General features: G+C 43.3%; 1 protein-coding gene, 2 non-coding genes and 1 pseudogene across 8 annotated transcripts; 3 read left to right on the top strand and 1 right to left on the bottom strand.

The window, feature by feature from the left end:
• Positions 1-11,647: 11,647 nt before the first annotated feature.
• ATG16L1 (autophagy related 16 like 1) lies at positions 11,648-52,469 on the top strand. 6 transcript variants are annotated; one of them, XM_045559609.1, is made up of 19 exons: positions 11,648-12,034; positions 16,217-16,310; positions 20,971-21,076; positions 21,709-21,782; positions 22,661-22,912; positions 27,100-27,165; positions 30,034-30,120; positions 30,769-30,825; positions 31,044-31,094; positions 31,732-31,834; positions 34,511-34,616; positions 38,339-38,409; positions 39,923-39,994; positions 46,321-46,441; positions 46,710-46,815; positions 48,939-49,088; positions 49,206-49,253; positions 50,065-50,166; positions 51,049-52,469. In XM_045559609.1, exons 1-19 carry the CDS (start codon positions 11,920-11,922, stop codon positions 51,140-51,142), a joined length of 1,875 nt encoding a protein of 624 aa, XP_045415565.1. In that variant the 5' UTR covers positions 11,648-11,919; the 3' UTR covers positions 51,143-52,469. The 6 variants fall into 6 exon arrangements, with proteins under 6 accessions (XP_045415565.1, XP_045415559.1, XP_045415563.1 ...); XM_045559603.1 differs by lacking the exon at positions 31,044-31,094; XM_045559607.1 differs by lacking the exon at positions 31,044-31,094 and having other exon boundaries at positions 11,745-12,034; positions 50,862-51,140.
• LOC123644175 lies at positions 29,510-29,591 on the bottom strand (annotated as a pseudogene).
• LOC123644257 lies at positions 32,874-33,150 on the top strand. The gene has a single exon (XR_006737074.1). It is a non-coding gene; the product is annotated as a small Cajal body-specific RNA 6 (non-coding RNA).
• On the top strand, positions 45,449-45,768 carry LOC123644256. Its single transcript, XR_006737073.1, has one exon. It is a non-coding gene; the product is annotated as a small Cajal body-specific RNA 6 (non-coding RNA).
• Positions 52,470-54,390: the final 1,921 nt, after the last annotated feature.

The following is a 54,390-nucleotide window of genomic DNA, read 5'->3' as shown; positions in this document are numbered from 1 at the left end:
ACATCATTTACTCCTTGCTGGGCTCCTCATCTGGAAACCTGGAGCCATGGTAACAACTATTGTATTTTCCAAACTCAAAAATCCAAAACAATCATTTTCAAAATTCTCTGAATTCTCTTGTTACTTTTTCTCTTAGAACTTCACTCACTAAAATTCAACCAAAAGTATAGTTTTTTTTCTATCTCAACTAGAATAAAGTCAGCAACATAGATACTTTATTTTTCAGATAAAGCATTCATTCACTTAAAAAAAAAAAAAACAAAAACAAAAAAAACAAGTGCTCACCCAAAATGGGATTTCAGTTCTTTCCTTTTTACATTTCAGCAAGAAAGCTGCTTAAGGCCAGGCAGTGGCTCACGCCTGCCCATAATCCTAGCACTCTGGGAGGCGGAGGCGGGAGGATCGCTTAAGGCCAGGATTTCGAGACCAGAGACCAACCCAAGCAAGAGACCACGTCTCTACTAAAAATAGAAAACTTAGCCAGGCGTGGTAGTGCATGCCTGTAATCCCAGCTACTCGGGAGGCTGAGGCAGGAGGGTCACTTGAGCTCATGAGGAGTTTGAGGTTCAGTGAACTAGGCTGACACCAGGGCAGAGCAAGACTGTCTCAAAAAAAAAAAAATAAAATAAGCTGCTTAAAAGGTTGCTGGTAGTTTGGTAGTTTTCCGTTTGTGGAAGTTTGTGGAAGTGGTACCTTTGGAGCTGTCTTTACTTACTTTGAGAAACATAACAGAAGGGCTTTTTGGTCACCCAAAGATAAAGCAATTCCCACTCATCAGTCTTGGAGATGCTATGACATCATGACAAATGGGAGGGCAAGATTGTTGGTGGGGAGTGGAGAAGATTCCACTCAACCCCTTACAGGTAGCTTGCCCTCGCAGCCCTGCAGAGCAGTCCCCTGGGGTCCGGCAGAGAGGGGGGGGCCAGGGCCTGAGCCGGGGCTCAGCAAGGCCACCCTTCTCCTGCTGGGAGTTCCTCTGCCCACTCCCTGCCTAGGACTGAGTAGCAGCCCTTGGTCGTTTTTCCAGGAAACACAGAAGTTCATTTCCTCAGTTCTCAGCAAAGGTGGCAGGACACGGTGGAAGTGTCCTGCTTTGGGTCCTGGCATAACGTTATATCTAAGGGACTTCCTGTTCTAAAATTCTAATTTCCATTTCAGCACAGGAGCTCTGCTTGTGAAGAAGAGAAACAAGCAGAGACGGGGTGATATAAGGCTGCACAGAGCAGAGGAAGGGCTCAGCCAGGCCTCAGCCACACGGAGCTGGGAACAGCGTTGTTGGGCAGAGTGTGGCTCCTCTCGGGGCCCTGGTCTTTCCTGGACATTTTCTTCTGCCCACCTGTTCCTTCCTCTGTCCACAGACAGCATCCTCTGCTTACTCCTGGTTCTCCCTGGCTTTGCCTTGCCGTGGTGCTGACTTCACCCACGGCTGCATCAGACCCTGAAGTCTGGCCCCCACTCAGTTCCCTGAGAGAGGATTTTGGCCCAGCTTGGCTCAGGTGTCCATGGCTGGTCCAAAGTGCTCTTGTCCAGAAAGCTTCAGTCTCGTGATACCAGAAACGTGGATATGTTAATAGAAACACAGCTACCCAGGCCCATGACATTATTAGGGGGAAAGAGAAGTGAACCCGGGAAAGGCAGGATGCCCAAAACATCTACGGTGGCATCGGAGGCAGCTCACTCCTTTCCCATTTTCCTCTTGTTAACTGGGTTTCATCACAGCCTCTCGGGCTCTCCATAAGCACGTGCCAGGGCAGGATTAGATGTGATTTATTGAGGGAAACACCTGTGAGGGAAGACAGGGAGTGGCTGGAGAGACTAGGAGAGCTGTCAGACCGGGACTCAGCTTTGCTCTTGGTGAAGGAGAGAGGGAAGGAAGGTGAGGTGGGAAGACTCTCAGCCTGCAGCACCTTCCAACAAAGCCTGGCAGGGCCAATGGGGCATCTGTCTAAGTCCGTTCAGGCTGCTGTAACAAGATAGCGTAGACTAGGTGGCTTATAACAGCAGAGATTCATTGCTCACAGTTCCAGAGGCTGGGAAGTCCAAGATCAAGGTGTTGGAAGATCTGGTATCCGGTGAGAACTTTCTTCCTGGTTTGCAGACAGTAGACTTTTCGCCATGTCCTCACATAGCGGAAGGGGTAAGGCAGCTCTCTGGGCCTCTTTTATAAGGGCACTAATCCCACTCATGAGGGCTCTGCCTTCATGGCCCAATCACCTCCCAAAGGCCCCAGCTCCAAATACCATCACATTGCAGGTTACAACTCTAAGACGTGAATTTGGGGTGGGGGCACAAACATTCAGTCCATGGCAGAGTCCTTGAGGCAAAGTCCATCAGAGGAGTTCCACCTGTCTCAGGAGCCATCCTGCCTTAGGACCCCTGCCACACTCAGTCCCTGGCTGGGGGCAGACATGAGAAGTGTGGACACAGCTTGAATGTGAAGGCGGAGTTAGAGCACAGCATCTGGGTAGTCAATTGCGCTTCCCCCAGTACAAGATCTGAGAGGCACAAGTTCAAGTTCACCAAACAGGCTCTTTTTTATTAAGCAGATTCCCAGCATGGGCTTCTTTCATGAAGAAGGCAGGCACAGCTGGACAAACTTGCAGACTATGGAGTGCACAGGCTGGGCTTGAATCCAGCCCACCTCTTATTCATCATGTGACCTTGAGCAAGTTACCCATCTTCCTGTGCCTCATTTTCTTCCTCTGAAATAATAATGGCCACACACACAGAGCGCTTACTATGTGCAAGACATTGTATTAATTCATTTAATCCCAGGGCACAGAGTTTAAGCAACTTGCCTAAGATAACAGAGGTGATAAATGCTAGAGTCAGAATTAGAACCCAGAACCCCCAGGCTGTATTGTCTCTGTAGAGCTAGCAACAGCATCGACATCACTATGCTGTTGTGAAAATTAAAGAAGCTAATAAATGTAAAGCATTTAGCCTCACACATTTTATGCATTTCATAAATGTTAGCTACCACTACTAGTATTATTGTTACTATAAAAGGTACAGTTTTTCTTTAGTGATTTCAAAGATATACTGTCTGCACCCCAGTGGCCTCTTTTTTTTTTTTTTTTTTTTGAGACAAAGTCTCGCTCTGTTGCCCAGGCTAGAGTGAGTTCTGTGGTGTCAGCCTAGCTCACAGCAACCTCACAGTCCTGGACTTAAGCAATCCTCCTGCCTCAGCCTCCCGAGTAGCTGGGACTACAGGCATGCACCACCATGCCTGGCTCATTTTTTCTATATACATGTTTTTTTAGTTGGCCAGATAATTTCTTTCTATTTTTAGTAGAGACGGGGTCTCACTCTTGCTCAGGCTGGTCTCAAACTCCTGACCTCAAGCAATCCACCTGCCTCGGCCTCTCAGAGTGCTAGGATTACAGGCATGAGCCACTGCGCCTGGCCCCTCTTCTTATAATATGTAGGTTCATTCTGATGATAGAAGAAATGGATCACACTCTAAAAATACAAAGTTACTTTACCTTAAGGCCTTCACATTGCTTTATCTCTACACTCCTCAGATAGTCTTCTGATAACAACATGGTGTTCTATGTACAGTCCCAACAGGGCGAAAGGGGCACTGCTGGTAGCCTACCCAGCAGCAATTTCCTGCTTCCTTCCCGAGAGAATCCCAGTTTTGTTCAGATATTGTTTTTGTTATCTATTTTTGCAGTATAAAATGCCCCCTGAACTTAGAACAATTTATTATAATCTCACAATTCTGTGGCTGACTGGGCTCAGCTGGGTGGTTCTTGCTTGGGGTTTCTCATGCGCTTGCAGCTAGATGGCAGCTGGGATTGGGGCCGTCGGAAGCCTCCACTGAGACACACATTCCAGATGGCCTCTTCGTTCATAAGTCTGGTGCCACAGCTGGGGAGGCTGGAATAGCTGGAATTATTCAATCACTCAAGCAGCAATCAATCTCTCTTTCTCTTTCTCACTCTGGGCCCCCCATCACATGACTAGCTTGGGCTTCCTTATTGCATGGTGGTCTCTGAGTAGATAGTGGCTGGCTTCCCACAGAGCAAGCATTCCAAGGGACTGAGCAGAATGTGAGGCTTCTAATAACCCAGCCTTGAAGGTTGTGCAGTGACACTTCCATCACATTTTATTAGCTGCACAGGGCAGCCCAGACTCAATCCAGGGCTTGCCAGGAGCCATGGTGTGGCCCGCTGGGGTGAGGGGGAACTTTGGAGACTGGTATCCACTCCTTTCCCACTCAGCCACAAGCCTGGGGGAAGCTGGCCATACCCCTCCAGCCCAAGGGTAAACCAGATGGGTCTAAAGGGGACGACGCCTCTCCCCTTGCCAGGAATGAGCATGTGACCCTATTTTGAGATGTGAGAGGTTGTCTGCTGGGGGGCTTCTGGACAAAGTTTTCACATTCCTAAGAGAGTCTACTTCCTCAGGTCATTTTCAAATTTGAACGTGGTGCCTGGAGCCACCACAGTCCTTTGCCATCAGCCCAAGGATGATGCCATTGCTAAGAAGGGCACAGCAGAGAGGTGGGAAGAACAGGGATATCGTCCATGCATTGTACCCACAACCATCCCTGAACCCACCCTATCTTGGCCTCTCTGTTATCTGAAATAACAAACATCTTAGGGATGAATCCAGGGGCCAGCGAATTTTTTGTAAAGGGCCACATAACAAACATTTCAGGTCTTGCAGGCTAAGAGGCAAAAATCCAGTGACTCTTCTCAAAAGGCTAATAGTATTTTTACATTTAAAAATATAAACACTCTCAGCCAGGTGTGGTGGCTCATGCCTGTAATCCTAGCACTTCGGGAGGCCGAGATGGGAGGATCACTGAAGGTCAGGAGTTCAAGAGCAGTCTGAGCAAGAGCGAGACCCTGTCTCTACTAAAAATAGAAAGAAATTAGCTGGACAACCAAAAATATATAGAAAAAATTAGCAAGGCATGGTGGCGCATGCCTGTAGTCCCAGCTACTCGGGAGGCTGAGGCAGGAGGATCGCTTGAGGGCAGGAGTTTGGGGTTGCTGTGAGCTAGGCTGATGCCACAGCACTCTAGCCCGGGCAACAGAGCGAGACTCTGTCTCATAAACAAACAAACAAACAAACAAACAAACTCTCTTTAGCTCGAGGCGGCTGTACAAAAATACATAGCTGTCTGAATTTGGCCTGCAGGCCATATTTTGCTGATCCCTTGTTTAAATTAGAAGTTAAGGTTTCAGTTACGTGCAGCTGAAATCATCCTAACTTCTACAGAGTAAATGCTGCTGACATAAGAATGCTCACTGAAGGCTGCCTGTGGTTCTAATTCCCCTTGTAAATCAGTCCACTGACGTCCAGTTCACAAATCTGCAAACTGTACCTTACTTTAGTTCTTGCTTGCATGAGAGGATGAGTATTTTCCCTTTCCTCTTATCCACTCCTCCTGGAGTTGGCAAACTTTTAGGGTTAAGGTAATGGGTGTGAGATTGGGGCTGAGTTTCTGTAATAGAAGTCAAGACTCGCCTGGAGAAAGACATTCTTACAGCTTTATAAGGCCCAGGAGAGTCACCAGCAGGAATCAAAGAGCTTCCCCACTACCCTACTTCCTGACCAGATCATAAAGGTCACTTCCTCCAATACACATGCCCCTAATTGAGGAAACAGAGTCTGGTTGACAACCTTCATGTTGGACTCAAGGCGAAGAGAACTAAAGAAAATGAGAGCGAGAGCGAGAGCGAGAGCGAGAGCGAGAGAGAGAGAGAGAGAGAGAGAGAGAGCGAGAGCGAGAGCGAGAGCGAGAGAGAGAGAGAGCGAGAGCGAGAGCGAGAGCGAGAGAGAGAGAGAGAGAGAGAGAGAGAGAGAGATATTATGTAGGCCCAAGGCCTAGGGCAGGGCCCCAGGTCCACAGAGAGCTCAGGGGTAAGTTGAGAAAACCAGAGAGGCCACTTCTGCATCTCCATCTCAACATGGGCTTTGAAAGGGCTGGGCTAGATCACTTGAACCTGAATAGAAGGACAATTGAACATTTTCCAAGATCCTTTGTGTGCTTCACAGGCTAGACCGTTGTGCCCTGGACTGAACTGTCCACACTTCCAGGAGAACCAGGGCTGTGCTGGTGATTGGAGAAGCCATTTATCCATATGTACTCTTTGACAAGGTTCAGGGAGATATGCAAGATTTCTAAAGAAATTTTAGCTGTGACGAAGCCTAGTAAGAGACTGAGGTCCAGTGTGTGCTCTGGGATAGGAAAATTTCCTTATTGGAAAGAAGATTTTCAGGACAAAAGCTGGCTGCGTGTCACATGCCGCGCAGAGGGGCCAGTCCTGGAGCACCAGCTCTGCAGGAAGCTGTGTCCTTGGATGGCTTCTCCTGACAGGGGGTCAGCCTCCCGAAGGTAAAGTGCCTGGGCATTCAGAACTGCTGAGTGAGTTCGACAAATTGCTATTCCTGTTTTAGGCCTTAAAGACAAAAAGTCAACTTGATACGGTTGTATCAACAGTACCTCTGAAGTTTCACTGAAAATATACTGTCTTCATTTTGGGATATTATTTTCTGAGCCCCAAGAATACCTAAGCAAAGACCCATACCTCGTGACATACAGTATTGATTGACTGATTGAATCCTAATCCTATTCCACTGCCGCATAGTTTCTGGTCCTGCATGAGAATGCGGTACTGGGTAGACACACTGCAGAGCTATTAATATCTCATGAGTCACTTGAACAGTGCTTTTTGAAACGGTGTCCCTTCACTTTCTGTTTAGGGGGAAAAGAGAAAATAGTTTTAACATATGGCAACAACAGTATTTTCTAACATTCTAGGTCTATTCTAATATTTCTAATTATAACTTTTGGGTTATGATTTTTTAAAAATTCAAAATTTCTTTTAGCAACAGATTCTACTATTTAGAACAGAGCTTAACTTACTCAGAAGTTCATGAGATCTCAGATCCAGAAACTTTGCCCAAGAATCTTGGACATGAGTTGTTGGTTAACACAAAAGTGCATGGAGAGCCTTGCAGCCGTTGACCCTGCCCCCTTGACAATCAGTTAAAGTGGAGAAACCTGACTTCCTGACTACCATTTTGTCTGTGCAGCCCCAATCTTTTCTTGGGCTTGCCTGCCTACATTAGACTTGGGTGGCAAGTGAAAACAAAAACCCAGAGTAAACCAGCTTAAGTGAAATGCAAGCATTTGTTGGCTCAAATCTGGGGAGGAAAATAGGGCTGGGCTAGTTTCAGGAGTGGCTGGATTCAGGGACTCTAACTCCATCAGGGTTCTTGATCCTGTGTGCCCATTTCCTCATTTGCAAAAAAGGAAATATTAACAGTGGCTACATTGTAGTGCTGTGAGAACTAAATAAGTTGATCCATGTAGAACACAGTGCCTGGCATGTGAAAATCACTCAATTAACATTAAGCATTATTCATAGTGGGAAAAAGAAGTAGTGGCTAGGGGAAATTTGATCATCTCTTTAAAGGTCAAAGAAACAAACCAAGGAAGATGCCCCCCACCCCCACCAGGGATCACAGTCCTGCTTGTCAGAAGTGCCACGTTGAATCCTCTGGCCAGCGTTCCAAACACTGGCTGCCGATATACAGAGGAGATACGAGAACCTCCTCTAAGAAAGTTGAATGTTACTAAAATGCTTGTATTAAAGTATGAGAATAATAATGCCACCTCAGACAGTCATTTATAAAACGTGAAATCTCAGTATAACATATATATGCAGTGGGTGACATGACCTGCCTGTGACTTAATCCATGTGCACAGAGATTCTCTATAATGAAAACTTCCTGCAGAGTGTGTACATATACAAAAGCAATGACTCAAAAGAGAACAAAGAAAAACAAGGGGTAAAAATGTCAAGTGACGATGCATAAAGAGAACATCATTACTGTCATACCAAAAAAATCCCCAACATTTGGAAGGATCACCGGTGTGCCTAGGAACCTGTGTCAGTTGGTTTCTCGACTATCCTCTGCTTTACTCTAGCAGCTATTAAGTTTATGCAGTAGACAGTTAACACAATAATAAGGTTAACTTAGTTTATTTTCACTTTTAGTAAAATAATTTTGTAAAGAGCTGCAAAGGAGTGGAAATAAAGATTAAAATAATTTTTAAAAAACCATAAAATGATACTTTTAAAAGGAATAAAGGCAACAGAAAAAAGAATAGAAGAGAATTGAACCCCCTTGGTACTACTTTCAGGCCGGCCCTTTGTATTTCATATTCCTCACGTCCATAAATGACATGCCTACAGATCTCCCTAGAGCGTGAGCTCCCTGAGGTCTGGATCCAAGCTGGGGATGTTTATGTCTCCCATGCAATGCTCATCCCTGTGCTAGACCCACACTAGGATTGGGCTGTTTCTTCACTTGCTGATTGAAAGGTAAAGGAAATCAGGAATACCGGAAGGGCCAGGAAAACCGTACATAGGACAAGTGTCTGAAGGTTGGACCTTGAATTTCTCTGAATTGGAGCATAATTAGAAGATCTCACAGATGAGATGTGTAGGCATTGATGATTAAGGTGAGAATCTCCTGGAAGTTTTTAGCAGTGGAAATGCTACCATGGAAATGCTGTTATGTTAAAGCTGGTGGCACTTTGTTTCAGTGAAACTAGACATTCCACAAAGAAAGTTCTTTGATAAGTGATGCCTCTTCCACTCTTCCTGTGAGCAAATTTGTGCTGCTTAACATATTGCTACAAGAATCTTGGGATAATTTGCATTTATCTTACATCCATTACAGGCAGTCAGAATCCATTCCACAGATGCTGCTTCCCAGCAAAGCATGCTGAATCTTTTAGACACTCATTATTTACCAGAACAAATAAAAACTCCTAAGATCCATTATCTGTCACCAGAATATTCAATCTATTTCCTACCCCCTTCCTCTTCCTCACCCCCCCATCCAGCCATTCCCCTTGGTTCCTGTGAGCCCACTTGAGACCTCCCTATCACTGACTTTCCTCTCTACCAGGATGCCATCCCTATTGGCTAATTTAAGAATCAATTACCGGCCGGGCACAGTGGCTCACGCCTGTAATCCTAGCCCTCTGGGAGGCCGAGGCGTGTGGATTGCTCGATATCAGGAGTTCGAGACCAGCCTGAGCGAGACCCCGTCTCTACTAAAAACAGAAATAAAAATTACCTGGACAACTAAAAATATATATAGAAAAAATTAGCCGGGCATGGTGGCACATGCCTGTAGTCCCAGCTGCTCGGGAGGCTGAGGCAGGAGGATTGCTCGAACCCAGGAGTTTCAGGTTGCTGTGAGCTAGGCTGACGCCACGGCACTCACTCTAGCCCGGGCAACAAAGCGAGACTCTGTCTCAAAAAAAAAAAAAAAAAAGAATCAATTACCTATCATTTAAAATTATTTTTTGTAATGTACTCTATTCGAGCCAAACTGCAGGGTCAGCTTGAACAGAGACCAGATGATGGAGTGCAGTGAGGGCACAGAAGATAGCATCAGACTGCCTGTGTTTGAACCCAGGTCTTGCTACTTACTAGCCAGGTGTCCTCAGGCAAGTTACTTGATGCTTCTGTGCCTCAGATTCCCCATCTTTAAATGAGGATGAAAATGCTACCAAGGAGGGCTATTGTGAGGAGTAAATGAGTTATAATATGTGAAATACTACTCAGAAGGGTGTGGTAGAAATGTTCCTGCTTATCAGTTATTGACCACAGAGCCAAGCAACCTGCTAAATAAATGGTTTTTATCAATAAATACATGTTCATCCTTAGAACTTTTTCTAGCACACATAGTACATGTATAATGTCTACCAATTAGAAAATGCATATAAGATATACATTAAGAAAACAGAAACACCAGCAGTGCCACTGCCCAGAGATAGCTATTAGTATTTTCACATACTCCATCCATTAATTAAGCAACATTTACAGAGCACCTAATATATGCAAGCCTTCATGCTTTTGCTGGAGATATAATCATGTGCAAAACCAGACACAGCTCTTGCATCATGGAATTTACAATCTACAGGGGCAGACACACCTTAACCAAGTAATGATACAAACACATATGAAGCTGCAGCAACTGGGATAAATGCTATAAAGGAGAGGTACATACGTAGGAAAGAGATCCAATCTAGCTGTGAAGATCTGTTATCTGTAGAGTGTGAGGAAGTGACTACTGAAGTGAGAATAAACTCAAAGGAATTAACTCAGAGAAGTCAGAAGGGAAGAGTGTGCCCAAGATAGCTAGCAGATCATCGGATCTTTAGTTTAGAAATTATTCTTCATTTATTCTACAAATATTATCTATGAGGAGCTAAGGACACATTTATATTGGATTTATATCATATACTGGCTTTACTAGGAACAATTGTCAACAATAAATATATAGTGATTTAACCCATCTCTTATTGTTGGAAATATAGATTGTTTCCAACTTCCCACTATTAACAATGCTGTGACAAATGTCTTTGTATATGGACATGTGTCCAGATAGTTCTTGGCATAAATTCCTGCAAGTGGAATTGCTGGTTGGGCAAATTTATAAACATATTTTAATCATAATCTTGTCTGGAAAATTAGCATGCTCAACTGTCAAGATTTGCTGCTATGCAAATCCATGGTCTTTCAAGGCCAGTGCCACTGTTACATTTGAAGGCATTCTTGGTGACTTTCATAATTTGCTTCTTCGTTTTCTTCCGTGTGTTCCAACAATTTCAGGTCACTCCATTACTGACAATGAAACCTCTTTATTGTTCTGGAAGCCTGACTGTCCTTCTCCGCTCCCTGGGAGAGGAAAGACTTTCTTATCTGTATCTGAAGGATCTTCCTCTGGACTTGAGACGCACTGGAAGAGAAGGCAGTTTCTGACATTCCTTTCCTCTCCTTTGGCCTCCTATTTTGTCCAGTTCCATTTTCATGCAGTAAAGTCACTAACCTGTTAAAGGTAGATGGAGCTCAGACAATTCCATTACAGAACTAGGTTTTTCATTTTATTGAGCTTGTTGACAGATTTGATCTTCTCAGGAGCTTATGTGTCTTTCATCCCCCCTTTCAATATCTACTGGCATTAGATTACCTTGTAAGGACCCATTTACTGTTAAGTCATAATTTCTAGGATTCTAATGATTAACACAGACAAACTCTGATACACTGTTCACATCTTTCTTAGTGTGTTTCCATTCCTCTTCCCAATGCAAAACAAAACAAAACAAAACACCCAAAACCCGTTTCCAACATCAGTGGAAAGTTCTTGTTAAAGCAGCCAGACTTTGGGTAGGCCTTGGAAGGAGACCGGGTGTGTAGGTAAAGTTATGTTTACCACGTGCTGGGCACAATGCTAATTACATTACATAGGTTTTTCCTTTTAATCCTCAGGACAAACCCTCTGAGGTGGATATATCATTACTGTCCCCATTTTACAGGTCAGAAAACTGAGCTTAGGGAGGCTGTCATTCATCCACAGCCACACAGCTACTATGTGGGGAGTGAACCCCACTTCTCCTTGTAAACTGAAGCGATGAAAAAAAGGGAGGCGAGCCAGGAAAGAAAATACGAAAAGGGTTGAAAAGCAGCCAAGACAACGTAAGTAGGCAAGCAGAAGCGCCTCCTTTCCCGCTTCCTTCCTGCCCATAGCTGGGCCTACAGCGCGGCCCGCACGCCCCCCAGCGGTCGTTTCCCGTCCCTAACGCTTTCGGCCTCGGGAAGCCGTCACCAGCGAACGCCCTGAGTCAGCACCCCCCGCGTGCGTGCGTGCGTGCGGCGAAAGGCGACGGGAGAGGAGGCGGGACTTCCGGCTCTCGCCAAAATCATTTCCGGCAGGAGCCGGAAGACCGTCCCGGATGGCCTCAGGGGCGGCAGTTGTGTGCAGGTGAGCTCTGGGGTTGCCGGCTTTTCCGCGCCCGCTGGTCGCCTCATGCTGCGGGTCTCGGCCTCCAGCCTTCGCTCGGATTGGCGGCGCTAAGGCGCCGGGGCAACAGGCGACATGTCGTCGGGCCTCCGCGCCGCTGACTTCCCCCGCTGGAAGCGCCACATCTCGGAGGAGCTGAGGCGCCGGGACCGACTGCAGAGGCAGGCGTTCGAGGAGATCATCCTGCAGTGTGAGCGGCGCCCGTGCGGGCCGGGGCGGGGCGGGCGGACCCTGGGGAGGCCCGCGAGGCACTGGCTGGAACCGGAGGCCGACACCGACGCCGCCTGCGCGCGTGGCGGCCGCCTCGGGTACCCTGCGCCTCAGATGCCCCACGCCTTTTTAGATATTTTTCTTCCCGTTTCGTTTTTTCTTCGGGGGTGATTGTGGAGGGTGCCCCCCACTAAATTGTGTGATCTTTGTGGGCAGGCCGTGTTCGTGTTTGTGTTATTTAAATCCCAGCAGCTTACACGATGCTTATGCACTTAAAAAAGCCCAGGCTCCAGAAACATCCCATTTATGGGGTACTACTAATGAAAACATGTATTGACTTTGAGCATTAACTCGCAGAATTAACATTGTTTTCTGAGTGCGGTGGAACGTGTGGCCTTTAATTGCTCATACTTGTTGCCCTTACTCCACCTTGGTAGTCTTTGACTATTACACATTTTGAGTGTTAACATACCTTTTAGTTGGGACGTAGGCTTTACTGTTATTGAAAACCTTCAATATGAAAGAGATAGTTTTCTTCTCCACGCGTTGGAATTTAAGGGTACAAAAATGTTTGTATTTTAGGGAAATCTAAATGAGCATTTCTCTTCCCCACCTCCTTAATTTTACCATAACTGATGACTCATTTGGGAGGAGAAATGGCCACTCTTCAGTCTTAAGGTTCCATCTCCCCCTTGAAGTAAGCCTGACAAGTCTCCGGGGTCATATTGATGATGGGATTCAAAATAATGTCTTTTATTGAATTCTGATTGTGCTAAATTGGTGATTCCCAAAATTTTCTGTACATTAGAATCACCTGGAAATCTTTAAAAAAAAAATAACGTAGCCCAAGCCACACCGCAGACCAATTAAATCACAGTATAGAGAGAGTAGCAGTGGTTTTTGATGCTGTCCAAATGATTCTAATGTGCAGACAAATTCGAGTGCTGTGGTAAATATGTAGCATGTATTATTTCATTTTATCTTCTCCCAAATTCTGTGAAGCAGATGCCCTCTTCACACATGAGGAAACTGAGGCTGAGAGAAATTAGGTAAACGTTGGGGTTGCACAGCAGGTTAGTGGTGGGGCTGGGATTTGAACTGAGGCTTGATGTTGCCTAACTTTTGCATTTGCTTTTCTCATTGGATCCCCCAGTAAATGGTCCTTAATTTTTACTGCACCCATTCTCTTAACAACACTAGGAAGAAAGGGGGATGTTGTGTCACTGTCATGCTAATTCCAAATGCTAAGAGGCCCTGGCAGACCAGTGCTATTACATTTCAGAATGCCAGAAGCATTGGAAGTGTCTCTCAAACTATTGATTCCCTCACAGGTTACATAAATTCAGTTTATCAGGTGTTTGTTGAATGCTTATTCCTTAAAAGATAATATACTTTTTTTGGGGGGGGGGGAGACAGAGTCTCACTCTGTTGCCTGGGCTAGAGTTCCGTGGCGGCAGCCTAGCTCACAGCAACCTCAAACTCCTGGGCTCAAGCGATCCTCCTGCCTCAGCCTCCCGAGTAGCTGGGACTACAGGCATGTGCCACCATGCCCGGCTAATTTTTTCTATATATTTTTAGTTGTCCAGCTAATTTCCTTCTATTTTTAGTAGAGACGGGGTCTTGCTCTTGCTCAGGCTGGTCTCAAACTCCTGACCTTGAGTGATCCTGCTACCTCTCAGAGTGCTAGGATTACATGCGTGAGCCACCATGCCCGGCCTAAAAGATAATGTACTTTGAAAGTCAGATTGGGTTGGCTGCCTGACTAATACCCTGCTAATTAATTAATCTTTTCACTTACCTTTCTTAGTCTGGTTTGCTGCATCTATAAAATGGGGATGGAGGTTGCCCCGCCTGCTTCTTAAAAACAATGCTGCACATATTAGTGCTTTGAAAGCCATCTGTATAATAGTCTGTAAATGTAGGGCGCTGGTTATCTCATTGACACAAATGGAATTTTTTTTGCACTTCAAAAATGACATCTTGATGGGGTGGGAGCATGTAGAACAGTCAGAACTAGAGGTCAATCATGGAGAGAAGACATTTAAACAGGGCTAGAGTAGTCAGTATTGCCTGCCTGAGTAGCCAGAAGAGGAGGCTGGGAGAAGAGGCCAACAGAAAGCAGGGGAGGGAGACAGCCTTTGCTGTTCAAGTCTTCTGTGTAGGGGGATTGACACTGGGGAGATCATTTCTAGTGTGACTGTGAAACACCTCCATTGCTCTCATTCCAGCCTTCTCAGGCCAGTCAAGTTCTGACCCTCCATCAACCTGGAGTCACCTGTTCAGTCCCTGCCTCTGAGTCTGAAGAGAAAGATGGAAAGAAGCTGTGGGGGGAGGGGAAACGCTTCCCTCCATCTCCAGCCTTCCCTTCAGTGAGGAACCTTGGGAAGGATCCCTCTTAAATGCCTCATGCCCTTTGAAAGACGTAAAATTATTGTAGGGCACCAAGCTTTGGTGGAATGTTTTGAAGATCTTATTAGAGCCCTTTGATATTGGTGAATTTAAGTCTTTCTATTAGTTATGAAAGCCAAGGTTGGAACCACTTCCCTGTTTGGCTTAGTTAATGCGTTTGACTAATATAGATGAAGAGGGTATTTTTGCCCAGGAGTTCTCTTTTCAGGTATCAAGAAGTAGAACTCAGGACTGTTTATGAGGAGAGATAGGCTCTCTCAACAGGAATAATCACTAGCATAAACTCTGTCAAAGTTTTGTTCCAGAGCAATTCTAATCTCAGGATTTGTGACAACCTCCTTTAAATGTTGCTATTCTACTAGGTTCCTGTGGTCAATTTCTTATTCTGCCTGGTGCCCTTTCTGCCCATCTGATCTTACTGGCCCCTGTGTGCCTGTTATTGCTAACTACATGTTCTTTCTAGCCCTGTTTTTTCTTTTGGGTTCCTCTACTAGGTCCCCTGTCAAATATACTAAATATACTATGTTCATAAAGAGACTCATTTTCCTCCCTAAGTGCTCTCTGTTTTTTTGTTTTTTGTTTTTGAGACAGAGTCTCACTCTGTTGCCTGGGCTAGAGTGCTGTGGCGTCAGCCTAGCTCACAGCAGCCTCAAACTCCTGGGCTTAAGCAATCCTACTCCCTCAGCCTCCTGAGTAGCTGAGACTACAGGAATGTGCCACCATGCCCGGCTAATTTTTTTCTGTATATTTTTAGCTGTCCAGATCATTTCTTTCTACTTTTAGTAGAGACGGGGTCTTGCTCTTGCTCAGGCTGGTCTTGAACTCCTGACCTCGAGCGTTCCTCCTGCATCGGCCTCCCAGAGTGCTAGGATTACAGGCGTGAGCCACCGCGCCCGGCCTAAGTGCTCTCTCTTCTGTGCTCTGATACATTAGTGTCTTCCACCCAGTTCTCTGAGCAAGGAACTTCAGAATAATGTTTGACTTCCTACCTATACAAATCTGTTCATGTAACTGCCTGCATTTACAATTTCTTATTTCCTCATTGCCAGTAAGAAAAAGTCTAAATTCCTCATCCTCTCGTGTGTTGGCTCCAACCTTTATTTCCAGCCACTTACCAAACAACACTATGCTATTTCTGCCTAGACTGTCATCTTCCTTTAAGGCTCAACTGAGGTGTCACCCCCTGTGGAACTATCTGTAAAAATAGAGTCACTATTCTCTGCACCTTTTTATAATTAACCACATTAGATTTTAACTCCTTCAGTGTTGGGGGCTTTGATTTGTATTTATATCCCCACGTGCCCTGATCTGAAAAGTAATTAAATTTACCAAAGTATGGTAGAGTTCTCCTTTATTATTTAAAGGTGTATAGCATTTCACCACTTTGCCATTGTGTTTGATGTGTTTTTCTTTTTCCTTTCTTTTTTACTTCCAAGATAGAAACAAATAATGCTGGGAGTAGAAAGCAGTTTCAACTCCCTTTAATAGGGGTACCTTCTTGCAGGCTTGTTTCCATAGGTTACTGTGGCTGGACTGTCCAAGCGTAGGCCAAGAAACATCTAAGGAATATATGTTTCTGGATTTTATACAATTGCTGCCATGGCAGCAAAACACGTTACCTAGTACTTTGATACCTAATAAAGGTGAAACCTACCCAAGTCATCTTCTGGTTATTTTTTTCGTCCCAAGCTATATAAGATGTAAAGTGTACATATGTTATAATAACTTAATTTCTGACCTTTTTTAAAAATAGATAACAAGTTACTGGAAAAGTCAGATCTTCATTCAGTGTTGGCCCAGAAACTACAAGCTGAAAAACATGACATACCAAACAGGCATGAGATAAGGTACTTTGAAACTAACCTGTGTTATTTGTGTTTCCTCTGTTGAAATTTATCTCAGTTTAGTTGTCACCCTCTAATTTGAAAGCGAGTGAAGTACTATTTGTTCTACTTTTTGTCAGCTTCTTTCAAATAAGAACTGCTTAAACCAAGTAAAAAGATTGTTTTTTTAGAAGGTATGTACATATTGGCTGGGCATGGTGACTCACGCCTGTAATCCTAGCACTTTGGGGGGCCGAGGCAGGAGGATTAGCAGGCTGAGGTACATACCTAGAAGAGTTATCAGTGCAGTGCTCTCAGCTTGAGAAATTTCTTCAGGCAAGTTCATGGGGTAACCCTAGGTTAATTTCTCTTCAAACCTACCAGGGTTTGCCTTTTTTAAAAATAGAGACAAGTATTCTTGAACAGATTTACATAGATCTTGTTAATGGATTGACTGGTGCATAAACACAAATGGCTTTTTATACAGTACAGGTCTCTTTGATCCTTTTAGCTCAGTGTTTTTCCAGCATACGAAGGGTCCCTGACTTAGAATGGTTCGACTTAAATTTTTCAACATTAGATGGTGCAAGAGCAATATGCATTCTATAGAAACCGTATTTTGAGTGCCCACCCAATCATTCTGTTTTTCACTTTCAGTATAGTATTCGATAAATTATATGAGATATTCAGCACTTTATTATAAAATAGGCTTTGTGTTAGTTGATTTTGCCCAATTGTGGGCTAATATGTTTTGAGAGTGTTTGAGGCAGGTTAAGCTGTGATGTTCAGTAGGTTAGATGTATTCAATGTATTTTTGACTTATGATATTTTTAGCTTACGGGATTATCAGGATGTGGCCCCATCATAAGTGGAGGGGCATCTGTATTAGACTGTGACATCAAATTAGCAGATTGAAATAAGCTTTTTCTTTTAAGAACTAGATTAGAAAAATGTCAGTGTTTTAATAGAGTATTTCATTAAATATATACACGTGTTCATGATGGAGTGTTTAATGTGTTTACTGGGTCATTTTTGTACATTTATGTATACTTGTGCTGTGTTTCTTTATCAAGGGTCGTGGTCCAAAAAATCAGAAAGCCATATTTCATCAAAGCAGCTTAAATAGGTTTATTCTAGAGTTTTACTGTCTTATTTTTCCATAATGTTTATGTTTGCACATTAAATTTGGTGGTTTATGTGGGACCAGTACCCATTATTGTTCTGAAATCTATCCACATTTAGCATTTTAAGAACAAAGTTGATAAGTTTAAAAAACACAAATAGAGGTAGCCTGATTTATTTACTCCTATAGCATTTCACCCTTTATTTCTTTCTGATTAGACCCTTGGTGACTAATTCCTGTATCCTTTGTCTGTCAGCCAAACTCACTGGCTTGGGAAAGTATCATAAATAAATATATGTTTCTTCTGGCTGAATTTCACTACGATAGTCATGTTATTGGAGGTCTTTCTTTTCCCACAAACATCCATAACAAGCCTGTCCTCCTGACTGCCTTGTTTCTATTCATGGCATCCCCATTTTCCACGAGTCATCTGTGCTTCCTTTTTCCCCTCCATATCCTGCCCCTCCCTGTATTCCTTCAGTCACCCAGGTCTCTTGGTACTTCACACTACAGCCTCTTCCATCTGTCTCTTAGTTTGCATTTATTTTGCCACCCCTTTCATTTATTATCTATCATCTCGTTCCCAGAGTGTAGCGGGAGTCTTGTTCTTTCAGTAGACTTCTCTGACTGCAGTGTGGGCTAAGCATTGGAGATGAAGAGATGAATGAGCTGGAGCCCCTGCTTCGGAGAGGTGTGGAGTCTGGTGGAGGACGCCAACTCAAAGGGGTGTTTGCTAGAGAATGTGGTGAGGGTGCCCACAGAAGATGGGCACCTAATAGGTTTCCTTACCTCCTCACTCCTGTCTCTCCTTTGGTCCTGCCCATCTCATCCTCATTAACCTTAAAACTACACATTGTGCTTAAATGGCAATCTGTATCAATTACCAGGCTTTCTTCTTAAGTGTTTTCATCTTAGTGTTTTAATTTTATTCAAATTAAAATAAACTCTTCAGCCTGGAAATTGTTTATTCTAAGCTGGGTTCCTGGACTACTGGTATCATCTGGGAAATTGTTAGAAATGCAGATTCTTGGGCCTGCCCCAGACCTCTTTAACCAGAAATTCTGGGGATGAGGCTCAGTAATCCAGATTTTAGGAAACCTCTAGGTGATTCTGAGGACCTCTAAAATTTGAGCGCTACTGCCTTCAGACTACTGAGTCGCTGTGACCCAGCAGTAATCCCATCACCTGAGTGCCAGTTAGAAATGGAGATTGCTGGGCCTTCCTAGGAAAGAAGATCACCTGCTGGTGGGGCCCTAGACTCTGCTTAAACACATCCAGCAGGTGATTCTTTTGTCCTCTTAGTGAAACACTGTTAGTGGGCTATTTTAAGGCTTTTGGCTTTAATTGTGAGTAGGAAGTCCTTGGAGGCTCTTAGCAACAGAATGACTTGTATCCTTCTTGCCTTAGTCTCCTAGCAATTCTGTTGAGTTCATCTTGGTGTGGTTTGCGGTTTAAGCATGTAGCTGTGGCCCCTGTACCTGGTCTTATCTACATTTTGGTTTCCCTAGGAGATCCCATTCTGGTTCCTCTTTTGAAACCCCTCCCAACCAGAAACCATCCTTGCTGGGGACATCTCTGCCTGTTAACATAATTAACACACATTTGTTTTTCTTTATGTTGTTTTCATTTCATGAATCTTTTCTGTAGAATGCCAGCTCTTCAGAAGGAGGGACTACATCTTATGTTTTGCATATTACGCATTGCTTTGTATTAAAAATGAGAGGATTTGGTAAGATTCTGTCTAATTCTGCCTGATTTAGGATGATTTCACGTAAAGTGTGTTCCACTTTCTAATCTTCTTGGCTTCTACTTCATAGGCTAAGATTGGAGAAGTTCCAGGTAGCCTCAAAGGATGAGGTATTAATTTGTGCTTAGGTATGCAATAAGAATATGTGTAGAAGTGGAGGGTAAAATAGTAGGGATTATTATATACTGCCCCATTTTCTTCCTCTTTTTCTTTTATTATAGGTCATATGGAGTGGGCAGCTCTTCCTCCTTCCTTTAGATGTTGGTATCTTAGTGTCCAGGCTCCTTCCTGTTCTCCATCTATAAGCTTTCCCTTGGCGATGATTTCAGCTACTCACTATAATCTGATAATTCTCATCTGTAGCTCCAGCCAAGATCCTTCTCCTGAACTATAAATGCTCAGTTCTAGTCATCTGCTGCTGTTTCTGAGATATTATGCAAACAGTTGGCAAAGTTTCCAAAACTACACTGACTCTTGAGGTAATCTGAACTCACTCTTGTGGCTTTAGGTACATCCGTTTTCTCACAACTTCTATATGTTAGCCTCCAGCTTAGATGTCTTTTTGAAGTTCAGACTTTAATGTCCAGTTTCCACTTGATACATGTACTTGAAAGTCCACAACTGTACTCATCAGGCCTCCCCCAAAACCTGCTGCCCATCTCAGTAGGTGACACCTACCTGTGTCCACTTGCTCAGGCCAGAAGCCTTGAATCATCCTTGACTCCTGTCTGTCTTTCACACCCCAAGTGCAATTCAAAGGCAAATCCTGCAGGTGTTCTTTTCAGAGTGGATCTAGAGTCTGCCCCTATCTCACCCCTCCCCTGCTTCCACCTTGGTCTAGGCTGTGCCACTGGTGTCTACATCTGCACTGTGCTGTGCAGTAGCCCCAACTGGTCCCCCTGGTTCTGCCCTTGCCCCCCTGCAGCCTGTTCTCCACGCAGCAACCAGAGCGATCCTTTAAACCCTAAGTCATTCATCTGCTCAAAACTCTCCAGCAGCTTCCGTTCACGCCTAGTAAACGCCACAGCCCTCAGAGGGGCTCACAAGGCTCTCTGTGATCTCCCCACCCCTGTCTCCTGCAGCGAGGCTGCAGTCACCCTTCCTCCAATATACCAACTGTGTGCCGCCTCCAGGCCCCCACCCTGACTCGCACCTACTGCTCCTTCTGCTCCAGGGGCCCTTCCACAAGGGGTCCATGTGGCCTGTTCCTCGCTTCTTTCCCATCTCCAGTGTGTGTCACCTTCTTAGGGAGACCCTCCTTGGTTACCCTAGAAAACCAAGAGCCCTGTCCCTCTGTTCCCGCCCCTGCTTGAGTTTTCTTCACAGCTCACATGACTGCTGACCTCACACATTTTCTTATTTATTGTCCATCTGGTCATGAATAATTGGTGGTGGTGGTGTGAGAGCAGACCTGTGCACTTGCTGCCTTCTCCCCAGCACTGAGGGCAGTACCTGGTACATCACGGGCACTCAGATGCTTGCCAAGTGAGTGGGTCTCATTGGCTCCTCTGTGTATTACCTGCACCTCATTCAGGAACCTTCCATCCTTTGTTCTAGACTTAGCTGATGGTTGTGGTTGCTTTGCTTTACTGTGTGTCTCGTCTCCTACTTCCTACGTGTAGCAGCTCGTAACTGCAGCTGCTGGAAAGACTAAAATGGCTTATTGGCTTTGTGAACATGTATAGGTTTGAAATTCTGAAGTTATTGTTCCACTGCCATTGGAGAGGTTTAGAGCCTGATTTTTTCTTCCCCCCTCCCCCTTCTTTTTTTTTTTTTTTGCATGTCCTCTTCATCTGCCTGGTTTGGGGATTTAGCCCTGGACATGATGGCACATGGAATGACAGTCAGCTACAAGAAATGGCCCAGCTGAGGATTAAACACCAAGAAGAACTGACTGAATTGCACAAAAAACGTGGAGAGGTAAAGTTAGCCCCTTTCCTCATCTGTCCTCTGTGAGGGTCCCATGGGAGGGAGATAGGAGCCCCAGTCACTTCCCGCTAGAATTGGCAGCAGTCTTGGCCAAATATGGCATCACAAGAATGAAAAGGCAGGGAAAACTGACCGAAAATACCAGGCAGCTTTTGAGTGTGAACCCCGAAATTTCAGAAACCTTCAGTATCAGTAGAAAGAATCGCGTCCTAGGCTGTGTTTACCTTGGACGGTGGTCTTATGGCAAAGCTCCAGCTGGGAAAATACAATTTACCATCAGTTTAGCTGAATTGATAGTTTCTTCAGCAGAAATGAGTCTCCAGAAAGGTAGCTGCAGTCTCGAGGGGTAGGCACTTGTCCTCAGTGAGCCCCAGGCGGTCGGTCACCTAGAACACTTCTCATTCATCCAAACCGTGCTTCAGCAGGGAGCAGCAGGGATAATTCCCATGTGCATCCCCATAGGCCCTTCTGTTCCTCGCTGCCACCAAGCTTGTTTATTCTTGCTTCCATTACCCAACCCCACAAGAATTTCTTTCTTACAAATAAATAGTCACCTACTATGTAGTTTCCAAGTAAGGTCCTAAAATCTGTTGTTTATGAAAGTGTTCTTTTTTATCTCCCAGTTAGCTCAGTTGGTGATTGACCTGAATAACCAAATGCAGCAGAAGGACAGGGAGATGCAGATGAATGAAGCAAAGTGAGTAGAGGCCATGCGTCCTTGGGGCCTGGCCATTGGGTCACACATCCTGTTTTGTTTGCTGTGCTCTTGTGAGTGGGCCAGTGGCAAACAGGGTCCACACTGCATTCAGCAAGAGTTTTGTCTCAACGCATGCACAGTCTGGGATCCTTTTCTGCTAGCTCTGAGAAGGAAAAACCAAGGACCACTGTCCTCAGGCCCCTAGGCTTCTAGCATCCTCCTAGGGAAGTAACCTTGGCCCTTGCAGGTGTCCCAGATGCACTCACGGTTCTCCTGTGTCTGCTGAGCATGGGAGCTTGTATCTTCTGTGGTGGAGGTAGGGCCAAGAGAGCCCAGTGCGTGGCCCTGGGAACACGGAAATGAGTTTCTGAGTAAGACTGTGGTTGGTCAGGCCTTGCAGACAAGATTAATGGGGACTCCGAATCCTGTGACTTTGGAGCTGGAGTGGCACTTGAGTTTCCTTAACATGTGGGGAGGGATCTAGCGGCTTAGAAAGGTGGGGCACTTGCTCAGGGAATGTTAGAGGTGGTGAAACACATAGGCTTTCCAGCCTCCTTTTAAGTCCTCTTATCTGTCTAAGCATCAAATACTCCCTCTTCCTTTAAATCCTGCTATTCTGAAAGGTGCTTTCACTAGTCATTCATAGGATGAATTTCCTCTCTTCACGGTATTTTCCTGTAAACTGTTGGCCTGGGCCTGGCTAAGGAATATAATGAACACAAAGTGTTTTACACGGGGCCTGGTGTGATGGCCTGTGTCCCTGTTGTTGGCCTGCGTCCCTGTTGTTGGCCCAGAGTTGGAGCACTCAGCCCGGTCCCTCTGGCTCTGTTGCAGGGCTCTGGTGAGGTACCATTCCTCCTCTAATGTCATGTTTTCAGAATTGCAGAGTGTTTGCAGACTATCTCTGACCTTGAGACAGAGTGCCTAGAACTGCGCACTAAGCTTCACGACCTTGAAAGAGCCAACCAGACCCTGAAGGATGAATATGATGCCCTGCAGATCACTTTTACTGCCTTGGAGGAGAAACTGAGGAAAACTACTGAAGAGAACCAGGAGTTAGTCACCAGGTGGATGGCCGAGAAAGCCCAGGAAGCTAATCGCCTGAACGCAGAGAATGAAAAGGACTCCAGGTGGGACATCAATCCACAGTTAGTGGTTTCATTTTTAGTAAAGTAGATCCTAGTTCTCTGAAAAGAAAGAAACAAACCTGGCAATTCTAACTGTAGGGGGAAGAAGAAATACAAAACACTAACAAAATTAGAAATAGTGATAGTGGATAAAAAGAAATTTGCATTTATAAGGACACTTTTATAGCTGGGCAGAGTAATATCTCCCAGAGGGACATTGGCCCATACTCTTTGCCAGGGAATTCTCAGTGTTTTGAGGGGAAAAGCTAATTCCTGACAATATAAATGAAGCCAGAATTAGAGAAAGATTAGAATTCCCCCCTCAAATTTTGTGATGCTCTTCAGACCCATATGAAAATTCTGATCTTGGAAGTACGCAAGACTGTAGTCCAATCTCAACGTGATTATAGATGTGGAATTGCTAAATCAAAATCAGTGATATATTTTTTAAAAACTCACTGCATTCCTACTAAGATTTAGCTACTTAAGATAAATCCTACTAAGACTTAGAAATTAAGAGATGGATTATTGAGAGATCAATTAAATATGCATCTTCAGGAGACTGATTCAGTATGAAATAAAATAAATAAATAAATATGCATCACATTAGATGAGACACTACATGATCATTTTAGTAGATCCCAAAAGGCCATTCTGATTAATTCTGATAAAAACTCTTAAATTGGGAACAAAAGAGAATGTTTAATAAAAACACCTATCTCTGACCAACAGCAAGTAAGTAGTGTTCTTAACAGGGAAGCCTCCTATCGTAGACATGAGGAATCCAGATCTCTGTTGTGGGAAATGTCTGTGTTTAAAAGCTCCTCCAGAGAGTATAATAGATCCATGGTCAAGGTCCACTTGTCCACTATTTTACATACACTGCCATTAAAAACTAACCAGCAAGAAAAGGAGGTAAGGCTCACTCTGTCGCAATTCTTAGAGATCGTCTGTCTGGATGTCCTGACCAAGCAACCTCCGGTATGGCACCAAACCTCGAGTGCACTGTTGAAAAGGGTGGTTATCCTCCGAGAAAACCTAAGAAAATCATCTGAAAAATATTGACAAAGTTTTACAGAGATTAGAACATATTTTTTTTAATCCCTATATCAGTAGTTTAGAATTTAGAAAGATCATTGTAGTTGATCTAAGAGAACAAATAAGTGACAGTAGGAAAGAGTCGCAGAGAGTAGTGATGAGTGCTAGCCTCGCTGGATAATCAGAGACTCAAAATCTGCAAAACTGAAGCCACAAAGGTAGAAGGGTAGCATGTGAGTGACTGTCTCCCGTTTATTCCGCCAGGAGTATCGGAAGGCTTTCTAAACCTAACAGTAATGAAAGTAGAATGCACTGTATCAAATTTGTAGATTTTCTAACATCAAAGAACAATGAAACGATAAACTAGGAAATGCTCCTTTAAGATAAAGATCCTTAATATAGAGTCAGCAAGGAAACGAGCACTCAGATGGACAAGAAGCAGGTGGAGCTCCAAAGGCAGAGATTGACATGGTCGGTGAATGTGGCAGAAAAGGGTATCAGGAGGAGGATGCATCTGTCTCTCCTGTGGCAGATAGGAAGCTCGTTTGAACTGCCTCCTCAAGGGTACTGTGGGATGAGCAGGAGCCTGAAAAGTGCTCCTACTTGTTCAGCTTACCGTAAGGAAGGAAGGGGACTTGTTCACAAATAGTCTGTGATGGCACATTATGCACAGGAGTGAAAAAATTAGCAGTACTTCCCTTGTGGAATAATTAAATTACATTGTATTCATACAGTGGAATTTGATAAAACCATTTAAAATTATATATTTTAATAAAAAAAAGGGAAAAATTATATATTTTGAGGATACTTAGTGACGTGAAAAATGCCTAAAATTAATATAACACAAAATAGGGTATAAGATATTTTCATAAAAATCACAATTTTGTATGCATTTTTAAAAAAGACTAGAAGTCATTACATGCACTGTTAATGGTATTTGAGATTATAGTTTTTGTTTTCTTATTTTATACTTTTCTGTATTTTCTAACTTTCTGAATTTTCTATAATATTAAGAAAAGAGCTGTCCTTTTTGTGTTCTTTCTATGTCACGTTTACTTTAAGTGAAATAGCATGGCTCATGCCATGGAGTTCTTAGGCAGCGTGAGGGTGGCAGGGACCCCAGGGTAGCTGATGCTGCTAGGTCGCATGTTCACAGTAACTGAAAGGCTGCCGGAGGGGCAAGTTGAGGTTGTGTGTGGTGATGCCAGGGAAGAGCCCCTGAGCATCACAGTAGACAAGGAGGATAATGCAGACTTCTCATGAAAATGGTGTGGAGGACACGTCAGATACCTGCCCTCCTTCCTTATTCCTCCCTTTGAAATGTTTTCCTGGGAATAAGCACTTGAAGGTGTCATGTGATTGCAGACATGGGCCTGGGGAGTCTTTTCGTTCCTTTGCTTAGGTAGTTCCCTTCACATGCTTGATACGGTTTTAAGATTAAAGAAAAAAAAAAGATAGTTCCTCGTTCTAGAAGCCTTGTTATTGCCCACTTCCTGCCAGTCCTCCAGCTTACATGTTTCTTCTTTTCTTACTTCTAGCAGCTTTTGTTTACCTGGGTCACGACGTAGCATGTTTTGAAACAGCTCTTCATGTTTTGCCTCCCTCACTAGGCTGAAGTGTGTCCCCACAGTCGGGCACAGTGGCTGCTTAAGGTGCTCTCAGGAAATAGTTGAACTTTCATCTGTACTGATGAGGGTCTGGCTGCAGATGTTTTCCTCTCCCTGTGACCCTAGGTCAAGTTTTTATCTCTACCTTGTAGAACTGGGACCTGAAGTTATAGAAGCGGGTAGATTTCAGTCTACCAGCAGGTGCCTTTCCTGTAGTGTTACACTCCCCACACTGAGATTTGGTTTTCTCTCAAAAATAGTTCATAGGTTATCTCTTCCACCTAAGAAAATTTTGGTAAATTGCGTTTTTTGTCATTTGTCCTGTAAAACTTATTTTTCGTCTTCTAGATATAAAATGAAGAGTGTGATGAACTTTTTCAAGCTACACCCTCATCACTTCCCAAGATTCTGATAATGCCACCTAGAGGACTTTTCCTCAGTTTGAGCATTGCCACTGTGGTGGAAGCTTAAAAGAAATTTCAGCAGAATTCTTGATGGGAGCTCAGTAGCAGTACTAGAGTTCTAAATTGGGGGTCTTCTGCATACAGGGTATAACCGTAGTTAGAGGCAAAATTGCCAAGAAAGAGAATGAGATCAAGGTTAAAAATTAGGAAGTTCCTGAATTTAGGACTTGGGAAGGAAAGATAAAAATGATTCTGAGAGGAGGTGTGAGTGGATGAGACTGTTGTCCACATTATAATTTTGCCAAGACTTCTATGTCTAGGTTTAATAAATTGAAGTTATGTGACTTTGATAGTTCAAGAATCTTACTATACCTCAGTTTCCTCATCTGTAAAATGGGAATAATAGTACCTACCTCAGGGGCTTGTTATAAAGATGAAATGAATTAAAATCTATAAAATCATTAAACAGGTACAAATAAGTTCTCAGTAAATCTTCACTATTGTTATTCATGCTTGTGGGTATGTTAGTACAGGTTGAGCATCCAAAGTCTGAAAATCCAAAATGCTCCAAAATCCTAAAATTTTTGAGCATTGACATGATGCTCAAAGGAAAAGTTCATTTGCGCATTTTGGATTTTCAGATTTGGGACATTCAACTGGTGTAAGTATAATGTGGTTATTCCAAAATCCAAAATCTGAAATGCTTCTGGTCCCAAGCATTTTGGATAAGGGATACCGAACATACATAAGACTGTTTGCCGCAGAAAACTAAGTCACAACCATATCTAACCCCCCCAATAAACCTCAACTACCTGTCTGTCCTGAGAGGCCGTGGGTCCGAGCTGGCAGCTGCTCCCTTGCTAGTTCACTGCTTTCTCTAGTGATGGGATCTCTCCTCTAGGCTCTACTCAGAAACTCTTTATAAGGGAAGACTTACTATTGTTATCGGTTTGGGTCTGGGACTTTGGATGCCTTTGCACAGGGTAGTTATTTTAAATGCACTGAATATTCAAATGTGTTGTTAGAACTAGTATTTTACTGAGAGCCGAAACCCTGAGCTTCCCTTGAGTGGGCATAAATGGTAGTTTTTCTTCTTTTTTCTTTTTCTTTTTCTTCCCCAACCCTGGGTTTTTCTTAATAGGCGGCGGCAAGCCCGGCTGCAGAAAGAGCTTGCAGAAGCAGCAAAGGAACCTCTGCCAGTTGAACAGTAAGTAGAGGCAAACCAAAACTATGCTTCTAATAATTTAGCACTTTTAAATAGTTTCATAATGTTTTATTTCTATAAAATTATTTTATAGATTTTTAGAAAGAAAACTGGAAAATTAAAGGGAAAAAATAAAAACACATAATTCTTGTACTCTCAGAAGTAATATCCATATATCACTTTAGTTGTGTTTTGGTGGTTTCAGATTTCACACTTACAAATAATGTACTGAATATGGCCTTTGATCATATTTGACCATATTTTTGATTACTTATTCTTGAAAGTGAAATTTGGTGACCCAAAGCTTTTGGAGCATATTGCCAATAACCTTCCGAAACATTGTTCCTGTTTATACTCCTCAGCTGTATGAGTGTGAATTCTAACTTCCTGTACTCTGTATACATTACCCCCTCACTGTTTCCTGTTGACACTTTTCAGTTTTCTGCCTCTAATTGGGCCTGTTCTTGGGAAATGGCTGGACTGAGGGTTCTTTCTCTTGCTTTCCTTTGGTTTGTGACTTTAAGTGAAGCATAAGTGAAAGCTAAGATCTCTTAGAACAAAAGGGATTGAACTTTTCCTAATCTGCCTACAAATTGGGGTAGGGGATCTTCCCTGAGATTTGAAGCTTTAAGAGTGGTGGATATTTTAATAACAAAATTTGCTTTCCTATTTGTGTTTCCTGTCTATTGAAATATTTTTTAGAATATAGTTTCAGAATTATGATCCACTATTTTTAAAAATGTTGGTTGCTTCTTTATAAGTGGAAGGGAGTGGTTTAAATTCAGGTAAAAGTCATTCATCAACAAGTGTCTTAATTTATAAGAAAACAAAGGTTCTCATACCAAGCCTTTGCTTTAGATGTAGGGTATGTATGCATCTTCTGCACTCTTAGATGTGGAAAGTTAATCTCACATGTATTTTCTCAAAGCCATAAAGTAAATAAATAGTCAGCCTAGAAATGAGATTTGGCTTCTTAAAAACAGCTTACAAAAATGTCATTTGCCAGCATAACCAGGTGACCAGGTGTGGCACGATTTATTTAGTCAAGTTGAGCATCTTGCCCAGGATCACACAGGCAGGGCTAAGCTAGGATGCAAACCTAGGGCTGTAAAGGCCTGTTCTTAGGCTGAGGTCCAGTGGCTTATGCCTGTAATCCCAGCGCTTTGGGAGGCTAAGGTTGGAAGATAGCTTGGGGCTAGGGGTTTGAGACCAGCTTGGGCAACATAATGAGGCCCTGTCTCTACAAAAAATTTAAAAATTAGCCAGGCATGGTGGCACATACCTGTAGTCTCAGCTTCTTGGGAGGCTGAGGGAGGAGGATTGTTTGAGCCCAGGAATTTGAGATTACAGTGAGCTATGATTGTGCCACTGCACTCCAGCCTGGGTGATAGGATGAGACCTGTCTCTCTTTTTTTTTTTTTAAAGGGGGGGGGGTGCTGCTCTTATTCTCTATGCTTCTTACCTAAGAGAGGAATTTCTAGGTCAAAGGACATTTGCATCTTTGAAAGGTTTTGGTAACGAGTTGGCAAATTATGGTATTCTCTTGTGGTCCTGGGCCTGTGCACAGTTCCCGGTGCTTTATGACCATAAAATTCTGTCTTAGATCACTGTCATAGGCTCAGTTCATACTGCTCTTCTTACCAACCTGGCAGGAGCACAGGTGACTCGCACAAACCTAAATCTGTGAAAGCCAACCAAGAAGAAGAAAAAGCACAGTGTGTCCTCTTTATTTAGGCCTGCCTTTATTCTCATCTACATCCTGGCCAAGAATGTGATACAATTACACAGAATCCTGGAGTAAATAGCCAAGGAAAATAAATTTACTTTGACTTGGTTTAACTTGCTTGGTAACACATTCTTGAGTATATGTTTATATAATCCAGATAATTAATCATGGAAAAGGAAAAATGTTTTCAAGTTCTTACAAACCCAAATAGTAGGTGATAAAGTCTTGAGTTATTACATTTTATTATTTTACTTCTCCATGAAGATTGCAATTCAGTGGGAGGTTCATTAAGACCAAAATAATTACTTGCCTTACCCCTCAACTAGGAAAGGTGTGGCTCACAGAAATGAAGAGGGGGTGCTTTGCATCTGGTGGGATACACAACAAAAGGAGCGTGTTCCTAGGACTTGATGATATCACTTGAAACGTGGTGGGGTCTCCAGATGTCAGGGGCACTGAGTGTTTAAACATAAGCACAGAATATTCGGAGTCAAAAGTGAATAGTGTTTAGCTTTTGTTTTTCCATCTTTAATTAAATATATGAAATCAAGTTGTTAATGGCCCTTTTAGCAATCCCTTCTTCCCCTGGATTCTTCTCCCTATGCATTTTTTCTTTTATTCATTTATTTTATTTTATTTTTTTTAGCAATAATCGTGCCTCAGATAAACCTCATTGGCTACAATACTGCCACTGTGCAAAGCTTCCTACACTGTCGTTTTATTGTACTCCATCTGCCCCTACCTGTCTTAGATACTCAGCCCTGTCTCGTGGGCCCTTCAGCTGTGAAGCTGACTTGTGATGGAAGTCTCTGCATTGGTATTGGTTATGCAGTTACAGAATCAGTAGACCGTTGTTTGATCGCTTTTCAATTGGGAGCTGTATTTATATCTAAAAGGATCAAATGTTCCTTTAAAATTATTCTCAGTTGGAATTCTGGATTTGATTTGAACAGGCTAAATGTTTCTCTTAGTGTTGCCCAGAGCATGGCAGCTCTTCCTTTTTCTCCACAGAACTTTTAACCATCTGTCATAGCCAAGTCACATAGGTTGTGTGTGACTAGAAAAGGATGTTGGCATTTGCCAAACAGATTCATCACAAAGCTCCTGTTTAGCAGAATCAGAGAATCCCTTGCCCTTCTTTCCAGGGATGATGACATTGAAGTCATTGTGGATGAAACCTCTGATCACACCGAGGAGACCTCTCCCGTGCGAGCCATCAGCAGAGCAGCCACGTAAGTAGACACAGTTGGGCCAGGAAAGGGAGAGCTCGAGCCACAGTTTGACAGCAAATTTGTGGACACCACAAAAGAATGGAATCAGTTGCACCCAAACCCCTGAGCCCTTTGCTGGCACACCACAGAGGCGTCTAGTCTTTCTCGGCTGACCTCTGCTTGATGGGAGGGAGACAGAGCATAGGTGGCCTCCCATTTCTAAATACAAAAACATGTAGTGACTTCCTAAAAGATAGTTAAACCTTATCAAGCAGAATGATTGTTTAGATCATGCTGTTTAATTCTTACGAGGGCTCAAGGATTTTTTGGGGGGCGGCTAAAGCAGGACTGAAGGAATGGGGATTGGCTATTAACACCCTGAAATTGTTAGATCAGTTAGACAATTTCTTTGTCTAAGGCTTTATTTTCAGGAAATTAATTTAATTCTAGGGAACCTTGTTTCTTTTAAAACTTTTAGGCTGGGTTTTCCCTTCTACCTTCCCACTATTTTCTGGTGGTTCAGTACTGTGTTGGGTTTCTCTTGCCTGGGATTTGGGAACTAAATGGGAAACATACTCCTAGGTACCTGTTTTTATGGACTGTTTTTATTGATTGATTATTTGGGCAAAATGTTTCTAAGGTTTAAACCTATCCTCCCCTCCTCTTTAGTAAGCGACTCTCGCAGCCTGCTGGAGGCCTTCTGGATTCTATCACTAATATCTTTGGGTAGGTTAGAAGACCTTCACCTTTCCTTTTTAAAATGTATGTAAATATACCTAAATATATGTACATGATATATTATTTTTTTAATGTACACCAGAATTTCAGTGGTGCAGAGTATACAGATGCCTTAATTTCAGCTTTTCATTTAGCTTCTTCCTTTTTTTCCTCAACTTCCTTTCTCTCAATCTCACTGCGTGCTGACCTCTGGCCTTTCCCTTTAGTCTGTCCGAGTCTCCCCTTTTGGGACATCATTCTTCTTCTGATGCTGCCAGGTGAAAATATTCTCTCTCTCTTAGCCCAGCATGTGAGTGTGGGTCATTGGTAATTACGCTGATCACGCTTCACTACCCTCAATCATCAGATGTACACGTGCTAACCAGGATGCTTTGCATGTTCCTAGGAATGCTGGCAGCCCTCTGAGCAGGGCTGTCAGGTTGAAATCCTTGTACCGTACTCATGCTCTCGTCGCTCTTTCTTTTGGCATGTGTTCGACTCCACATTGGCCACAGGTGTATGCTGAGGATGATTGTAACTAGGCATAGAAATCATCTTAAAATAGTTTTGTGGAAATACCAAAAAGCTACCTCGGAGCTAAGCTGTTAAGTTGAGAACGTTTCCTAGCAGTTTATTGACTGGGTAAGCGGTTGTTCAGGATTGCTTTCCAGTGTTGAGTTTTGGAGTCTGAGTTAGCAAGCAGGAGAGTAAGGAATGTGCTGGCTCTCTTTCTCATTGAGTGAGGACGCTTCTGATTTTTTGTGAATAGCTCTGTGGTTTGAAGAGTCTATAAGGGACAAAAGCTATTGACAGAGGCAGTCTGCTTAAGCAAGGTCATCTTTGAGTTGTTTCTGACATTTGGTGAACAACAAACCCCTGCAATCCTGTCTAATATTTGTCTTTGTTATTTCTTAGGAGACGCTCTGTCTCTTCCTTCCCAGTCCCCCAGGATAATGTGGACACTCATCCTGGTTCTGGTAAAGAAGTGAGGGTACCGACTACTGCACTGTGTGTCTTTGTAAGTATGCTCCAGCCACAGAGCCTGGCAGTTAAAGGATTCTTTCTATGACTGCAGCTGAGCTTTCCATGGTTTTATTTATAACAAACTTTTACACCTGTTGGCTGTATGGCTATGAGGAATTGATATATTTTGCTTAGCTTCAGAGGACAGAATTTATTACAGACATCCTCTGTGACACAGGACTGTCTGAGAGAGAGGATTGGTAGCATGAAGGAGGGGGCAAGGGAGAACTAATTAGGGATGATGAGAAGTAGGGGCATAATTTGTGCAGTTGTCACTAATAGGGAGGCAGCAGTTTCATGAATTATGCCCCTGTCTGAATGACTTCTGACCATTAGGAGCCTATGATTAGAAACAGGACATAGTCCTGGGCAGAAGCCACTGTGATACCAGGCCTGCACCCGGAGTTCAGAGCTGGGTCCTAGTACTAACAGTTAATCTGCATCCCAGCTGGAATAATTGAGCAGAAATCAAAACATCCTCAGGAAACTGTTATCTAGTACCTGGCTTTGGGCTTTCAGAGCACTGGGGATGGGAAGGAGCAGAGCACAAAGAAAAGAGCCCAGAGAGTTGGGTGCTAGACATTATTTAGATATGTAGTATTTAATATTAATTAATAGTAAATTAGTAATTAGTAGTAAATCTAATAAGTAGTCTGAGCCAAAAGGGGCAGTTAATTCTAGGCTTGCATTTAAGCTATTAAGATTGGTATAGGTCATTATTCTGAGAAGAAATAAAATTCCTGATTCTGGGATTGGCCTGTTAACTGATGGGCTTGAGTTAAAGGAGCCAGCTTTCAGAGGAGGCAAAGACTTGTAAAAATGAGATGGAATTTATATGGTGGGAGCTTTCAGTTCCAGGCATAAGGAGGAACCTTAATAGGTATTTGTGCACAATGAACTGGCTGAGTGATGAACCACCTTGGCTGCTCAGGGAGTCTTGCTTTGGAGGAGGAGTTGGACTGGGGAACATCAAGGCCCCTTCTCATCCCCACTCCACTCCTGTGATTCCATCGCAGGCCTTGGCTCCTCGCAGAGGTCGATGATGATTGGTAAAAGGTCTGATTGCACTGAATGTCACAGTCCCTTCCTTGCCCTCAACTCCCAGCAGCCGATTGTTTTCTCTCCTGTCACATTTAAGTCATGTGTATGGGATAATGGAGCAGCTGATAATTTGGGATTCTGTCAGTGAGTGTTTCTGAGAGTGCATGACTCACAGCTGACAAGTATCCAACAGAACCAGGCACTCAGGAGATTGACGAGTGGCAGTCACGGGTGTGACGGTGCATGATCTCAAGTTTTCAATCTGAGACCTCTAAGGAGAAAGAAACCATAAAAATTAGAAGAAAGGAAATTACATGGAGGTAAAAGATTTGGTCACCTGTCATACAAATTTTCAGCAGTGGGACATGAGAGGGAAAGTAGAAAATCAAATTACTAAACAAAATGATGCTTATCTCCCAGTCCTGCTCTCAGTGATATTTCAAGCATCTTTTCAGTTCCAACCAGTTGTGAAGATCAGGTTTTCTCTTCCCAAAATGACCTTTTAGGCAAGTGGTTAATGATCTGTTTAACGACCTAATACTGATAATCCATGTTTTCTCATCTTCCCCTCCCCACGCCCGATATCCCATTATGGAAATTTTCAAACATCTGCGGAAACAGAGTACAGAGAGCTCCTGGGTGATGTCATCCAGTGAGGCAGCTCCAGTTAGTCCCATTTGCCAGTCTTATCATCTGTCTTCTCCGTACACTTCTGCTGGAGCAATTTGAAGCAAATCCCAGACATTGTATTTCATCCAAAAACATTTCACTGTCAATGATCTTTGATTACATGAGGACGGGATGTAATTCCCCCTGGTATGGGATGCTTTTTACTTGGCTTCCCTTCTGAACCTGAACACAGATGCCATCTTTTCAGGTCATGTGTTTCAGTGTTTATGCCATTCTCAGAAATTTTCCTATAAAGAATTTAAATTCTCCTGAAATAGTAACTGTTATTTTATTGAATGTCTACTTGTGAGGCATGGTTCTGAGTAACAAAAATCTTTTTTGTAGATGAGCAAGCTGAGGCTTTGAGAAGTTAAGAAATTTGGCAGAGGTTACAGTGCCAGCACACGCTAGTGCCATGTCTCCAAAAAGAACTACATGAAATCCCATTATAACACAGATCGATGCCTAGCGATGGGGCTGGCCGCTGCTTACATTAGGACTCGTCATGTAAAGCTTTCTTTATCATGAGAGGCCACATGCTATACAATATGAAGATATATAGTATTTAATGTTAATATTGTTAATTAGTGATAAATCTAATAAGTAGTGTTAATGCAGTCTGGACTAAAAGAGGCAGTTAATTCTAGGCTTCTAAGCCATTAAGATTAATATGGGTCATTATTCTTGGAAGAAGTAAGATTAATGCGTAAACAAAGTTTAGACAGTCTACACAGATTTTTGAAAAGGTTGCACTGTATTTAAAGAAGTGCAACTGTAACTATACAAATAAATTAATAGAATCTTAGGAGACTCTGAGCTAGGAGTCCAGTTTAGTTGATGATTGAATCCACCTCTGTTTAAAGATGAGCATTTCCCCCTTGTTAGACATTGGGAGTGTGTGTTTGTCTCGGGCTCTGGGGATGATAGTAACTGGGTTTGAAACAGGGTGCTTGTCTTGCAGGATGCACATGATGGGGAAGTCAACGCTGTGCAGTTCAGTCCAGGTTCTCGGTTACTGGCCACAGGAGGCATGGACCGGAGGGTTAAACTTTGGGAAGTGTTTGGAGGTGAGAGCCCGCTGGAGTGTACAGCAAGAACCCCTGCTGGCAGCATCTGGTTGACCTTGCTTTCAGGCACTCTTTGTTCATCTTTTTAAAACATAGCATTTTATGTAAGGAATCATCTGACCAAAGTAGTATTATTTCAGTTACTTTTTATATCTGAGTGGTTGCTAGCTGTGGTTTTCCAAATAGTGACTAGAAAATACTGTTAAGATATGTATATGTTTATATGAATATGTTTATGTTAGTAAGGGCTATGTAATTTTTTTCATATGTACTAATCAACATCTTGAAAAATAGTACCAGTTTTAGGAGGAAAATAAATCTTACGATCATGAACTCCATAATTAAACTATACATCAAGCTGTGGTTGATGCATTTAATCATGACAGTGACAATAGCCTAGAAAAAATGACCAAAGTCATATCTAAGCTTGAGAAAAAAAAAGAGGTATATTACCAGGAAAAAATCTATTTAACAATCAACTTACCAGACAAGAGCCCTTAGATTAGGACTCAGTCTCTTTGATTGGAACTCAGGGTGCTCAAAAAGGGGATGACATTAAAACAGAAAGAGTGAATGAAACCATCTCTTAGGATTCTGAAGCTGGGCATAGCCCAGTTCTGACATTTTTGAGATTCAGTTAAATATGCATATATTTTTAGTAAACTAAGGTCAAATAACAAGTCTACGGTACTTTGTTAAGTTTCCGTAGTTGAGCATATTATCAAATAACTGCAAAATGCCTTTGTTTTTATCACTTCCCCTGACACACAAAAGCCCCGTGCAGTTAGAAAGGTAACTAATCAACCTGTTTGACAAATGAAGAAAATAAAACTCAGATACTACATGAATTACATAGTTGATTGACTGGCTAGTCAGCGATTCATGGCAAGTGAGTGGTGGGGGTAGGATTAATCCAGGTCTTAACTTAAGATCCCATGTTCTTCTTCCCACTGAAGCCTTCTCTAAGCAATAGAGCAACCAAGAAATCATATAGGTTACTATTTGTAAGGTTCATTAGAGCAAGAGCAATCTAGTAATCCCTTTGGTTAGAATAGATTATTAATAAAGCACCCTACTTGTCTTATCCTGGCCTTTGATTTTCAGGAAAAGGACTCAGTAATTAAATCCCAGGCAGTTACAGCCAGTTGAAGCCCATGAAGATTTGCTGTTTTGCCCAGAAATACCATGTTAGCTTATGGAATGATAACTGCTGAGGCTATTATAAAACAATAATAAAAACATATCATAAGAAAAGAAATTTTAGGAGATTTGGTTTATAAAATCTAAGTGTATAGTCTGATTATGTCATTGAAGTTAAATAGAAATAACATTAGAATTTATTTTTTTGAGACAAGGTCTCATTCTGTTGCCCGGGCTGGAGTGCAGTGGTCATAGCTCATTGCAGCATCAGTCTCCTGGGCTTAAGTGATCCTCTTGCCTCAGCCTCCAGGTAGCTGGGACTACAGGCAGAAGCCACCATGCCTAGCTAATTTTGCTTTCTTTTTGTAGAGATAGGGTCTCACTGTGTTGCCCAGGCTGGTCTTAAACTCTGACTGGAAGCAGTCTTCCTGCCTTGGCCTCCCAGAGGGCTAGGATTATAGATGTGGCCACTGAGCCCAGCCAGCATTAGAAGTATTTTTGTTTTACTCCTTGGTTGGTAAAAACACACCTATAGGAAAATTAGAAGTGCCAGTAATACTGTTACCTTTTTGCTGATGAAAAGGAAATAAGCACTAATCAAGGTTAATACTGACATAATTTGTGCCAGAGTATAATTTGTGTTGATAAAAGTTTCTGCTGAGTCTACAAATGTAATGTAGGACGCTTGGCAGCATTTCTTGTAGTTTTTGTGGGGCCTTTTTTCCATAGCTTTTTCATTCTGTAGGTTTTTTCCTCCTGGCTGATATTGACTGCATCTTGGAAGAGGCCAAGTCCAAGGAGACCTTTTATGAAATAGTTTGGGCGTCCTGTTTTTTTACCCTTTTAAAATATCAGAAGAATGGCACTTTCCATCCAATAGGAACATCTATTCTTTTCTCAAAAGCAGATGGTCCATTGGGAATTAATTTTATAAATGCTGTTAACATAGCCTACCCTGGAACCTTGTAGATAAAAGAGCTTTAGTAAAGTATGTGTTCTTTTAGAGGTGGATCTCTTGAATAGAACACCATTTATGGGTCAGTGCTTACATTTTGGCACTGTGTTCAGTGCCAAGCAAATAGAACGATATTTGAGCGTAAGCCATAGAGATTTCTTAGAATTTGCAGTAATATTTTTGTCTGTAAAAATCTTACCTAAATAAAATGATACTTTAATTAGTGTATATTAACCCTTTTCAACTTTTTCTCAAATACATACTAATCTGATGAAAGCTAGGACCCAAGAAATGGCATTAAATATGCTATATTTTGTGAATAAATTCTGGGGAGGGGTTCATGAATCAGCTTAAAAATCTATGACCTGAATATATACGACAGCTTCAAGCCAGTGTTCCTGTGATCCTGGTATCCAGCCCTAATCATTATTACTACTGTTTAGTAGTACCGAGTAAGATAAAGATAACTATATGTTGGCTGGGTGAGATGGCTCACACTTGTAATCCTAGCACTCTGGGAGGCTGAGGTGAGAGGATCACTTGAGGTCAGGAGTTCGAGACCAGCCTGATGAACAAGAGAGAGACCCTGTCTCTACTAAAAATAGAAAAATTAGCTGGGAGTCGTGGCGTGCACTTGTAGTCCCAGCTACTTGAGAGGCTGAGACAGGATTGCTTGAGCCCAGGAGTTTGAAGTTGCTGTGAGCTAGGCTGACCCCACGGCACTCTGCTCAGGGCGACAGAGTGAGACTCTGTCTCTTAAAAAAAAAAAAAAGATACTGTATGTTAAAATCTTTCCTATTCCTATCTTCTTTTATGAATTCAGTTACGATTTCCTAATTCCTAGCTTGTCTACATAGATTGTCTTTCAGCTACCTTTTTATAAGGCACTTAAATCATTGAGAATTTTGTCCTTCATAGTTTATGATTGTGTTATTAAAGTCGCCGTGTGGGTGGCCAAGCTGTCTGAAAGCACGGCAGCAGGGTACGTGCATTGTCCCTGTTGGTGAGCGAGAGCCAGGAAGCGGGGCAGGGGCACTGGCACTTAGTTGGCTTGCCAGAATCTTAGGTTCGTGGAGATAAAGTATAAGGAAAAATTCAGAAACACCAGACTAGCTTTATTGGCATTCTAATGCCTAGTCATTTAAACATGACTGAAAAAGTTCCTTCTCAAACCTTATTAAAAATCATCACAACATGGATGCTGAAATCTTGATCGTCAGTTTCTACAGAAGTGATAAAGTTGGCACAAATACTGATCAAACCCAAAGATTTGTTTATGTAAATTAGAAAAATTACTGAGAAATAACAACTAAACTCAATCTTTAGTTTGATATGTTTTATAAATTCCTACACTTTCTCTGTGTAAAGGCCATTAATAATTCTAAATCTCTTTAGCAAAATGGTGGGTCGGCATCCACTTAAACATTCATTGCTCTGAGAAATTAACTGTGTATTTTGTCAGTTACCTTCCATTTGTCCTGGTGTTTGATTCTGTAAAGGTGTAGGAAAGCTGCAGTTTCAACACTGTAATTGGCTTCCATTGTATTTCGGTGGCCCAATTTAACTTATTTACTGGCTTTATTTAACTTTCTTTCTGACTTTCCTCAATTTTTTTCTTTTTATACAGACAAATGTGAATTCAAGGGTTCCCTATCTGGCAGTAATGCAGGAATTACAAGCATTGAGTTTGATAGTGCTGTAAGTATCTAACATCTATGTTTTTAGAGGTCTTGGAGAACAATTTAAGACATGTGGTTCTTAGAAATTGAAAAATAACTTATCTGGTTTCTCTACCATTCTGTGTAGCTTAAGTCAAATCTATGTTCGAGATGGGAGTAGAGTATAGAATTAACTGGTACCTTGGGTTTTGGTTTATGCATTAGGCTTTGCGATGTTACTCAGTGCTTTGTAAAATTCTACTTGCCATGTTTTGAGTGTTTAGACACTGTACTCCAGGGGCCAGTTTGGTCCCTCCCCTCAGAGATTTGCCATTTAAGTGAGAGTGACAATGAAAGCATTTAACTGCTAATCATCGTGCTAAGGTTGTGGTGGAGATGTGTGTGGAGTAGGATGGAAACATGTATGAGGGAGCAGTTGGTTCTGGGGTCAGGGTTAGGGAACACAATAGGACATTCAAAGCAGACCTCAAGGTCATGTGTCACGTGCAAAAATGCAAGAGCGGTCATCACAGGCAGGGGAGGCAAAGAGGAGGGCGTGGGCAGACTGGTGCAGTAGCTGGGGTGGAGGTGACAGCTGGGTGGCAAGGATAGCTTCGTGATCTCTCAAGAGTCCTCCCCTTCATTATCTTCTCTGGGGAGCCTTTTTCACATTCCTAGTTGGGCTGAGGGTTCTTCTGTTTTCCTGTAGCATCTTGTGCAAGCCTGTTGGAATGGTGGCTGTCCACATATGCTGCTTTTGCTAAACTGAGAACTAACTTCCTGAGGATGAATGTCTGGATGTTAGTCATCTTTGTACCCCCAACAGCCAGCACAGTGCCTGGACTATTATATTCGTAATAACTACTCCTTGAATTTAATTGCGGAGTGATTTGATTTAATTGAGGAATGATAAGGAAATAAGGTTGGAAAAAAGTTAGGTGCGGGTCATAGTGTATGTTGTGTTGTGGGGTTTGAGCTTCTGTAAAGCTGTGTGGAGCCTTGAGGGTACAGCGTTAAATTCTGGGATAACTGTGACAGTGCTGATGATTGGATTGAGGGGGAAGGTCTGCAGTGACCTGAGCATTTGGTGCTTCTGCAGACCTGCTAGAGGCCCAGGTTGCAGCTGAGGCAGGAGGGTTGGAGAGGAGAGGGTCTACTTGCTAGACACACTGAAGATGAATAGGTCTGAGAGTGATAGTTGGGAGATGAGGCAAGGAAAGAGTCAGGAGTGCCTCTAGGGTATATTTCTGGCTCAGGCAGTATGTAGAGAATTAGTATTTGCTGCTGGTGAAGGTTGCAAGGGGAAAAGGAGCTGAGTTCCATTTTGAGCTTGAAATGTCTATTACATTCAGGTGAAAATCAAGTGAGCTCATGAGAAAAGGTCTCAACTCTAAGGAGATGGGCAGCACACTGCTGACAATAGCCGATATTCACATTGGGGTGTGGTTTGAGGCATCTCAACCTTGGACTTGATTATTGCAGAATTTGTATTGTGTGAACTGAATTCCTCTATTTTGCCTAAAATTTGTTTTTCCTCTCCTTTATTCCTGCAGGGATCTTACCTCTTAGCAGCGTCAAATGATTTTGCAAGCAGAATCTGGACTGTAGATGATTATCGATTACGGGTAAGGTCCGGTTGAGAAAGTTAGTACAATCTCCAAACTTTGCATGGCAGGAATATAGAAAAAAAGACAAGTGATCTGTTAGGGGACTTGTGTTGTGTTTCTGAAAATCATACTTGATTCACCTTGCCCTTTCCTTTCCTTCTTGGGAAAATGTGTTTCTAGTTTACACTCTTGCTTTGTCTAGGATTCAATTTTCAGTATATTTGCAATAACACCCTCACATTTGCATGAACAACTTGGAATACCCCTGTTCATAAGAACTAGGTAGTTTTGGGTAGATACCAATTTTAGCTTCACATCACAGATTTTAGCACCAGCGTGTGAATTGTGATTCTTATAAGCCCTAACACCTAATAATTACCTCACAGAGTATAGCTGGAAAGCAGGATACAGAAGTACATGTGGATGTACTTATCGCAGAGGTAAACTACTCTGAAGCAACAAAAACTCAAGCTGGGAAACAGGAGACAGGTGTCAGAGAAGGGAGAATGAGACCCAGTGTTGAGGAAATCTGCATTTGAACCCACACTTGCCATGAAGTCTCTTGGTATCCAAGACAAGACCAAAACTTGGTGATTGTATTGCCTTTGTTCTAACAACAACAACAACAAAAAGCACGTAGCTTAATTTGCAGTTTACTGGATTCTTTGCAAGACTAGTGGACTTTGAGGGCCTTTAGCCTACTCTTAACCGTGTCCTGTCCCCAGGTAAATGTGTGAAGACCAGGAGGCTTTTTTTTCTTAAGCTTGAAAGAATCGTCCAATAAGCTTATTAAATAAAAGCTATTGAAAGTGATAATGGAAGATGAACTTGGCATTGGTAGACATTTTACAAAAAAGTTTGTCAACCCACACAAAAAAACACAGAGGGCGTGACATTAAGAGGATGAACCTCGTAAGTCTACAGGGAAGTGGAGAGCTATAGTAGAATGGTCTAGTGGTCTGATCGGATGATGTGGGAAGAATCTTTAGAAACATGTAATTAACTTATCACTTAAGATTTCCATTTTTTTTTTCTTTTTAAGATTTTTAAATTTATTTTTAATTTTTTTTTAAATTCAGGATATTATGGGGTATGAACATTTGGTTACATATAATGCATTTGCCTCATTCAAGTCAGGCTTACAAGCATGCCCTTCCCCTATACAGTGCGTTCTGCTTCCGTTAGTTGTGGGTTTATCCCCCAACCCCCGCACCTTACTGGCACCCTATGAGTATTAATACCATGTGAGCACTTTAGTGTTGATCAGTTAGTACCAATTTGATGGAGAGTACGTATGCTGCATGTTTTTCCATCCTTGTGATACCTCACTTGAAAGGGATGGGCTTGAGCTCTATCCAGGATAATATACAAGGTGCTAGTTCTCCATTGTTTTTTGTAGGTGTGTATTCCATGGTATACATATACCACATTTTATTAATCCGCTCATGTATTGATGGGCACCTGGGTTGTTTCCACATCTTTGCAATTGTGAATTGTGCTGCTTTATACATTCAAGTGCAGATGTCTTTATTATACAATGTCTTTCTTTCCTTTGGGTAGATGCCTAGTAGTGGGATTGCTGGATCAAATGGTGTTTCTATTTTTAGCTCTTTGAGGTATCTCCAAATTACTTTCCACAGGGGTTGTACTAATTTTGCAGTCCCCCATCAGTGTAAGAGTGTTCCAATCTCTCCACATCCATGCCAGCATTTGTTATTTTAGGACTTTTTGATAAAGGCCATTCTCACTGGAATTAGATGATATCTCATTGTGGCTTTGATTTGCATTTCCCTAATGATTAGAGATGTTGAACACTTTTTTATATGTTTGCTGGTGATCTGTCTTCTTTTGAGAAGTTTCTGTTCATGTCCTTTGCCCATTTATTGATGGGGTTGTTTGATTTTTTCTTGTTGATTTTCTTAAGTGCTACATAGATTCTTGTTATCAGCCCTTTATCGATTGTGTAGAAAGCAAATAATTTCTCCCATTCTGTAGGCTGTCTATTCACTCTGATGATAGTTCCCTTGGCTGTGCAGAAGCTTTTTAATTTGATCAGGTCCCATTTGTTTATTTTTGTTGCTGATGTGATTGCTTTGGGGGTCTTCTTCATAAATTCTTTGCCTAGGCTGGTGTCTAAAAGAGTCTTCCCAACATTTTCTTCAGAATTCTTAGGGTTTCACTCCTTAGGCTTACTTAAGTCTCTATTTTCTTGAAAGAGCTATGTGGAAGATTGTCAGTATTAGATGCTAGCCAGTATCTCAAGGGTAGTAATTCTTCATTCTCAGTTGAAAGAAAGATCCAGGTCTGAACATGCGAGGTGTGAGCCCTGAAGATGACAAAGATGAGTGTTGTGCAAGCTGATAGCCTGCCTTGTGTTCTTGGGTCAGTGAAGGGCCAGGTGGACTGCTTGGGAGCCTGCCACTTGAAGTCCTGTAGCTCTGTGTACACGTTTCCGTACATGTGGAAAAGACGGTCTAGCTGGTACTAGTGGCTGCATTGCAATCCATCCTGTGCTGTGCCATAACTTGTTTAAACAGCAATGTTTTATTGGACATTTAAGATGGGGTTGAATATTCTGCAGTGGTTAATGTGCTTAAAGGAAAAGGAAATTTCCTTGAGTGACTTCTCTGTTAGACCCAGTGCTGAGCTATATTATATATGCTATTGCGTTTAATCCTCAGGGAAGCCAGGTGAGGTAGGTAGATGAGGAAACTGAGGCTCAAATAAACCCTCAAAGTAGCCTGAGGTAACACACAGTTAATAAATAAGATGAGAGTTTGACTTGAAGCCTGTGCTCTTTCTTGTCTTCAGCTGGTCTAGATTATTCTAGACTCAGATACAGCAAAACTGACGAGTTATCAGGCCCTTGGAGATAGAAGGGAAGCTGTTGAGGAGTCAACCAGCTGTTCAGGGTGATATTTTTTCATTAGTAAAAGAGGAGTTCTTTACAGGTAGGTGTCAACTTTTGGGTCTGTGATCACAAGGAGACCTAGAGACCAGGAGCTGGGCTAGAAGACTAAGTCCATAATGTTGGGCACTTCATAGACTCCCTGTTGTAGGCGGTGCTGCTTCTGCCTAGATCCTGGTTAACAGATGATACTGGAGGACAGGAATGGACCATCCCGCCATGTTCTGAAACACAGGCATAATCCACATCTTGGTCAGTATCTCCTTAGCTCGCATGATAAGGGAATGGTTTTGGAAAAGACTGTCGTGCAAGAAGCAGCTGTTGAGCACTTGCTTTAAAATCCTTTTTGTAAATGATCCTAGAAACAGCCTGGCATTGAAAGCAGTCCTCCAGTGCCTCCCTTAAAAATCTAGTCAGTGCAAAACTGTCTGGCTGTTCTGTAAGATTAGAGTTAAGGAACTGAATTGATAAAACCCACCCTGCTCACTTTTCTAACAGTGGTGTGGAGAAGTGGCCACAGTGAGGATTGGCTACTAGGTGATGGTTTTTATTTTAGAAACTTTCTCAGCAAGTTCTACATTCTTCTGGGATCATTTGTCTTTGGTTGGTGTTAGTGTTAGCTGTATGGTTCAGGTGCTGTCTGAATGGGCAATTTTGTGTTTAGTAATAGTGGTCAGCACACAGGATCTGCCAGGAGGCACAGAGGGAGCCTGTGCACAGCCCGTTAGAGCAAAGGAATCTTTAACCACTGCCCCCAACTTTGGTGCTCAGGTTGGGGTGACATCTGAACCCTCTGCCCATTTCTCGTTAATCCCTGTTTAAAAGTGGAAGATGAAACCTAAGAGTAGTGTTAAAAATAAATTTCAGAAACACTTAATGGATAAAAGCATTTTAAATCTGATCCACTTAAAAGACGGACTTGTGAATGATGTAGACCTGAATGAATGCTCATAGGAGGCCAAACTTTGTTCCACTGGGGGTGCGGAGATGGCTAGTCAGCCTCAGGCAGGTTCAGCTGAATTTCCACCAAATACAAGATGAGAAGAAGGCCAAGCTTTATAAGAAGCAAGCTAATAATGCAGCTAAAGAGCCAAGAAATAAAACACCCCTTCCGTTCCCATTAGTTCAGCCGTTTCCTTCTTAGAAATAAGAGAAGAGAGTTATATAGATGTTCATCACAGCACACTGTGAAGACTTTTAAAGAAAGGGGGTATAAAAAGGAAGAGAATCAATGCACCGACCTTGTTGAGTCCTTACTGAAGCAGCTTGAGGGTATTCCTTGTTCACAGATGTTAGAGACCCCAGTGTTCAAAGCCAAATTGGTGGGACCCTAAACTCCGTGAGTTTTCAGGTATCACATGAAAAAGTGCTTATGCTGTAAGGTGAAGGAGAGCAATGGATAAATTTTTAGGAAGAGCGTAATTATGTAAAGATTAACATGTGCATTTAATGTATGTAAAAATGAGAGTACAGATGGTCTCCGCCTTAAGATTTTTCATCTTAGGCTGGGTTTGTCAGGGCTTGACCCCGTACGTGTTGAGGAGCATTTATATTTGCATAGGCTGCTTATGAGCGGTGTCTTTTTTCTCCCTATGTTTTTAAAATATTATTTTACTCTTATACTAAATAAGAAACTGCATATACATATAATTGTTGAATTTTTGTTAAAGATATTTGTTAAGAATTTAATTTACAGACATAAGAAATACCTACCCAAATTTTGTCTCTCCCTGTGATTTGTACAGATTGGATCTTTTTCTTTTTTCTTTTTTTTTTTGAGACGAAGTCTTGCTCTGTCACCTGCAGTAGAGTGCCATGGTATCATCTTAGCTCATTGCAACCTCAAACTCCTGGGCGCAAGTGATCCTCCTGTCTCAGCCTCCGGAGTAGCTGGTACTACAGGCACATGATGCCTGGTTAATTTTTCTATTTTTAGTAGAGACGGGGTCTCACTCTTGCTCATGCTGGTCTCGAACTCCTGAGCTCAAGCGATCTCCTGCCTCAGCCTCCCGGAGTGCTAGGATTACAGGCATGAGCCACCGCACCCAGCCATTGGATAATTTATAATGAGTGGAACTGATACTTATGTACTGAATTCAATGTAAGGTTTGTTGCTGGAACTTTCTTGATCTTACCAGAAGGATAAGTGGGAGGTTTTCATACAGCCATAGCACAGCCGCCACCTGGCTGGCAGCAGTTGTGAGATGCTGTCCCATTTTCAGAGAGGTTTAAATGTGGGATAAACAAGTGTTAGAATCCATGCAAACTTCTTCCATTGAAGAGGGGAAGTATAAGTGGCCCTAAGTTTTCTGTTTTGTGCTGAAACAGAGTTGTTCCACTGAGAAGAGAGGAAAGATTAGTCCCTACAATTTTAACACTAAAAATTTAATACTGAACTCTGAGGGCTCATCTTTGGGAGTTGGGATTGGAACCAAGTAAGTTAGCAGTTGTACTAAGTATATTAGGGTCTTTAGAGGCATTTTTTAATTAGAAAACATCAGTGAATACCTTCTGAGTCTGTAGAGTTTTACACACATTAAAATGCCAATCCTACACTATACAGAGGTCAATGATGAATAGTAAAAGGTCTGACTCCCAGATGCCCTCCCTGCATCCCAACGGTCCCCAGCCACCTCTCTTCTGTCAGATGCCCTCCCTGCATCCCAACAGTCCCCAGCCACCTCTCTTCTCTCAGCCTCCAGGAGTGCTGTGATGGGCAGAAGGGCAGCTGACACTCTGTGATGTCCCTGTTCTGTGTTCTGTGTTCCTTGGCGAGCCCAGGGAGGATGCCATGGTTGGCATCCAACAGCTCAGTCACAGAGGGATTTGATTCCTGGGAGTGCCGGTATCTGTGGCTATGATCTGACCTTTTCAAGCTGAGACCTCTGATTAGAAACCCTTCAAGGGTTTTGATTATTTGTATAACAGAGTCCTGATGATTCCTTTTGTTAATTAGGCCTGCAGTGACCCTGTGTAATCTGACTTTAATATGAAACTGACTTTCAGCAGCACAGGGTAAAGCAGTACAGGCAGGTGTCTGTAGTGGAGCTGATTTCAAAAGGGTCCTCCAGCTGCCCCTCTTTCGTTTTAAGGAATTGGGGGCCATGTGACATTTGGGACTATTGATGTTGGATTTTGTTTTTAATGTTATTTTTAGAGGGAGATTTATTTTAATTGGTCTTGATATCTCACCTATGGGCAACACCCAAAGATAGGCTTTGTATGAAACATGTGGCCTCTTTGGTTGGGACTCAGTGAATGAAACTGTGCTTCATATCCTGTATTTCTTTTCCCTTTGGTTTCTTACCACGTTCAGTGTTCCTGACAGGGCGTTTTGAAACTCTGGCTCTGGGGGTTTAGATGCCATGGATGCTCCCCGCCAGAGTGGGCAGTGTGTGGCGCCCGAGGCTCACCCAGGCTGTGTTCTCTCTCCTAGCACACACTCACGGGACACAGTGGGAAAGTACTCTCTGCTAAGTTCCTGCTGGACAATGCACGGATTGTCTCAGGAAGTCACGACCGGACTCTCAAACTCTGGGATCTACGCAGCAAAGTCTGTGAGGAAATTCAGTCTCTCTGTGTATATACTTAGACATTAGCGTGGAGGTGTTTGTTCCCATGTCTGAGCCTGAATTTAGTGTGATACAATTTGCATTTCAGATCTGGTTTCACATTTAGAGGGTACTGAGATAGTGACAGTTTTTCTTATTGAAGGCCTTATTTAAATGAGTAATTGTGGTAACTCAGTGGTTAGAGTGTAGCAGTGTTGTGTACACAGCCATGTAGGTGCCTCTGCTTGATTAATCATGTTTGCTTTTCTTTCAGGCATAAAGACGGTGTTTGCAGGGTCCAGTTGCAATGATATTGTCTGCACAGAGCAGTGTGTAATGAGTGGCCACTTTGACAAGAAAATTCGTTTCTGGGACATTCGGTATGATACCCAAAAGCTTGCTGGGGAGGGCAGATAAAACAGTCTGTTTTAAAATCTCTGGAAATGGCAGAAGTGAGCTGCTGTACACCTTTATCTTACTAACACGTTGATGTGCTTTACCATGAAGTAGGCTGTGAAATTCAGCAATCATTTATTGAACGTTTGCTGTGTACTGGGTACTTTAGTAACTGCTATGTAAGCAAAAACGAACAAGGTACTCTTCCTACCTTTAGGTAACTTATGATAGAATGTACTAGAGAAAGCAGACACAAAAGTTAATGAGCAGTGTGCTGCAGTAGACACAGGACCTTGTCCAAGTATGTGAAAGAATGCCTCTCTAGGTGTGTCTGGAGAGGTGAGTAGCCACTCAGACATTCCAGACCAGAACAGCAGAGCAGCCTGGCATGGCTGACGCATGGCAAGGGGCAGCAAAGGGGGTGGGATGGGTTGGGATCAGGTTGCCACAGGGTTGACAAGCCATTGCCAGGTGCTCGATCCTGTAAGCCGTCAGGGTTTTAGGGAAATGATTACTTTGCAAGAGTCTAGTAGATTGTTCTGGTGGCACTTTGAGAGGGCATATTGAGGAGCAGGGAGATCAATAAAGAGTTGATGGGGACCTGAATTCAAGACAGTAGAGGGAGACATGGAGGAGGAAGTCTATTTGAGGGCGAATGTGGACAGGGCTTGTTGACAGGTTGCAGGCAGAGGGTGAGTGTGGGGGGAAATAGAGCAAGATGGAGATTAAATGAGGACAGATTTAGAATGAGGGTATGGTGAGTATTTTCAACATGGACATTAATTTGTGGTTTGTAATAGATATTGGGGAAAACAAAAGTTTTAAGAAGTTGGAGGTAGAGGAAAAATCAAGAGTCCTCAGTGAACAGGAGGATTTTGAAGACAGAAGGATTATGCAGAGAAGTCGCATAAGGCAAGGACTGTGATTAGGGAGCAGCCTGAGGAGGAGTGGCTGGAAAGGGAAAGGAAGCTGGGGTGGGGATTTGAGGGGAGAGGAAGCAGAGCTGTCAGTGGCAGGAGAGATCCCGGGGCTGACTGCTGCAGAGGTGGGTAGAGTTAGTTGGTGATCCGATTGCATAGAGGTGATTGGGCCAGAAGCCCAGTTGCCCAGCAGGGTCATGGAGAGAGGGCAGTGAAGGACTGTGGTTACACATGGTGCTTGGGAATGTGGCATGGCTCCAGAAAGCCCGCCATGATGCTTGTAGCTTCTGGATACTGCTTCAAGTTTTATTGATAACCTTTGGTTAGCTTTTAAAAACCTGAAATTGGAACTTAAAACTGGAATTTTAGAGTTAAACTGGGTGATAGATGCCTCCTGGTCCACCTTCTAATTTGATAGGTGACCCTGGGTCCCCAGGAGGTAGAGCAGCTTGCCTCAACCTGGTGTTTAGCAGCAATAAGATAAACTCTCGCTTAGTTAAGGTGTGAGGTTAAAAAAAAAAAAAATTCATTGAAAGCTTACTATGGAGAGGTCAGCATCTCCTTTGGCTGTGAATATCACCAAGGCCTGTTCAGGGTGGCTGTTAGCTGACCTGGGCATGGGCTGGGGCACAGAAAAGGATTGGAAGAAGAGAAGAGGAAGGTGTGTAGGGTGGTGACTCTGTCCTGGACTCCCCAGTTCCACATCTAGAATGGCCAAGCTCGGGTTGGAAGGCCCCAGACCTGAGCTTGAGTGTAGCAGGAAACCTGCCAGAGACTACACAGGTGTCCATGCAAGGCAGCCAGGCCTATGAAAGCAGGTTTTCTGTGCCACCTGTATCCAAAGTTGGAATTATAACATTGAAATAATACTTATTAGATGGTAGCCCTAGTTAACTCATGCTGATCAGAAGCTCTGATTGTCAATCTAAAAATGGGCAGGGAAATTCTTACCAGATTCAGAGTTCTGGTACTGAAAACTACTGTCATAGGGTCTATTGATGCAAAAATAATAATAAAAGTAGTCACTGAGGTGATTATTTACTGTTCTTAAAGAATGTTACATTCTAGTTGAATTGCAGTGCCTTTTTTTTTTTTTTTTTTTTGTCCGTGGCATGACATGCTGGTTAAATGGAGAAGTTCTGACCTTTCCATGTTACATTTTCTCAGATTTTTCATCTCTCTCTTAGGTCAGAGAGTATAGTCCGAGAGATGGAGCTATTGGGGAAGATTACTGCCCTGGACTTAAACCCAGAGAGGACTGAGCTCCTGACCTGCTCCCGTGATGACCTGCTAAAAGTTATTGATCTTCGAACAAATGCCGTCAAGCAGACGTTCAGGTAACCCAAGATGTGCTGGTTTCCTGAGGGTCGCAGGAAGCCCAGAAGCCCAGCCCTGCTCTTGTGCATGCTGCGTGGCCAGAGCTCTCTGGTAACAGCGCCCGTTGTCTGTTTCAGTGCACCCGGGTTCAAGTGCGGCTCTGATTGGACCAGGGTTGTCTTCAGGTTAGTAATGATGCCCCTCACCCCAGCACTTGGTTATCTCAATGCACGTGGGGATATGGAGCTGAATGTGTCCAGTGTCTCGGCACAAGTGTCCAAGAGTGAGCATGTGATTGCGTTATTGGAGATCGCCATCATGGTCTCTCCCTTTTTAGTGTGATTACGTGAACCTAAGTGTGTTACACCCAAAACAACGACTCGCTAGTCGCTTTTTTCTGGGTGAGCTCTTCAGGTTCTCTTCTCTTCACCCTCTTACACAAGAGCTATTAGAAAAGAGCCGGAAAGGCTGCTGAGCCCAGGGACAGATCTGAATAGGCTCTTTGGAGAAGGGCACTCTGAGGTGGTCTGCAGTTTCCCTCTCCTCATTCCCCTCCTTCCACGTATTGTGCGTCTCCACGCTGTAGTTCCCGGCTCAGTTCCTGTGTTGTGCAGAAGCTACTCCACCGTTGATGCTTCCTCTGTCCTCTCCTCTCCTACTTTCACTGAACCATGTGACAAGACAGGCTGTCGGCTGAAACCTTTAGCTGTTTGGAGGTTGGCGTTGATCTCCGGTGTGTGTGTTTGAGTCTGGTAAATGGTTAGGCACTGGAGCCCCAGGAAGGAATGTGCCACTCTTCCGGAGCTGGACGAGGCCGGAATAACAGAGTGAAGCAGATTTGGCCGTAGGGACGTGAACAGCACACACTCTGACGTCTGCATACACAGAGGGTGGTCATAAGTGAAGAATAAACATTCCTCCTTGGCCAGAGGGCCATGAGGTTGCTGAATTGCAGGTGTGGAGTTGACAGCCTTCTTCCCTTACTGCCTCCTCTAGCCCTGATGGCAGGTACGTGGCAGCAGGCTCAGCTGAGGGTGCCCTCTATGTGTGGAGTGTGCTCGCGGGGAAAGTGGAGAAGGTTCTTTCGAAGCATCACAGGTAAGATTAACCCAGTCGGCCCCTCTGAGGTGGTGGGCAGGGCCTGTGACTTCCTTCCCTCAGGGATCATGTCCTCATTGGGCTCACACGTCAGTCAGCCTCATGAAGGCGGCGTCCGCTCACCTGCTCTGCTGCCTGAGCGGGTTGGTGGAAGGAAGCTGGGGCGGGTCACACAGGGCAGCAGACCACGGCCCTTACAGATCGCTTCAGGTCAAGCGGTTCGAATGGAAGGTGTTACAGACACATCCCTGCCTCTCTCTGTTGTGTACCATGTCCTCTCTCCCTCCTTCCCCTTCCCTACTCTCCTTCCCCTCTTCCTCCTTCCCCTTCCCTACTCTCCTTCCTCTCTCTCTTTCTCCCTTGTAAGTCCCTTTTGTTAGTAAATTGACTTGTCCTAAACACTGGTTTTCATACACCTTTTTTATTTTCCATGTGATAGGCAGTCCCCAGGCCCACGTTTTCCCCAGCTTTGTTCTGTCCACACAAGCCCACCTGCTAATTGGGACACAAACACCAGGTTCCTCCAGAACCCTCTCTCTGCCCTTGGGCAGCAGTGACTGCTCTGCTCCCAGTCCTATCCAGTGCTGACCAGTGCACATCCTCCTAGCTTTTCAGAGGCATACACAGCTACTCCCTTAGTGTGAGCATGATAAGGCTTGGCTGCTAACGGGGCCAAACTCCCTTCATCCCGACAGAACTTAATAGAACACGGTGCAGGTTTTCTCAATGAGTCCCTGCCTCTATGTGGGTGCAGTGCTGGAGAAGAAAATGAAAATTGGAAAAATCTTGACTCGCTGAATGCATGTGAGTGTGGTGTTTGGTTTACTAAGACTCAATGCAAATGTTCTGAACCCTGATGCTCTTTTGATCTCTCCTTTGAAGCTCATCCATCAACGCGGTGGCGTGGTCCCCCTCCGGCTCACATGTTGTCAGTGTGGACAAAGGATCCAAAGCTGTGCTGTGGGCGCAGTATTGATGGGGCTCTCAGGGCAGGGGGGACCTCGGCACCCTCCTCCGGAGAAGCACGTGGACTCCCACAGCTCTGTCCTGGCAGGTGGTGTGCCGGGAATAGCTTTGACCTCCCAGAGAAGAGCTCAAGCCATGTGGCTCAGTGGCCTTCCTTTGAACAGGATTTCCGAGGATTTGGCTAAGGTCTCTACTGGCCTGGAAGAATAACACTGAAAAACTCGGGACACTGCAGTCACTTAGCAGAAGTTTAGGCTGTTGCCTTGGTTCACGTGGGAAACACTACTAGTAGCTCTGACCTTCCATACCTCATTGGGGAAGCACAGGGCCCCCGGGGTCTCCTCACTGGATGGCAGTGCCAAAAACACCCCCCATGTCCAGGTGTTGGTTCTCTGTGCTTTCTCCCGTCCTTCCAAAGTTGGTCCTGGCCTAGTGCATGTCCATCACCTTGGGGCCACTTGCCCAGTGAACTGCTTTAAGCATTGGATTAACGGAAACTCAAATGGGGGGCCCGTCCGTAATCTAAGGGGACCATGGTCCCCTTGCTGGTAGGCTGCAATGTTATTACAGGGCTCTTGTTCTGAACGCGTCTTATTACTGCTGAAATTGCCCTAGGTCTCTTCAACTGGTCTTCAGAGCTGGTTCCCTTGCCCCCCAGAATTCTACATATTTATTTCTTGGTCAAGAAATAAATCTCAACTTGGTTTTTTTAAAAAAAATTTTTTTGAGAGCAAGTGTGAAAACCTTTTCCAGAGAAGTGGGTTTGCTGCAAACACTGAGAAGGTGGGTGCATAACACATTCTTGCTAGTGACAAGGGATTTGGGGCCTCGAGCGTATTACTCTGGAGCCGGTGATTCCAGCCACCGCCCTGCCCAGCCTGTGTGCAGTGCCCTCGGTGCTTTAGTGAGAGAAGCCCAGTCCCTGAAGGACAGCAGCGTCATCTTCCCATTTCGGGTCGTGAGGAAAGCCGGGGGAAGAACGTTTATCTTTGCCATTTTACCTGTTTGTAAAATTTTAGTTCTTTGGGTGTCCGAAACACCAGTGTTTTTATCACTTTTTAATTTGCACTTTAATTTTTTTTCTTCCACACTTGTTCTCTGGGCACTTGGGGATGTGAGTGCTAGAGCCGGTGAGAGGAACCAGGGGGCTTGCTGCCGACAGGCCTGGGCTCCGTTCCTCTTTCCCTGCCTGCATCTGCCCTTTACGGTTTGCTCTTCAGAGGACCTGTGCTAAGGAGAGTTGAAATTCACAGGGCACATCTTTTATTTATTTAATTATGTTGCCCAACAGAACTTGATTGTAAATAAAAAATCTGTTATATACTTTTCAAACTCCATGTCTCTTGGTTGTTATTTTATTCGTCTTTGCCCTTAGCAAAGAAAGGGGAAAGAAAGTTATTTCTTTTGTTTTCTTGGTATTTGTTCATTTTGTAAGTAATGGATAGTGCTATTCTGAGGTCTTTCCTCATTGTTCATCATGGAAACTCCATTCCACAAATTTACTCCCTGTAAACAACAGTATTCCAGTTTCACATCACGTGTGCATCTTAACTAAAACTGGAAACGTGTTTTTTCAGAACTTTGCCATCTGTAGTAGAAGAGCCCAACACATAACATTCTACAGTTTTCTGCACTGAGCCCTTCTCCATAGGATTTATATGAATTATGGTGGGTCTTCTTTTAGTCTTAAAATTCCTCTTTGCTAAAGAGGTGTGAATTTTCCTCATTAAGGAGTGGTTTATTTGTGGCAGCTCAGATACCTAACAAGCAGCCTGAGCTATAACAAATGACCTCTGTGAGGGACTCTGCCAGACAGATGTCCACTTAGCCCACCAGCTTGAGTCAAGGTTCCATTATGATCTGAAGTCTGAGGCAGCCAACATTTGAGCAAAAAAGCTGAATGAACCCTTTACAGTCACTTCCAAAGAGGTAAGTGATTCTCAAAATAGGCCCCAAATAAGTGTTGCAATAGCCTCAGGTTATTCTGTTTTTGAACTTGGAGGGAAGCACGGCTGTTGTCTGTGTTTCTCAGTCTGAGCTCCATCCCACACTGAACTCTGCTTTAACTGTCAGGGCTGAACTAAAGGTGAGGGGTCTCAGCACTGGGGAAGGTGCATGAGCAGGGGCCCTCCCAGTTCTGCTTCCATTGGTTGAGACAGGAGCCATGCACAGGTTTTTCATTTCCCGAGTAATTCCCATGTGCAGCCAGCGTCAAGAACTGATTGCCTCCCGGGTATTCAGAGCTGATGCACCTTGATTGTAAATGTCATCTGTTGCAAGGCCTGCTTTAATCCAGACATAAACATAGTTTGAGGATTTAAAGAACATTACTGGATATGTTTGCCCTAGGTCATTTTCCAATATAGTGTGATAAATGAGGTTCCAGGCCTTATTCTTATAATAAGTACATATTGTTCATATACTACCTTTCGTCATGTATGTTGTACAGCCACCTTCTGCGTCTTTACATCATGGCACGGGAAAATTTTACATGGACACTGGGGTAAACGGACACAGCTGTAAGAGGCCAGCCCAGGCTTCAAGGGCAGGTTTGCCAGGAAATTCCAGGTTGTAGAGTATACCAGAACTTGTAGAACTACATGTGTCTTCCTATCTGTAGCACAATGGGGATTTTAGTCAATTAGACATTTTGAAATGTGGACTTTCCACTAACAGGCCCGTGTAGAGGTACCAGGAGACAAGAGTGGCAGTGATGGGCTAGCTTGTACCAAGACTGCTTTGATACAGAAACCACAAACATTTTTTGTTTTATACTGTCTTGGATAGTAAGAAGATGAGTCTGTGGCTCTCAAATTCCATAATCCGAATTGCATCCCATTTCGCAAATGGGGGAAAATTTCATAGCTAAGCAAGAAGTTGTCCTCATCCTAGAGTCCTGGCTGCAGGTTGGCACTGCCACACCAGGCCCACGGGGAGAGGCATGACAAAGGTTCATCTTCCTCAGGGACAAAAACAAGTTGGCCATGCTCCTCTACGTTGTCTTTTCTCCTGTGTCCTACTTTAATAAATCTCACACTAGAAATCCCAGTTTCTCATCCAATAAGTTGTGGAATTCTTGGGTAAAGTGAGATATATTCTATCTGCCTAGATTCTACAAAAGTGCATGGGTATGTGGTGCTTGCCAGTAAAAGATGGAACTCTGGTCCACAAAGTGATTCTTAGCTGCCTCATGTCAGCAAAGCCTCACTCTCTGCCCTCAGGGAGCTCTGACTTTCATAACACATCTCCACTGGTTTC

The sequence above is a fragment of the Lemur catta genome, chromosome 8, assembly GCF_020740605.2.
Source record: "Lemur catta isolate mLemCat1 chromosome 8, mLemCat1.pri, whole genome shotgun sequence".
Lineage (NCBI taxonomy): Eukaryota > Metazoa > Chordata > Mammalia > Primates > Lemuridae > Lemur > Lemur catta.
Note: the sequence above shows the minus strand (reverse complement) of the source record. Positions and strands in the feature narration are given on the sequence as shown.

Excerpts from the sequence above, each read along its gene's own strand:
- ATG16L1 (XM_045559609.1), top strand. The coding sequence starts at position 11,920 with ATGTCGTCGGGCCTCCGCGCCGCTGACTTCCCCCGCTGGAAGCGCCAC. Across the intron at positions 27,166-30,033 it reads GAACCTCTGCCAGTTGAACA|GGATGATGACATTGAAGTCA; the intron begins GTAAGTAGAGGC and ends CCTTCTTTCCAG. Across the intron at positions 46,816-48,938 it reads ATTCGTTTCTGGGACATTCG|GTCAGAGAGTATAGTCCGAG; the intron begins GTATGATACCCA and ends TCTCTCTCTTAG.